General features: G+C 39.9%; 2 protein-coding genes and 1 long non-coding RNA gene across 3 annotated transcripts; 2 read left to right on the top strand and 1 right to left on the bottom strand.

Moving 5' to 3' along the window:
• Positions 1-12,309: 12,309 nt before the first annotated feature.
• LOC127437482 (uncharacterized) lies at positions 12,310-27,221 on the top strand. The gene is made up of 3 exons (XR_007896568.1): positions 12,310-12,447; positions 15,775-15,881; positions 27,108-27,221. It is a non-coding gene; the product is annotated as an uncharacterized LOC127437482 (long non-coding RNA).
• Positions 27,222-28,669: 1,448 nt separating this feature from the next.
• On the top strand, positions 28,670-40,117 carry mphosph6 (M-phase phosphoprotein 6). The gene is made up of 5 exons (XM_051692419.1): positions 28,670-28,850; positions 29,090-29,202; positions 30,814-30,904; positions 36,625-36,728; positions 36,816-40,117. Exons 1-5 carry the CDS (start codon positions 28,800-28,802, stop codon positions 36,955-36,957), a joined length of 501 nt encoding a protein of 166 aa, XP_051548379.1. The 5' UTR covers positions 28,670-28,799; the 3' UTR covers positions 36,958-40,117.
• Positions 40,118-41,275: 1,158 nt separating this feature from the next.
• On the bottom strand, positions 41,276-71,162 carry hsd17b2 (hydroxysteroid (17-beta) dehydrogenase 2). The gene is made up of 5 exons (XM_051692408.1): positions 70,449-71,162; positions 47,803-48,015; positions 46,661-46,846; positions 46,365-46,502; positions 41,276-43,191 (listed from the first exon to the last, which is right to left on the bottom strand). Exons 1-5 carry the CDS (start codon positions 70,711-70,713, stop codon positions 42,860-42,862), a joined length of 1,134 nt encoding a protein of 377 aa, XP_051548368.1. The 5' UTR covers positions 70,714-71,162; the 3' UTR covers positions 41,276-42,859.
• Positions 71,163-72,089: the final 927 nt, after the last annotated feature.

The following is a 72,089-nucleotide window of genomic DNA, read 5'->3' as shown; positions in this document are numbered from 1 at the left end:
ACAGGTTTGGAACAAAATGAAGCTGAGTAAATGATGACAGAATTTTCATTTTAGGGTGAACTCTCTCTTTAAGAGTTGCTCTATGCATTCATATGTGAGCGGTGTGGACAGCTGAAATGGACATTAATCTGTCATTCCTCCTCAATTCTGTCTGATGTCTGTATCCACACAGATCAGCATCATAATCACCTCAGGTCAGTTCCTCTCGGACAGAGCCACATTAGCATCGCAAAACAGCGCACATGCATACCACAGGAGGTCACATGGATGCAGGAAGGGGGCAAATCTGTCAAAGAAATGATTGTTGAGTGCTTGCTGACAGGCATAAGATGAAGGACAGGACTGAAGGAGAGGCAAAAAGATGTTAACATGTTAACTACACACTCGTAGTTCTCATCTAATTACCCTTTTTAATAGCATTATGACAGCTGACTGCATGATCGGAGACTACTGCTGCCTTGAAGTGGAGTTGGAAGTTACTAGCACATGAATGACCAAGCGAAAGCAACTCTGCAGTCAAATAATTGCATTTATTTCCAAGATTGAAATCGCTGGATTAAACTTGCAACATAGTGTGGTTTAGTGATGGGTAGTAGCTTCGCTAGAAATAGCCTACTTTACCTTATCACTTCCGTAGCCCTGCCCAGTAGTGTTGAGCAGTGAAATGGCAAGTAGAGAGAGTAGGTCAGTCAACAGCAGAGAGCCAATCATAACAGTGGATGTTTACTGTCAAGTCTTAAAGGAGAAGCAGCACCAAAACAGAGCGTTTCTGACAGAGTGTCAAAATGAGGGTGAAAAGTTATCATGTTTACAAATATATGATGCTTTTTGTGCAAAAAACTTTACTAATGTTATCAGTGAACCTCAAGGAACATATTAAAATAATAAAAAAGGGCATGACATGACCCCTAAAATTATCTCGCCATTGGCAACTTATTTTGGAAACTAATGTGGACAGAAATTCATAATTCAATTAATTTTTTCTGAATGGCTTATTCCATTTTTTCTATTTACTTTACAGCCTCCATGGATTGTAAGATCCTAATTAAGTTTTATACAAAGTTTTATATTTTAATTTAATAATTTTAAAACTTTCAAAGTATCGTAGCTCATGAGGGTTTATGTTTGAAATTATACATACAGACAGCATGTTACAGAGTCTAGTTATATATAATATGCTGTATAATTATGCTGTTACACTGTTTATTGTTGTTATAATTAGACCTGAGAATCTATTCTCAAAGTATTATACCTTAACAAGAGTGGACCCCACATTTAATTTGACATGAATGAAGGCAAGTCTGCGGGGGATAGACCTAACTTTGTTCAATTTGTTGTAAGGTCCAACGTCATGTCTAATTTCCATACCCTATTGGAAATTTTTTGGACTGATCATTTTTCAGTGAAGCGTTGGCAACAATAAAACATATAGAACAGACTGTACGTGTACCCTTCATGTAATTTGCGTCAAATTAAATGTGCCGTTAACTCTAAGGTCTATTGTTGTGTCTTTACCTTAAAATTGGGTCAAGGACAAAGACAATGCACGTCTATGCCTTCTCCCAGACATATCTCAGAATTATGACCACATATCTCATGACTGTAAAATTGGCAGACAATTTCTACAGTCCAACTCGGGAAAATGCATATTTGGGAAATATAAAGCTGTGTCTGTGTTGACTTGGTCAACAACAGCTATTATTGCAGGCTGTCAACTGCATTTAACAATGAATCAACAAATCTAACCTGAATGGGCTTCTAGAGTTTGAGAGACTGCGTTTAAACCATTGTCAATGTGATCATGTTTTTAAGAAATTCTTATTAACATGCCCAGGAGGGATGGACCAGTGTCTCTATGACAAAAGGTGCTTGTGGTTTTCAGGTTGTACCTGCCATTGACAGTAATATATGTGTGGATGATGTTTGCTGCAGGGACTGATGGAACTCCTGCCTGTCCGAATAAATATCAAGGCATGTCATCGCAGGCTCATATCATACGCAGCACACCTGATCTCCTCCACTTCACAGAGACCTCTCTGCCTACATACATGTTATTAATGCATTTTAAAGTGCCTGTGGCCACTTCTAACCTTGCATTTGCATTGCTAGCCAGTCTCTCACCAACTGGCGTTTTTGTGTATAGATACATTTTTACATTTGTATACAGGTTCACGCTAAACTGGTATGACTGGCTTTCATTTTGATTTTGACTGTAGGAATTAAATGCAATATTGAGCTTTCCAGAAAAGGTATTGTTTTAAAGTCAACATAAAATCAACTTGACCATATTTACTTTCTTAATGCATGTTCATGCTAACTAACAATAATATTAACAAACAGCCAATGAGCTATTTAGGCATTGTTAAAGCAACTTGCATTCAAGACTCCATTCTGGAATGGAATGCCCACATTTTACGATCCAGTCAGTTCCCAAAGGATAAAATCAAGTCTCGCTCAACAATATTTCCCTGACTGATAAAAAAGGTAAATCTTACACAATAGCAATCTATTCTGCAGAGGTATAGTAGTTGGAAGCAGCAAAGCCTATTTTAAAGGTGCAGTATGTAACAATTTTCATGTAATATTCGCCTTTTTTTGCCAAGTCCTTCCCGGACTTCCTGGGTTGCCTATTAAAGCCTGTAGACTGATTTTCATGCGAAGGGAGCGGGTAAATTTTTCCGGGAAAATCCAAAGGATGTGATGTTTATGCGTGCATAGAGAACCTTGCCTCAGTGCTTCTCTTCCGCTATTCAACAGCGACAACAAACAGTCTGGCTAAGCGGGAACGTGATTGTGGTCGAGCGCAAACTAGAGTGAACATCGGCAGGGCATTTGATTCCTGGATGGACCTAACCACCCCTTAATTGGTGTTCTTCTTATTGGACAGGTAAGCTTACATAACTGTAAAGCATGTGAAATATAGTGCCATAAGGATTGATCTGTGTAATTTTAGCTAACTTGATGTTGCCTGCTAACGCTGACGAATTGCAAGCTACCTTGCTTCATAACATCATAACAAATAATTTCAGGATAAATTTAAGCAAATACGCTGGTTTCTTGATCGTAGAACAACATATGACATACAAATCATACAATAGTGCAACATAACAGTGCAGTGCAACAGTGAACTGTCTGGTATAGTTCGGTAGTATGTAGCTGTGTGTGTGTTAGTATGCTATGTTAGCTGATAAGTAGTTTTAGTTTAGTCTCAAAGTTTGTAGTAAAACAATCATAACTGTGTAATTTTAATTATGCAACCTCATCTGTCAGCATGATGCTGACGTTCAGTCTCTTTGTACGTTACATCATTGTTTTGGCCAATGCTCGCTCGCTCGTGTCCCTATGGAGTATGTGCACGAGCGTGAGCACGAGCAACAGGTAGCTGGCTGCAGTTCACTTAATGGCCACAGGTGTCATTAATAACAAGGGTTTCTGAATATGACATACTGCACCTTTAATATTTGCTTTTAGTCTGTAGCATCCCCCTTGGCTTTGATAAAGAAGACACAGGCTGTGTCTCGTTTCGAAGGCTGCGTGCTAGGTAGGACACGTCTTTTGAAGGCTGCAGTATACCGAGCGTCCTCCTTTCAACAAGTCTCATTTAAACAAGACGGCCTTTGTAGGACAAATGGAAACGGAACGTAACATGGTTGCTGTGACAGCACGCCACTCTTTAACAAGCGTGAGTGCTTTGAGTGAGAAGGGAACAAAGTCCCTTCTGGAAGGGAATGTATGAGGTCAATTTTAGGAGAGTTATAATGATGTAAAGAGAAAAGAAAATTTTACAGGTGTACTTTTAGTCTAATACTTTATTTTTATTATATATTAATATAATTATGCATATTATATACTCTGCACCCATCTACTGAGGGACTTCAACTTGGGAATTAACATTACTTGCATTTGAACATCATATTTACGGGCAAATTGGCGTTATTTTTTTTTAGACATTTCCATTGAAGCAAAGAATTGTGGGTTGTGAGTTCCCACGAAGGATACACCTCATGCGTCCTCCGAATTCCCATGAAAGAAGGTCGCATTCGAAGGCTGCATTCGAAGTGTCCTACTCGCTTTTCTGAAATGAGACAGCCTCGATAACGTATGCGGCCGACAAATGCGACCTCCGGAGGATGCAGCCTTCCAAACGAGACACAGCAACAGATAGTCTCGACAGATGCTTTTCTTTTTATTTACTCCACAATCTTGATGCAATAAACTTTGTCTTTGGTGAATGTTTTGGTGTGCATGTGTGAGTATCATTGGGTATCATGTTTGTAAGTACCTTTTGCACCATTTTGCATCTCATTGCACCGTTTTGCATTGTATGCATCTCTTTGCAATGTAAAACTATGCAAAAAAAAAAAAAAAAAAAACACAAAATATGACAATAAATTACCTCAAACATTCTCTTGCTCCTTGTGAACCATGTGCCTCAGCAAAGTTGTACACCAAAGGGTGCTATTTTAAAAAGTATTTTGGAGTTTCTGAGGCATTTAAAATCCACCAGAGAAGCACATTAAAGTTGCACTCAGTAAATTTGTGTCATCTTTGACCTGCAATGACCCCTAGTGGCGTGGATGCAGCATCTTTCAAAAAACACAGTATTGTTTAGTTGATGAAATTCACTATTTATAGTCAGCCATTAATAATTTGATCCATGTGTGAAAGTGTCCAATAACGGGGAGGTTACTGAGATTACGCAAGTAGTATTCATTTCATATGAGTGATCACGATTTTATTCATATGTTTCAAAATTACAGTTCATTTCTGAAGGAGTACAACTTTTTTATTGAGGTAAAAAAAATACTGAGTGCACGTTTAATTTCTTCACAATATCACAATTACCCACGGGAAACTCGTGTTAGTTAAAGAGTCTTGATAGAAACCATTTGGTTGTAATCATAAGTCGTAATTGCGAATTTCACAGTAGTAAGTTTCAACGCATTTTGCTCACGGCAGATGAAGTATATTAAATGAGGTATTACAAATAATATAAAATACTACACATTTAGCTGGTTTATGAAGTGACAAGCTTGTGTGGCAAAACTACATTGATGCTTTCCAGATGAAAAGATCTAAAACAGACATCTCAGAGATGTATGTGTGCTCTCTGTGATTTGCTTCTTGCTTCAGCTAGCTAGAGGCACATAGAGGGGAAGGGCATGCTCATTTTAGAGTGTATTTGATTGGACTGAAATTTGTATACAGGTGCTTTACAGTGCATGGGGCCTGTAAGATCCAAGTTGCGCCACTGTGCACACACACACACATTTGTAAAGACCACACACAAGCACTCAGACTTAACCTGCCAAAGCTCTTTTATCGGAAATATACAACACAGATTAAGTTCTGATCCCACTTCTTCTCCATGGTAACCCAGCTGTTGGTCTTCCTCTGTGGGACGAGAGTCCTTGAACATGAGTGTAGGGTCCCGATATCTGACAATACACTTTACCCCACACCCTGAGGTATAAGAAAAACTAAACAACTCATCGTGCTGTGGAAGGAAATGTGAGGACACAGCGCACTGGAGCAGGACGCTCCTCACAGTGAACTAGTGTACTAAACAGATTACATGTGTACACTAATTAGTTCCTGTCTTTTGAGGTGCAGTAAAGAATGTGAATGGGTTGTGGATGCTGGGCAAATAGGCAAACTGCATACAGTTGTTTCTGTTTTTGTTTTCTGGAGAAAAAAAAATAGTTAGAGCTCTGTTGAAAATGCTCACATTGAGCGATATTATACAATTTCTGAATCTCTGCAGGCTAATCAGTTAGCATGCTAACCCTAATCAAAATAAAATACAAAGATAGTTGTTTAAATAGATCATTTGTATTTCTGGTTATATAATGTGATATACAGTATATGAAAGTAATTTAAAATATTGTAATTGTTGTAGGTTGATGACTATATTACATCTAAAAGCAAAATTATATGTTTTTTGATTAAATTCAACCAGTTGGATTGGCTTGGATTACAAGGGGGATTGGATTTGTCCTCTGAGGTTATCCAATCATAACAGAGGTCATTTACATATAGAAATCTTAAAGGTATAGAAGCAATAATATCTGGTTTAATTGTCAGGGTCAGAGAGTCATTGGAAAATGGTCAGGAAAAATAAATTCAGAATATTTTTGGGTGCATGGGACCGTAATTAACATTATAAGGGGAGTTTGGGGGGAAAAATTCAATGTTTCAAAACCATCTAAATGAGCAATATTGAAACACTGCATTAAATACGATCCTTCTGTAGAGCCTCACAATGACAAAAACACATACGCCTCTTATTAGTGTCTGCATATAATATAGATATCTTTAGGATATAATTATATAACTTAATCTTTAAAATCTCGTCTCAGGGCTATTCATCTCTTATACCATTGATTTTAATGGCCAGATATACATCATCCTCTTGTCATTTTTGAAGCCAAGTATTAATCCGTTTTTGTGGCATGAACCGTGTGCCCCAAAACGGTCCAGCTATGATATTTCCTGTGATCCGGGCAAGCAGGACTGATGTACACATCTAGCCATTTATTAGCAAGGACATATATGTGCCTATTCAGATGCAGAATACAAATGTTAATGCAACAAAGCATCAAAATTCATTAAAGCTGTGAAGAAAGTCTTATCAGTGTGATATATGACATATGTTTATCAGCTCAGCTGATCAGAAATAAACTAGTCTCATAGTAATTAACCTTGAAAAGATTGCTTTTTATGTGCTTATCAACTTTGGGCACTGGCCTTTTTTTTTTCCTTTATTGACTCCAAATATTGTAATATATTTGTAATCAACGGTACATTTTCTTGCTATTGTTCTGCACTACAACACATGTATGCACATACAGTATACACAAATATAGAACACACCAATACGAGCTTAATATTCTCTGTCCTTTGATGTCATCATGAAAACCTGACACAGGAGAATTATTGTGACTATGCCATTGAACACTACATTAAGGAACTGCATGATTCACTATTATTAATAACTGATGTCTCAGGCAGCTGTTTTCCATGATACTTCCAAGGATAACTGATGACTTGTTGGATATTATTAACGTGTTGTTTGTTTTTGTGTGAAGCTCATAAAGAGTGTTAAGTAACTTTATTGTATTGCCTGCATGTTGTGTTCTGAGTTTGTGAGCATGCAAAGGCCTTCTCTATGTGAGATATTATGTCATACAAATTATAAAAGAATGATTACAACATTAATAATAACAATAATGTTTCCTGTACACAAAGCAATCATGTCTGTAAACAAGAATCTTTTTGAAGTATTTTGAAATGGAAAAAAGAGAATCATTATATCGGTATGACTGTTAAACACTGCTGTATCAAAGAATTGAATATTTTGTTAAAGTAGATTTTTTATGGCAGAACATTAGTATATTACAAATATCTTTCACTAATGTTCACATTACTTTAGCTTTTTACACATGCATTTATTAGAATGATTGACCTTTTTTTTTTTTTTTTTTTTTTTTTTTTTGTTAGAAATAAAAAAGTGCATTCATTTAATTGCCTTTGTAAAACTTGGATAGCTTTTTAAACTCCTTACAAGCAAAGTTTTCATCCCAGAAAATGAAATAGTTTATTGACAGCCCCTGGTCACTGTCTACTGCTGTATAACTGTTCCAGGGAAAGAAATAAAACAAAACATGGTTTCGGGGAAAACATTTGTAAATGATGGCAGAATTTCTGGTAACACTTAATAAGGTGAAATAAGGTTGTATTTGTTCACATTAGTTGATGTTCTGATTTGGTATCAAGAACTATCAATTAATTTTAACAGCATTTATTAATCTTGGTTAATGTTAATTTATAAATTCATGTTAGTTCATAATGCATTAAGTAATGTTAACATATCCTTTAAATGCAGAAAATATATTAGTGGAGAAAATTAACGCTTATTAAGATGAATAAATTGGCGATTCTCACAAAACCTGTCAAGAAAATGTCCTAGTCATATTTAAGCCCAAATCAATATATATATATATATATATATATATATATATATATATATAATATCACAATTGTTATTAATTATTTCTTAGTTATTAATTATTCATATATTGCATTGAGATTATTTTCAGGACACTTTATTTTAAAAGTTTCTGCAACACTTTCGTAATACTTTTTACTTTATTTTTTATTTTATTTTTCCAATATACTTGTTGTTATCTAACAAAAAACTATGTCACGATGTAATATAGGATGTTTATCAGTGTAGGATGTGCAGGTCAGTAACTAAAGAGTCATTTAAGGTTCCCAATCCCTTTTATAAGACACTGTATGAATACTGTACATTTAATAATAACACATATTCTGAACATCTCCACTGGACATCTGAGATCCACAATGTCCCAGTCTAAAAACTCCCAGCTGGACACAACGTACCGCACCGCCCTTACTCCGGACCACCCCGGATGAACAAAACATGACTTATGCTGCGAACAATAGAATATGTATGTATGAAAACTAATAAATAGATACCAAGGCTCGGGCTGGCACAACAGACACAATGGGCTGAATGAAGATAACTGGCTTGATGTCATTGTTCTCCGGCAGTGTGAGGTTTATGTGTTTATAGCTGTATGAAGGAGATGGGCTGCAGATCACAAAGCTGTCCTTGTCCAATACAGTGATGAGATTTCACACACACATTCAGACTCACAAACACAGTCTTGCATTGCACACACACATACACACACTCATCTGGACACAACACTGATCTGATGGCAGACAACTGTCAAAAGCGACATCCATAAAGCAAACTAAGTACAGCAGCCCCAAAAAGTATTTGGACACTTAAGTCACACTCAAACATTTCTGATTTCATTAGATAACAAACTATCAAAGCATGTGTCATCATCAAAGAAATGCTGAGCTTTATTCAGAACTAACCTCACTTTTCGAGTCATTTTTGCCCAAAGACTTTTAAGTAACTGTCATCTTGGTGATATTTGAAACAAAGTTCTCACAGGTGTCCTAGCAGAGTAAATACATGTGAGTTCAGCACATTCACTATCAACATGTTCCACAACATTTGACAAACACGTAGTGTCATAGTACTGTTTGTCTTCATTTTGAACACTTTATTTGAACACTTTACTTATTATTATGAAATGATTTGCTTGAAAAGTGTTCTTGTACAGTTTTGTGTATACTGTGCTTGTGTTCCAGTCATTTTCACCCGGACGTCTTTTTCTTCTTAAGTTTTTTTTCTTTTTTAGTCTGCTGTAACGATACGTCATTGTCTATGTTATATATATGTTTCAGGAAGTAATAAGGAGAAAACATGACAAAAAGACACTCCTGTTTATTATATTTATGTGTGTCAGTGGGAATTTCATTCACTAATGCTCACTGCAGTTTGACCTCTGAGTGAAACTCCTTGCATTCTCCTAATTGAGACCTTTCCAACGATATATAACACATGGCTATCTCTTTTTTTTATTTATTTTTTTTATGATTTTACCAACTCTGAATATAATTGTTGTGAAAACAAATAGCAAATTATGAGAATGAAACAGTTCTTATTTGTCAGAAAATTAAAAAGCATTATTTAAGAATTGGTAGGATCAGCTATATGCATTGTAAAGTCCAGATTCTAATCTTTAAAATGATTTATTTATTTATTTATTTTTTCAGATCAAGCAAGTGGTTATTAATGTATTATGTAATTATTATACATATTTTGTTTTCCACATATCTTATGATAATATATGCAATATGAAAAATGTATAAACAATCTTAGTGGGCTGGTCATTTTTGACCGGGAACATAAAATGTGTTAGCACAAAACGAACACAGCACAAGGGTTCAAATCAATACCATATAAATATAATGATATTTTGTTAACTAATTCAGTGATATTCATATATATTTAAGTTTGGTGTTGTTAATCTGATTAAAACATAATTAGTAATCAAAGTACTTTTTGTCAAAAGTAGTGTAATGCATTACATTTAAAATTCTTGTAACCCAATTACAATAAACAATCTTCAGTTAAGTTAATTAGTTTTAAGTATATAACTTGGGTTTCACATATTTCTAAAATAATATTATTATACTTTTAATACATTATTTTGAATCTGCTGCGAGAGAATGTAACTTAAAAAAGAAAAGTAATTTGATTACATTTCCCATTGTTATGTTCCTATGTCCATGCTGTGTATGCCATTCTTGGGCAATCTCCTGCTCTCTGTAGTTTTACTTTTACAGACACTTCCCATTAGTTGATCTTTTATTTTACTCTTTTGTTTTCTAATCAGTTTAAAAGTTAAAATGTTATAGCTAGAGTGTGTTTCATTTTGTTATTTTGTTGATTTGACACAGCACATGTCCCTTTTTCCCCTTCTTTGTGTTTCTGTACTGTACTATAACATATATTAATGCACTTTTTTCAAGTTTCACTTATTAAATATAAAAACACTTGATTATTTCACTGTATTTTCCCTTGTTTATTGTCACTTGTTCCAGCGCACAAACACAAATAATTAATGGCTGTTTTGCCAAACATTATTGCATTCCTCTTTAGCGACCTGGCAGTTATATCTATTACAAATGAATCTACAAAATGCCCAGATAGTGTACAATTTTCAAAATATTTTTAAGACAAGTAGAATATAATAGGATAGAATATATTCTGTTATAGTTAGGTGTTTTATTTTTCATATATCAAAGAAAGATGCAACTAAATCTAGAACAGGATTCATTACTTTCATACTAAACTTTTATGAGACGCAACTGATTGTGATACATATTGAGCTACAGATAACACATAAGATACACATGTGTATTTTCTCACAATTTACATAATTTCAGTAATTCACCCAAATGACAATAGACAAATCATACTGTTCATGTGTTGTACTTGCTATAGTTTACTTCCATGTTGCTTCTTCATTAAATATTATATGTCAAACTTATATCAAGTCAATCACTGAAACATCAGTGCCACCTTAAGTTACAAATATCATGCATAATAAGTATGTGTAGACACATATGGAAAACTGATAATTCGCCACCATTGTGCAGAAAATCAACATGATGCAGTAGTCATTTGTATGGATATAGTTCTCATTTTGTCTTATAATAAATAAAGAAATACATATCTTGTGATAGTAAACTTAAATAGATATAAAATAATCATAAAAATATGATTTATACAAGTGGAAATATATATTGCTACACTATTACATATCTCAGGTTACTAAAGACCTATATACTTTTGGTAATCAAACAATTTTGATTTTTTTTTTTTTTTTTACACTATAAGATAAATGTTGAGGAGCATAACTCCAAAAACTGGATGAGGTACAGGAGGTGGAATGAGGTCCCGGGTCAGTAAAGACCCGAGGTATGTGTTTAAGGGTTATTGTCTATTTTTTATGTTATACCCCTAGACCATCTTGGGGTCATAACATGCATGAAGTCATCAGTAATTAATTTTAGAGAAGTAATGAGTAAAATGTAGAGGATTTTGAGTAACACCCAACACTTTAAGTGTGTTCAAATACTTTTGAGGCCATTGTGCATAATCAAAGCAACAGTACTGAATTCTGAAATTATGATTTCTAGATTTTGTTTTGCATACAAAATTATTTACAGGATAAAATATTAATGTATTTAATTATTATTATTATTATTATTATTATTATTATTATTATTATTATTATTATTATTTTATGAATGAGTTAAAGTGGACAGTGAAGAAAAAGCAGTCATCAAGTGTCCAGCATACATGGGAACAATTTGATTAATAGAATTAAACCAACAAAATGAACTTTTACACAGTTGAGCAGCTCCAAAAATGGCCATTGACCCCAAGCATAAGTGTGGTGTGTAACCTATTCATGACAATATAAATTAATGTTTCAAATAAATTCTGTGTCTGAGCCTGAAATGATTTATTATTTATGCCTACTCTACCATAAACGGCAGAAATCGGGAGTTTATTTGCACTTTATTTTCATTCTGTTTACAAAATAAGTACAAGCCATAACTGTTAGTGGATCCTGTTGTTTTGGTGTAATTTAACCGGACAGCACCATCTGCTGGACAGAACTACATAGTTCAAATAAATGGGACTCAAGAAGTTTGTTTTTTTCAACAAACAGTAGATTATTTAAAATTATTTATTTTACCTAATTTCCACAAATATTAGCCAAAGACTGTATAAACCAATGCATGGATGAAAAGCTAGACTGACTGCATAAAAAACAATGATAATGCGTAAAAAAAATTGAAGAAAGAAATATGACACTCCCTCTTTCTGGTTTCAGTTCCTCACAAAGTTCAACTTCAGCCAACATGAAAAACAGAAATAACAATGATGAATGTCATTAATACATCCACTTCTAGTGATCCAACAGAATTACAGCTGTCACAACATCATCTTCAGCTTTATAGGTGATCATTGGGTCTCTCTTTGCACAGGTGGGTCATAATTTGTCTTTGTTTCCCTATCGATTCAGTTCACTCGACATTGCCATAAGCACTGTGGGGAAGTCCTTCTAGAAGACCTTGTTGAAACCCTTATACAATCACACCAATCCTCTGATTGGCAATGGTGTCTGAGCCCTGCCCCTTCAGGTGCACATTTGGCCTATATAAGCAGGCGCTCAGTCCCCATTTGTTCAGAATTTTCTTCCTTCAAGACTGCGAACTTCGTCTTCATCTTGGAAACCTTTCTGCTTCGCTGTTGATATACACTTACAGCAGACAGAGCTTTTTAGTGAGACGCAGACAGGAAGACTCGTCGCCTATGCTCAGTGCCTGCACCGAGAGGCTTTCCGCTCTTCTGTGTGTTCCGGTGAAGAGTTCTCCATGTCGCCGTCGAAGACACTCTCGGTGAACAGATTCTTTGCTTCAGACGCTCTTCGATGATCATCACGGCGCTTCAGAGAAGACTCCTACCTGCTTACTACAGCGCTCCAGCTGGAGTTACTGTATCCTTTCTATATACACAATATTAACTAAAAGAGCCGCTTGCATGATACACGTCTGTAAGGGGTTCAGTGGAAAGGAGGAGGCGAGAACCGGCTTGACAACTTAAATAATAATTTAATGAACAATTTAAACAAAACACATAACTGAAAACACACAATACAGCTGCCTGCAATTCTCTCTCTCTCGAACCGTCGTCCCCGGCCGCCTTTATCCCTCGCGCGCCCCATCAGGCTGATTGGGGACCGGGTGTGTCTCATTCCAGCCCGGCCCGGCCCCGCCCTCCTCAGCTCTACACTCCTCCCGGCGTTGCCTCAGGAGCCCCCGGCATGACGTACATCCCCCCCACCCTTCCTCTCCGGGAGGGGGCGTGCCTTATGCCCCGACTGCTGGCGGGTCCTCCCCGCCTTCCTTGACCTGGGAGGAGACAGGAGGGGAAAAAACAACACAAAATGGCAAGGGAAAGGCCAACACGGAGCGACAGAGAGAGAGAGAGGAGAGAGAGAAAAAGAAACTCACCGGTTCTCTGATGCGCCGTCGCGTGGTCCTCGATCACTACTCCACCCTCTCAGGCGGACTGCAGCCACTCCTCCCCGGGCAGACCGGAGTCAGACCTCTGATGCCCAGCGGACAGAATGCCCCTCCGTGTTCCTGGCGTCCCGTGGGGACTCTCCTCCGCCCCTGGCAGCGGCCCTACCACTCCAGGCGGTCGGGGAGTCGCTTCCCTCCTCCCCCCGCGGACGGTGGTCTTCTCTCGACCCCTCCGTGTTCCCGGGGGACAGCAGGGCACTCCTCCGCCCACAGCAGCGGCTCCCTCGCTACAGGCGGTCGGGGAGTCCCGTCCCCACTCGCCTCGCGGACGGCGGCCGTTCCCCGCGTCCGGGTGGTCGGGCTACTCCGTCCCCCGTCGGACGGCAGCGGCGGTCCTCTGGGTGGATGGCAGTGTCGAGGACCCTGCGACGGGAATCCCTCCTCCTTCCCGGGTTTCGGCACCAGTGTAAGGGGTTCAGTGGAAAGGAGGAGGCGAGAACTGGCTTGACAACTTAAATAATAATTTAATGAACAATTTAAACAAAACACACAACTGAAAACACACAGTACAGCTGCCTGCAATTCTCTCTCTCTCGAACCGTCGTCCCCGGCCGCCTTTATCCCTCGCGCGCCCCATCAGGCTGATTGGGGACTGGGTGTGTCTCATTCCAGCCCGGCCCCGCCCTCCTCGGCTCTACAATGTCTTTTTAAAGATGTTGTTCCACAGGTGTTTCCTATACGAACGGCACGAGCTGTGTTCTCTACCTGTGCCACACCCACGCACAAGCAGCTCTCATGGAGACAGACTGCTCTCACTGTGAGGGTATGAATCTCCGAATATTGCGTTCTAGGATCGACCTCGTTCTGAGGGAAGATCCAGCCTTTCCCACCTGCCTCTTCTGTGTTAAGTCCTGAGGGACCACATGAGGAGGCACAGCGGGGCAGTGAGGATGAGCTGGAAGAATTAGGGGAGGATCACGTGCCAGCGCAAGCCCTGCGAGACCCCAAACTTCCAATCTAATGTCCTTGCCTGTGCAATATGTGGGTGGTGAGCTCCGGCCCTCTATTGGAGCGCACGGCCTCATTATGTTTGCCGGCTCTGACAATGGAGATGATGCTGCGTTGCTCGCAGCTTCAGGTTCATGTAGGATGTTGCTGCCTCTTCACACAGCGAGGGTGAAGAACTTGCACACGCCACAGACAAGGGGCATCTTCATGTCCTTGCGAGGGCGGTTGAAAAGCTCGGTTTTGAGTGGTCCCCTCCAGAAGAGCCAGAAAAGTCTCACCTTAAAGAATGTTTTTTGCAAACCGGCCATCGTCGACCGCAGTCCGGAGGAGTGCACTATTTTTCCCTGAGGTCCGTGCGGAGCTCACAAAGACCTGGTGTGCGCCTTACTCTTCGTGCATTCAGGTCAGAGGTGCTGCTGTCCTCACTAAAATTGACCACGCCGATGAAAAAGGCTACTCAAAGCTTCATCTGGTGGAACATGCAGTCGCAGAACACCTCTGCCATAATACTGCCATGGGATGGAAATCCCACCCTGCCCACCCCTCCAAGCCGTGTCGACTGACTTCCGCACTGGCTGGAAAAGCTTATACAGTAGCGGGCTAAGCTGGTTCAGCATTGCACAGCATGTCGGTGCTCCTTAAACAAATGAATGAGCAAGGCTCCGATGCAGAGCCGTTCAAAGAGCACCGCACCACTACAGATTTGGTGCTGTGAGCCACGAAAGCTACCACTCAGGCCATCGGCAAAGCGATGAGCAACCTGTTGGTTCTGGCGACACCAGAACCAACAGGAACTGACTGTCGGGCAACACCTCGACATTCGGTGTCGCCCGACAGTCACTTTGGCAATGCCGTAGAAGGCTTTTCCGATATTCACTATGGATTAGCAAACTATTGCCTTAACCACCCCACCTTGTCGTGTTTTGGTTAGCTTCTTGCTATTTTGTGTAGTTAGCTTTTTTAAATAGATTGAAGGTAAAGCATAACTTTTGATGTAATTAGCTTTGATTTAAATATTGACATCATCTTTTTAACATGTTGCTTTTAAACAGCAAAGAAACACATTGACAAGAAGGATGGGATTCAAACTCACACATGCTGAGCTCAACGGATTAGCTGTCTATCACCTTAACCACTCAGTCACCTTTAGATAAGTTTCTTGCTATTTTGTGGTGTAGTTAGATAGCTTTTCTGAATAGATTGAATGTAAGGCATAATTTCTGACGTAATTAATTTGATTTCAGTATTGAATTTATCTTTTCAACATGTTGCTTTCAGACACCAAAGGAGTGTGTTAATGAGAATGGGTTTTGAACGCACACATGCAGAGCATAATGGATTAGCAAACCATCACCTTAATCACTCATCCGTCTCTTCATGTTCTGGTAAGTTTCTTGTTATTTGTGGTGTAGTTAGATAGCTTTTCTGAATAGATTGAAGGTAAATCATAAATTCTGATTTAATATGCTTTGATTTAAATATTGACATTATCTTTTCAACATGTTGCTTTCAAACAGCAAAGAAGCACATAGACAAGAATGGATTTGAACTCAAGCATGCAGAGCACAATAGATTAATAGTCCACTGCCTTAACCACTCAGCCAACTCGTCACATTTAGATATGTATCTTGCTATATTGTGGTGTAATTAGATAGCTTTTCTGAATAGATTGAAGGTAAGGCATAAATTCTGATGGAATTAGATTTGATTGAAATATTGATATTATCTTTTCAACACGCTGCTTTCAAACAGCAAAAGAGCATATTGATCCATGCAGAGCACAATGGATTAGCAATCCATCGCCTTAACCACAAAGCCACCTCATCATGTTTAGAGAAGATTCTTGCTATTTTGTGGTGAAGTTAGATAGCTTTTCTGAACAGATTTGAAGGTAAGGCGTGAATTCTGATGGAATTAGCTTTGATTTAAATATTGATATTATCTTTTCAACAAGTTGCTTTTAGACAGCAAAGAAGCACAGCAACGAGGATTGGACGCAAACCCATGTGTGCAGAGCACAATAGGTTAGCAGTCCATTGCCTTGACTACTCGGCCACCTCGTCGTTTTTAAATAAGTTTCTTGCTATTTTTTGGTGTAGTTAGATAGCTTTTCTGAATAGATTGAAGGTAAGGCATAAATTCAGATGGAATTAGCTTTGATTTAAATATTGACATTATCTTTTCAAAATGTTGCATTTAAACAGCAAAAAAGCATGTCGACAAGGATGGAATTCAAACCCACACATACAGAGCACAATGGATCAGCAAACTACTGCCTTAACCACCCATCCAACTCATCATGTTTTGATTAGGTTCTTGCTGTTTTGTGGTGTAGTTAGATTTTTAGTAGTTAGTTTTTCTGACTAGATTGAAAGTATAACATAAATTCTGATGTAATAAGCTTTGATATAAATATTGACATTATCTCATCAACATGTTGCTTTCAAACAGCAAAAGAGCGCATCAATCCGTGCAGAGCACAATGGATTAGCAGTCCATCTCCATTCTGAGACACTTAAATCGCACGCTCGCGAAGTGCCCATTCAAAATGTTAAGTCAGAAACAGATCTTATCGCACATCCGTCCTCAGGACTGGTTTGCGTCAATAGGTCTGAAAGAAGGTGTACCAATTGCACTGCGTCACATGCGGTTTTTGAGATTTTTTGAGGGAACTGTGTATCAATTCAAATTCCTTCCTTTCGGTCTGTCTCTGGCTCCCCACACATTCACAAAATGTATCGATGCGGCGCTCGCACCATTGAAAATGAACGTGTGCGTGTTTTGAATTACCTTGACGATTAGTTATTACTAGCCCAATCAGAGGCACTTACTGAGAGATCACAGAGACCTGCTGCTTTGCCATCTGAAAAATCTGGGTCTGAATGTCAACTGGGCGAAAAGCACACTTTTTCCCAGCCAGCAAATCTCCTTTTTAGGAGTTTGTCTTGACTCTGTGAGCATGTGCGTGCACCTCACGAACGAGCGCATACATACCATTCTTCTGTGTCTGTCTCAGTTCAAACTGGGGAAAACATTGCCACTGAAGTCATTTCAGAGAATGCTGGGTTTTATGGTGGCAGCATCCGCCGTCATACCGTTAGGTCTGTTTCACATAAGACCTCTCCAGCACTGGTTCCACATCACGCCTGGAGCCTCGAGCACATCGCGGTGACTCGCCACTGTCGGGCTGCTCCAGCTCCATGGACAGCACCGTGCTTCTGCCAATAGGGTGGATCAAATTTTCAGAAGAAAAGTGGTGACCACAGATGCATCCAACACAGGTTGGGGCATGGTGTGTGCTGGATGCCCGACTTTCGGCACCTGAAAGGGCATGGCACATCAACCGCCTAGAGCTGCTGGCTGTCTTTCTAGCTTTGAGAGTTTTTCATTCCGACATCATGAATCACCACATTCTGATTCATTCTGACAACATAACAGTAGTGGTGTGCATAAATCGCCAGGGTGGACTCCGATCACCACAATTAATGAACATGACGCAACACCTCCTCCAATAGAGTGGGTGTCATCTCCTCTCATTTCAGAGCATATCTGTCGTCATGACAGGGAGCATTACCAGGGGAATGGAGACTTCATCCTCAGACAATGATGAGGATTTGGGAAATATTTGGCAAAGAAGAAGTCGACCTATTCGCCTCCGCAGAGAATGCCCTCTGTCCCCTTTGGTACTCCATGTCCCAAGCCCCGCTGGGTGTGGATGCGCTGACTCACAAATAGCGAGCAAAACACAAGTATGCATTTCCCCCTGTGCACCTCCTTCATTCTGTCATCAGCAAAGTCCTATCAGACATGGAAACAGTTCTGTTATTTGCGCCGAAATGGCCCAATCAGTCCTGGTTTCCAGAGATGATAGAAATACTGGATGGCCCTCCATGGGAAATACTGCAGAGGAGAGACCTTCTCTCTCAAGCACAAGGCACGATTTGGCATCCCCAGCCAGAGCTGTGGAGCCTACACATTTGGCCTCTGAATGGAGCACAGCGGACGAGCCAGAATTGACTCAGTCGGTGATGAACACCATTTTACAAACTAGAGGACTGTCCACGAGACACCTCTATGCACTTAAATGGCATGTGTTTGCAAGTTGGTGCTCTTCACGTGGTAAAGATCCAGTGAATTGACCCATAGCTGAGATTTTGACATTCCTTCAAGAGCGGCTGGATGCTGGTCTTACCCTGTCAATGCTCATGGTTTATGTAGTGACTGTCTCAGCATAACACACCCTGGAGGCTAGCTCGTCGATAGGCAAACATAATATAGTCATAAAGTTCCTTAGGGGAGCGAGGTGTTTGAACGCCCCTCGCCCTGCTATGGTGCCGAATTTGGTGCTGAAGGCACTCACAAACTCCCCAATCGAGCCATTCAAATCTGTTGATCTGCGGGTGCTTTCCTTAAAGACCACATTCCTATTGGCTTTGGCCTCATTTAAATGGGTGGGTGACTTGCAGGCACTGGTGACTGACAGTTCATGCCTGGAGTTTGAACCAGTTCTGTCAAAAGCCACTATTAAAAATAGAAAAGGCTACGTGCCTAAGGTTTTATCAATGCCCTTCACTGCTCAGGTGGTTTGTATGCAAGCCTTCTTCCCCCATCATTTAATTCAGATGAAGAGCAATCTATGCATATGTTATGCCCGTTTAGGGCATTGCATACATTGTTGAGTGCACACGTCAGTTTAGGCTGTCGGATCAGCTCTTTATTTATTATGGAGGATGAAAAAAAGGAATGTCCGTCTCCAAACCAAGGCTCTCCCACTGGATTGTTGATGCGATCACCCTTGCTTAAGAATCACAGGGCGCGAAAAGTCATTGGTGTCAAAGTGCATTCAACCAGAGGAATGGCATCTTCAAGGGCATGGACAAATGGTGTGTCCTTACAGGACATATGTTTGGCAGCATGATGGTCTTTACAAAACACGTTCGCGGCATTTTATAACATGGACGTGGTGTCCATCTCCTCACAAGTCCTCTCTGTATAGAGTGCTTCTTACATTCAAGCAGGTAAGCCAAAGCCCTTATTATGGGTGGGCTACCGACTATAATCAACACAGCCACCTAATTATATGCTGTTGAACTGCCCCTTTAAAAGTCATAAATACTCCTATAAGAGATAAAACCTACTTTTCCAACCATGTTGTGAGAGGGTTAATAAACCATACTGTGGATATCTACTGTATATGGTTCATATAGGTCCAAGACTACATTAATTTCCATCTGGCATCCGCCGTGTGGGACTATTCATTGAAACTTTAATATTACTTGTAAGTCATCTGCCTGTGGCCTGTGACTCCTTATGAATATTTCTGTTTAGTGTTATAACTTGGAGTGTAATGTCACGTTGTGTGGTGTGATGGGATACTGTTCCCCATAGTGCTTATGGCAAAGTCGAGTGAACTGAATCGATAGGGAACGTCTCCGGTTACACATGTAACCTCAGTTCCCTGAGATGAAAGGAACGAGACATTGCCAAAGCTGGCCACACTACTACTTCAGAGTTTCATAATATGAGTGACTCACTCTTATCCCTCAGTCCAGAATACTTATATAGGCCAATTGCATGCCTGAAGGAGTGGGGCTCAGACACTATTGCCAATCAGAGGATTGGCGTGATTGTATAAGGGTTTCAACAAGGTCATCTAGAAGGACTTCCCCATAGTGTTTATGGCAATTTTCACTCAAAACTCACTTTTCAGCAGACTTTAATATATGCTCTCTGGGTGTGTGTGTGTGTGTGTGTGTGCAGCTCTCTATTCCTCTTCCTTGCTCTTAAATCCCTCTCTACCTCTCTCTGCAGTGAAAAGCAGCTGTTAGAGATAATCAATGACAGGTGATGTTCCTTACCATTCTCATCTCCCGATCTCGCTCTCAATTCACAAGCTGGCACTCAACCACGCCCCCACCTCCACACACCCCCATCACCCAACTCAGGCCAGGGAGCCACCCAGCCTGCCCAGTCCGCGACAGCCATCTGCGACCCTGGACTGTCGACCACCTCAATCTTAAATGGCTGAAGAGCCAGGTACCGATGGGTGATCCACGCATTGGTATTCTTCATGCGATGGAACCACTGGAGTGGGGTGTGGTCCGAACAGAGGCTGAAAGCCCACCCGAGGAGGTAGTAGCAAAGGTGAGGACCGCCCACTTGATGGCCAGATACTCCTTCTCAATGGAGCTGTACTTCGCCTCTCTTGCTGAGAGCTTCTGACTGATGTACAGCACTGGGTGCTCCTCCCCCTTGACCAGCTGAAACAGACACAGAAGAAATAAGGAGAATGTAACAATGGCCCACCACAAAGCACATGGCTCCGTCCACTGGACCGGGTCTGGGGCTCCCTTTCTATTGAGATCAGTAAGTGGGCTGGTGATGTCCGAATAATTAGGCACAAACCTTCTATAGTAGCCAGCCAGCCCCAGGAACTGTCTCACCTCTTTTTTGGTCTTAGGTCTCAGGCAGGCTGAAATCACTGTGGTCTTATCGATTTGGGGACTCATCTGCCCATGGCCCAAGTGAAACCCCAGATACCATACTTCCACCCGTCCAATTGTGCACTTCTTATGGTTTGCCATTAGTCCCGCCCATCGCAGCGACCTCAGAACAGCCCACAGATTCTGCATATGCCACTGCCAATCATTACTGTATATAATGATGTCATCCAGATAGTTGGACACTGTGAACTCTGTCTATAAGGCGCTGAAACATAGCAGGGGCCCCGAACAAACCGAATGGAAGGGTCACAAATTGCTGTAAAGCCATTTTTTCATGGGACATTGGCATTAAGGGGATCTGCAAATAACCCTTCATTAAATCCAGTGTCAGGTAAAAAAAAAAAGCAGTTCATCAGTACGAGGCACTGGATACATGTCAAATTTAGACACTGCGCTGACTTTCCATAATCCACACAGAACCAGACCGAACCATCCCTCTTCGGAACCAGCACCACTGGGCTGGCCCAGTCACTGTGGGATTATTCTATTACCCCCACATCAAGCCTGGATTTTAATTCTTCCCGAACCACTTTTTTTGTGCTCAGGTAAGCGATAGGGATGACTGCGTACCACTACCCCTGGGGTTGTTTCGATATGGTGTTCTATGAGGTTCATACGACCGGGAAGATGTGAGAACATGTCAGAGAATTCTCTTTGCAACTGGGCCACATCTGTGACTCCATGATGGTGAGAGGTGGTTTGATGAGGGTGAGGGTGCCTCGATCGGCTTTTAAGTTCGCCTCCTGGCCGAGCTCTTCCCTCTCTGGAACTACTGTCACCAAAGACACGGGGACCAAATCCCTCCATGGTTTTAAGAGGTTGAGGTGGTAAATTTGCCATGCTCCGCCCCATTCATTCGTATAAACTCATAATAGACTTCCCCGACTCATCGTGTGACCTCGAAGGGCCCTTGCCAATTTATGAGTAATTTAGTGCTTGATGTAGGTAGTAATACAAGGACTTTATCTCCCCGTGTAAATTCCCGTAGCCGAGCTCCCCTGTTATACAGCCAGGACTGACGTTCTTGAGCCTGTAGCAAATTCTCCTGTGATAGCTGGCCCAATGTGTGGAGCTTTACTCTCAGGTCAAGAATTTATTGAATTTCGTTTTTGCTGTTTGAAGGTTCCTCCTCCCAATTTTCCCTCACGACGTCTAAGACACTGCGAGGTTTACGCCCATACAATAATTAAAATGGGAGAACCACGTGGTGGCTTGCGGGACCTCTCGAACTGCGAATAACAGGGGTTCAAGCCACTTCTCCCAATTTTAAGCATCTTCGTGCACGAACTTACGAATCATGTTTTTCAGGGTTTGATTAAACCGTTCGACCAAGCCGTCCATTTGTGGGTGGTACACACTTGTCTGAATTGATTTAATACCCAATAATTCGTACAGCTCGCATAGTGTACGTGACATAAACATTAGGATTTCTTTTGGAATCCCCACTCTGGAGATGATTCTGAAGAGTGCCTCCGCAACACTGCGTACTGAGATGTTGCGCAGAGGCACTGCTTTCGGATATCACGTTGCATAATCCACCAGCACCAACACAAAGTGATGCCCGTGTTCCGTCCTTACTAATGGCCAGACAAGGTCCATACCAGTTCTTTCGAAGGGAACCTCGATCAACAGAAGGGGACGCAATTGTGCTTTTGGGGTGGCCGCTGGATTCACCAGCTGACATTCACGGCATGCTGCACACCACCTGCGAACATCCCCATGAATGCCCGACCAATAGAAATGGGCCATCAGATAATTTAGTGTTTTTTCCTGCCCCAAGTGACCCACCATCGGATTATAATGAGCCGTCTGGAATAACATTTCCCGACAGCTCTTCAATACTAACAGTTGTGTTGTAAAGTGTCCTACGTCACTCGATACAACCAGTCCTTTATAATTTAAAAATACGGATATGCGAGTGCAATGTCTGGCTGGAGGCATTGACCATCAATCATCTTCACTTGATTAAAGGCGTGCCTAAGGGTCTCGTCTCGCATCTGCTCCAAAGAGAAATCCCCAGCAGGGAATCCTCTAAGGGCCCCTCCCTTATGTCATTTTGACGTTGAGCTGACATAGACGGCCCTGGCTCAGCCTCCCCAGCCAGCGAGTCACACACCTATATGTTTTGTTGCAGGACCCATCCACACACATTCCCCTTAATAAGGTAGAAAATGCTGTCCAATTCATTCCCAAGATTAGTGGATGGGTGAGGTGGGAATTAACTGCAGCGTCGACACTATATTTTTGTCCCCGAAATTGAATATTAACCATCACTACAAGGTCATTTTGAATATCCCAGTGCACACACCTTACCTTCAGCCACCAGCTTGTATCCAAAGCCACGGATTGAAACAAGTTTTGGCGAATGGAGGTTTGATTACAACCTGAATCTACAAAGGCTTGATATGTACCCCCTTAATACTCCAGAACGCTCCTGCTTGATCGGGGGCATGTCTCCACCTTCATCAGGGGGCATCAGTCCTGGAAATGCCCAGGACCCCCGCAGCTCTGCTCCTCTGCCAGCTGGATGTCCGTTTGGAGCAACGCCAGGTGATGGCACTGGACCCACTCTGCCATCCCTCTTGGGAGCAGAGTGATAAACTGCTCCAGTACCACCAGATCGATCACAGTCCCGACGCTGCATTGCTCAGCCAGCAACCAACACCGTCCCAGAGCTGCTAGGCAAAGGCAAACAGGCGGCCGTGCTCACCAAGGGTCGGTGCTCTGGAGTCCAGCCGACCCACTGCAGGATGGCTTTCTTTAGATCTGCATACACCAGGAGGTTATCTGCTGGTAACTGCTGCACCGCGACTGTGAGCGAGTAGCTAACTCCGACTTCATCCACCTCCACCAGGAGCTCCTACTGGACTTCAGCGAGGAAATGGAGGACATTGTGATGCCCAGGAAGAGAATGATGGGAAACTTCTCCGAGGAGAACATCTCAGAGCGGCATGTTGCCCTCCAAGATTAACTCTACTCCCTCCGTTATATCCATCGATCACCAACTTTCCAAGATTTTTTCATTCATCAGGAACTAAAAACTGTATATGTCCTGCTGCGTGGAGGCTGCTTTTCCCGGGCCCTTGAAGGTAGGGTTGCCACTTTTGAAGGGGATCACGGCCCCTATCCACATCCTCCACAGTTTTAGCAATAAATGCGTTAAGAGTTAATATGTGTTATTAACCCTTTCTTATATGCTGAAATTAGAACTTTCCTGACCCCTGACTTATAAAAAAAAATACACCTTTTATATGTTAAAAATATATTTATTTGAATCTTTTCGATTATTTGTCTCCTTTATCTTATTTATATATACATTTTGGTTGGTTTATACAGGTTTTTTTTCTTCCTTCTCCTGTACTTGTCTTTATGACTCAGTGATTGTATTCATACATTGTTTGATCTTTTTGAACATTTATATAGAAAAAAAATCCAGAGTTTTAGCACCATTTGTGGACATTTCGGACGGTCCTTTACCCACCATAGGCACATTTTCCAACTTATATCAATGTTAAATTAGCGATCTGGAATGATTTCACCATGATGCCATCTGACCAGCTTAAATACGAGAAATCGCGTCACGGACTTACATTTAATGAGGGACCCAAGACATATCTACAGACCAGAATATACCAAATCTAGAGGGCCAATTAGACACCACCATAGCAACCACTCTGAACACCCTTACAACTATCTAGAACTCCCTTTTATAGGTTTGGTTAGATATAAAAAATTGTAGTTTGCTCCAATAATTAAAAAATAAAGAAATGTTTAGAAAAATAAAAATAAACGTGCCATTTTGGAAACACTATTAAATTGCAAGGAGCCCCTTAAAGAAGGGGGTCTGGGGTTCATTTAGTTTTGCAATCTCTTACCATACATTTTGCGTACCCTCACAATAGTTTGCCTTTCCTTGTAATAATTTTTGCGTTCCCATGCAATAGTTTGTTCCTTCGCATTAGGTTTTACATTCCCTCGCAATAGTTTGTTTGCCCTTACAATATATTTGGCGTTCTCATGCAATAGTTTGTACTCCCTTGCAATATGTTTTGCATTCCTTCACAATAGTTTGCATTTCCTTGCAATAAGTTTTGCGTTCCCTCACAATAGTTTGCATTCCCTAGCAATGAGTTTTACATTCCCATGCCTTTTCTCCCCAATTTGGAATGCCCAATTCCCACTATTTAGTAGGTCCTCGTGGTGGTGTGGTTACTCACCTCAATCTGGGTGGCGGAGGACAAGTCTCAGTTGCCTCCGCTTCTGAGACAGTCAGTCTGCGCATCTTATCACATGGCTTATTGTGCACGACACTGCGGAGACTCCCAGCATGTGGAGGCTCATGCTACTCTCCGCGATTCATGCACAAATCACCACGCGCCCCATTGAAAGCGAGAACCACTAATCATGACCACGAGGAGGTTACCCCATGTGACTTTACCCTCCCTAGCAACCAGGCCAATTTGTTGCTTAGGAGACCTGGCTGGAGTCAATCAGCACACCATGGATTCGAACTTGCGACTCCAGGGGTGGTAGTCAGCGTCTGACTACCACCCCACCCACCACTTCACAATAAGTTTTACATTCCCTTGCAATACTTTTGTGTTCTCTTACAATATGTTTTGCGTTCCCATGTAATAGTTTACACTCCTTTGCAACCTGTTTTGCATTCCCTCACAATAGTTCGCATTTCCTCACAATAAGTTATGTGTTCCGTCACAATAGTTTACTTCCCCTTGCAATAAGTTTTGCATTCCCTTAGCAATTATTTTGTATTCCCTCATAACAGCTTTATCCATCCCTTATGAAAACTAACCATGGTTTTACTACAGTAACCATAGCTGAACTATGATATTTGTAGTAAAACCATATTAACCACAAAACTTACCATGGTTTGACTACAGTAACCACATTTTAACCATGATATTCCCATAGTATTAACAGGACAACAAAACTGGTAATACAAATCATTATCATTCCACCATGGTTACAGTTTTACTTTGGTAACACCATAGTTCATTTGTGGTACACAAAGTGGTTACTACAGTCATATTTACTGCAGTTTTACTATTGTGAAACCATGGTTAATTTTCAAAAGGTAATGTTTTTATGGTGGAAACCATGGTTTTAAAAACCATACTTGTACCACAATTGAATCATGGTATTACTATGGCAAAATTGTTGTAATCATATTTTTTGGCAGAATTATTATTATTGTAATTTTTTTTTTTTTACCATAGTGTTGGTTTTCCTGTACTATTACAATGGTTTCACTACAAATATCATGGTTAAAACATTGTTACTGTAATAAAACAATGGTACATTTTTGGCTATGGTTTCACTATAAACATCATAGATGAACTATAGTCACTGTAAAACTGTGGTATATTTTGTTGATACTTCAAATACCAAAGCCCAGCTATGGTTGCTGTGGTTAAACCCTGGTTAATTTTCATAAGGGATGGACAAAGGTAGCCTACTGCGAGGGAGCATAAAACTTACTGTGAGGGAACACAAAACTATTTTAGAAATGAATGCACTCCCTATCCTCTATGGGGCTCTGTAATCTGGAAACTTTTACCACAATGGAAAATCTTTTTTTTTTAGAAGTATCCATTTCTCTTAAATTCTTGTTCCTTTTATGTATTTATATGCACTCAGGGAACATGCATCCAACAAAATAGAATGAATCATTATCATTTATCCTTCAATATTGTTTGTAAAATCATTACAGTGCAGTTTGTGAACAAACATAAAAATAAATACCAACATGTGCATTATTTGTATTGAAATTCAACATACTTTTTGTTCTAATTTTAATTCAGAAACATTCCACTATAACTCAATAACAATAACTCATCTCCAAAGCACAGTATTTAATGAACACAATACTGTGCATGATCATAATTACTGTCTGCTATGTAACCATACAATTAATAACTGTCACAGAACTGTAAAGGAGAAATCAAACTTCAAACAAAATCAAAAGTTTGCACATACTGTGACAATGTTTGAATTACAATTTAATCAAATATAAATGGAAACTTAATATCTAAACAAAAGCACATGTTGCATGTGTGTCAGTAACAGTCTTATGTGATCTTATGAAAGTCCAGGAAGCAGTTCCGTTCTGATGTGATGCACAGGTGCAGATGACACTTGCTACACTTGATCCGGACGATGCCCTTACAGCCAGGATATTTGCACCTGCCTTTCTTCTCCATCACAGGCCAGTGGTCTGTTCTATCCAGGCGCACCTCATCAGACACACCTGAGACCAGCGGTCCCGTCTTTTTCGTCTCCTCCAGGGCTGCTGTCACTCTGTATGATGGAGGTCTTTCACTCAGTGCTGCTGTTCAATTCTGCCCTGAAAAAAAACATAAAAATGCAGAAACTACACATTTGGTCAAAAGTGAGTTATGAGTCAATTCGGGTCATTTAAGACTACGGCCTTTCCTGTGACAGACAAGTTTGGTTCAACTGTACTCAAGATTCAGAGAAAATAAAGTGACATTTAAAGTGAAAATAACATTTGGTTGAACAATCAAACAACTTTTTGAAACCATTTCTCTCAGTTTTTGGCAAAGTAACTGTGTTTTGGGATCACAGGGCAGTATTTCTCTTTGCAAAGTCAATGAGCAATTTTTGCCTTGTATTTGATCAATGTGAAAAATTTAACCTATTACCCCTTTTCCCATTTACATGCCTTCACTCTTATCTGAGGTCAGAGTATTTTTAAGTAATAAAACAGATAAATGCAAAGTAAAACAAGCAAGAAAAGAAAATATATAATAGTTTCCAAAAATCTGTGACTATATAAAATGAAAATAAAATGAAATATGAATAACGTTATAACGTAAAATTTATAACATACAAATATTAACGATTCTGAACTATTTATGGGTCACTAATCGAAACTGACTCACTCATTGTTATGCTGATAATTTAATTTGTGACAAAAAATAATGTAAACAATAAAAAGGCAAAATAGCAGCATTTTCACAAGGACTTCAGACAACCACTTTAAATATAAGTAATAAAAAAATATCAGTCAATAAAACAAGATAGTAATTACTATTTTAATTAACATTAAGATATTATGACAACAATTGTAGCATTTTTACATAAGTAAAATTATGATATAATAAACATCTCCAAAAATAATACATAAATTAAATAATATAACTCTTGCAACGAGCTATAAAAATTCTTAATAAGATAATGCACTTCTGCTATTCCATTGTTGAACACAGCTGCCATACGTCAACACGTAAATGTAAAACGATAATAGATCAAATCAATTTGTGAACAACGTCAACAGCTTTTAACTTACCAGTGATGCAGCAAAATCCTCAAGGTGGTGAAATGTACAGAAATATGTTTATTCATTCAATCTGAGGAGGAAATTGATATGTTTCCATATGGCATCACCGGGAGACACAGGGTTAATACAGCTCTTCAGACATGAGCAATCGATGAGTTCTCTGTTATAGAATAATAAAAGTAAATATGATTTTTTGAATTGTATTACATTTAATTCTGATATATATAAGTAAATTATATTCACAATTAAGTCAAATATAAATTATGTATTATATAATTGTAATTATTTTCAATAAATGTGCATTGTGCGACTGATAAGGCCTTCCATCCCCAATAGCGCATGCGCAAACCCCACATGTCTGCGTATTTATTTTAGCCTGTACTGTGTGCAGTCGTGTCGCCCACGAGGAAAACACAACCGAAAGAAACACGCTTTATTTCCATAAACACGTTAAAACGTCTAGTTAATTCTAATCTGAAATGGCAAACGATGGCTCAACACAACTATCGAAAAATCTCCTGCGGATGAAGGTATGAAGTGTTGAAAGCTGTGAATCTGTCATTCAGACATGAGAATCAGCTCAAACATTTGCAGTTCAGACATAAAGATGAAATACATTTTTGAAGACATGTTGTTTGTTTGTGTGTTTGTGTGTGTGTGTGTGTGTGTGTGTGTGTGTGTGTGTGTGTGTGTGTGTGTGTGTGTGTGTGTGTGTGTGTGTGTGTGTGTGTGTGTGTGTGCGCGCGCGCGTGTGTGTGTGTGCGCGCAGTTCATGCAGAGAGGTTTGGACGCAGAGACGAGGAAGCAGCTGGATGAAGAGGAGAAGAGAATCATCAGTGACGAGCACTGGTTCCTGGATCTGCCTGAACTCAAGGCCAAAGAGTGAGAGAACACCAATGCTTAAACTTGCTTTAAACATCTGTGAATGCTGCTGCATTAGATAAAACATGTATGCATTTATTTTAACCCTTGTGTGTCAAAAAAAAAAAAAGTTACTTCGAGGACAAAAATTTCCACGTCAAAAAACGGCCATAATAATATTATATATTATTATTTTCCACTTTCAATAAGTTAATTTAACCAACATCAGTCATGATCATAACTACCAAATATTCATTAATTTTCAGGATTTTAAACCTTTAAATGCCAGTTTGTTTATATAATGCCACTGTTGTTTTTTTTTATAAAAATAAAATAATAATTATTATTATTTTCCATATACTAAATTCTAAGGGGAAAATATTTTTTTGGATTTACAGTCTGGGATATGTCAATATCTGGGATATGATTAGCAGCAACATTGATTTTGATGCATTATTATTTTTTGTCAGGGTCGTAGCTAATGGGGTGAAAGGTGGTAATGATTCTAGAGGCCCAAAGGTCCGGGGGGGCCCACAACAAATTTGAAACTGTATTATTTTAATAGGTAAGGGGCCCAGAGCAATATATATTCATGGGGCCCAGAATTCCTTGCTATGGCCCTGTTTTTTGAGCAGTGTCAGATTTAAAAAAACAAACTCACACTCAGGACCTTAGATGACAAAAATGTCTGCATCAAAAAACTGCCATAAAATTAATATATATTAATATTATTTTCCACTTTCACTGACTTTTTTTTTTTTTTTTTACCAACATCAGTCCTGATCATAACTACCAAATATTCATTCATTTTCAGGAATTTAACCCTTTAAATGCCAGTTTGTTTACATAATGCCACTGTTGTTTTTCACACACACACATACACACATTTCTCAATACACACATACAAAACACACTCTTACATCCATACCAACACACCCACACAATTTTATCTGCATTTATTCAGTTGTCCTGCAGTGCTCTATAATACAGCAAACAGAAAATAGGAAAAAAGCATGTATTTGCTCCATAGGCTAAACATGAGAAAAATGGCGCCATCTGGTGGAGAATATTAAAGTTACATTTTGAAGCCAGGGCTCTGGAATGAAAGCATAATATCACAGAATTCATGATTTTATGCTTTAATGGCACTGGGATCAAATATTGCAGTTTTAATGGGTTTCAATGGGGACATTTTTGTCCTGAAGGTCCTGAGTGTAACTATTTTGTGTACACAGTGTATTATAGATGTATTTTAGGAACTGAGGTTGAAATATGAAAATTCCACCAAAAATACACACATTTAGCACAGCCAAAATGATCGAAAAAACAAAAATGAAAAAGGCAAAAATGTCCCGAAGGTTGCACAAGGGTTAAAGTACGATATTATTAGTAGCCCACATTTTTTAAGCAAAACATTTTTTTAAAAACATTGCATTTAAAATGATAAAACAGAAGGTCTGCTATTTAAAATTAAGCATTGGCTCAGAAACATTAGTTGAAAGTGAAGTTAGGCAATGACATTCAGAATTGTTGTTCATTTAAGTGTGGCTTCAGTTTATAAATACTTCTTGGTGCCACTGTATAAATGTCACAATAATTGCAAATGAGAGAAATACTTTTTATTTTTACTAGAAACTACATCATTGAGGAGAGAAGTTATGTCCCTTGTGAGGATTTGGTTTATGGCAGAATGTCATTCAGAGGCTTCAATCCTGAAGTTGAGGTACAACTTTCTTGGCCTATATACATAGGGCTGCACAATGACTTTTATTTTGTCCGCAAACATGATTTCTGCCTCTGCCTCAGTGTTGCCAAACTCCTCCCTTTGAAAATCTCCAGAACCACCCTCAAAAGTCTCAATGTTTCACAAAAATTTGCTAAATAAGAAAACACACTATATCTTGGCCTACGTATGTGTGTATATCATAAAAAGCATATAAAATGGGCATAAAACAAGTTAACTGGTAAAGTGTGTACTTTTATGGCAGTAGCTTTAAAACAGGCTTTACATAAATCTTCTTAAAAAGTTAAATTGATTGATTGATCCATGTTCAGGAATATAAAGGGCTAATACATTCAGTTTCACAACTGACAAATTCCTAGGCGATGCAAATGAGTCCATAAGCACCTGCTTTTGATCCGAAAAGGGTTTTGCACTCGCGATGTGCTTGGTAGTCAATGCATGTTTTGTTAGATCTGACTTCTTATCACATAGTATGACTTTGCATGTGTGTTTAATAATTAATCGCCCAAAATCTGCAAGTAAAATTAGCTATTAAAAATAGCCAAAATAGCTCCTTGTTGCAAAACATCATTAAATGTCTCAGCAACTATGAGAAAGTCGCTTAATTTGGTGACAAATCCCCCGTATTGACAACCATGATAACCATCTGTGGTATTAGTGAGCTACCAAGTAAAAAGCAGCCAGGTAGGGGCCTGGGTAGCTCAGCAAGTATTGACACTGACAACCACCCTTGGAGTCGCAAGTTCGAATCCAGGGTGTGCCTAAGCAACCAAATTGGCCCGGTTGCTAGGGAGGGTAGAGTCACATGGGGTAACCTCCTCGTGGTCACTATAATGTGGTTCTCGCTCTCAGTGGGGCGTGTGGTGATTTGTGCGTGGATGCCACGGAGAATAGCGTGAAGCCTCCACACGCGCTACGTCTCCGCGGTAACACACTCAACAAGCCTCGTGATAAGATGCATGGATTGACGGTCTCGGACGCGGAGGCAACTGAGATTCGACTTCCACCACCTGGATTGAAGCGAGTCACTATGCCACCACGAGGACCTAGAGCACATTGGGAATTGGGCATTCCAAATTGGGGAGAAAGAAATAAATGAATAAAGCAGCCAGGTAAAGTTGCAAATTGTTGTTCATTTTCATTATGGGCTGTGCCTACAGATGACAGACTAAATCACAAGCTCGTTAGAAGTTCATTTTCACCTCAACTGACCTACTGTATTACGCGCTTTTCAGAAGGTCGCTAGTGATCAATCTGTTACACTTTCATGCACGCTTTAAAATATGCAGCCGCATTTTGTGTAGCTCATATGTGCACCGCTCTTCAATCAGTAACATATTACACAAACCCAGAACACACGTGAGGCTCATGATACAGCGTTTTCAGCGGTCGCTGAGTGAGTGGTTTCTTTGAACAGATGTGCTCAGAGTTCGCTTTGTGCAGTTTTCTAACTTGCGCTAACCACGTTATATGTATAGCGGCCCAGGGCTTTAAAGAAATATTTCAACAAATGAAAATTCTCTCATTATTTACTCGCCCTCATGTCATCCCAGATGTGTATGACTTTCTTTTTTCTGCTGAACACAAATTATGATTTTTAGAAGAATATTTCAGCTCTGTAAAGTCATACACATCTGGGATGAAATGAGGGTGAGTAAATGAGAGAATTTTCATTTTTGGGTGAACTATCCCTTTAACTGCACAAAATTCCAAATATGTCTGGCAGCCACACATTACTAAAACAATTTTAAAGTAACATTATGACACTGGTTTTGTAGACTGAGGAAAAGATTTCACCGTGTTTAGATTAAGGAGCACAAAGCAGTTGTAAACTCAGCTACACACAGAAACTTTAAGGTTTTCAGTTTTCTCACAAAATAAAAGCTCGAGACTGCAGAGCAATGTGGTCAAGTCAAATTTTTGGTCAAATTTTTATTGTATTGCCCTTTTCACAACACCCATCGTTTCAAAGCAGCTTTACAGAAAATCATGCTTTAACAGAAAATGAAACTGTATTATCTATGAAGTCTTAGAGTGATCATTGTGTAGTTTGATTAAATGTGATTGTAAATTGTGTATTGAAATTAATTAATTATATAATTAAATAATAATTGTATTTAGAACCCCAGTGAGCAAGCTGAAGGCGACTGTGGCAAGGAACACAAAACTCCATAAGATGTTGGTTAATGGAGAAAAATAACCTTGGGAGAATCCAGGCTCACTGTGGGGGCCAGTTCCCCTCTGACTAACATCATGATTGTAATGCCAATATTAGTTATTTGTGTGCAGTGCAAGTCATGGTGTAAAATTAGTAAACTAAGTAAGTGTTAATGGCCAGTGTTTAAACAAAGATTTTGTATGAACCAAGGGTCTTCAACAGGGGGTCCACAAATTATTGTTTGATCCACCATTGGTGGCATTTGTAATCATTCACTCGCATAAGAGAGACAGGAGTATGAATTATCGACATGTTGAAGTCCTTTGCAGCTGCATGCCAAATCTTAAAGTGTGACTAAACGGCGCTAGTCAGCAGAAGCGCGCAGCCCGGCAAATCCTTCACACGACCACTGCTCATCACGAGCTGCTCAAAGAGCGACAGACATCAGGTTCAGCAGCGCTGCAGTGGAGGGTCGTGTGAGTAAACACGTCTGCTTTGCATTGGTTGCACTGTGTGGTTGAGCAGATGACAGCCTGCTTTCAGAACAATAGCTTACTTGCCTGGTGTAAATAATTAGTTACTGCTGAGATTATAAAGCTGGCATACACGGTCCTTAACGTTCCACACACACAATACGGTGACTCTCAAATCAACATAATTAAAGGTGCACTCAGTCATTGTTTTCCTCATTACAAATTTTTACTCAATGAAATCAACAGTAATTTTAAAATATATGTATAAAATCGATCACTCACATGAGATGAAGACTCCATTTTAGTAACCTTATAAAAGTTGTTTTATTCTGCATGGACAGGTTCTGCCTGTTTATTTTTGGAGGTTTGGCATAGGGATTTACAGAGGAATTCAAAAATGTCACTTCATGTCAAAAATGTTGCAGACCCCTGCTGTACATCCTTGCTGAAAAGGCCAGCTAAAACCAGCTTAAGTTGGTTTTAGCTGGTCACCCAGGCTGGCCAGAGAGCTGGTTTGAACACATTTAGCTGGTCAGGCTGGGAGACCAGCCAAGACCACCCTGACCTGCTAAAAAAATGGTTCAAAACTCCTTTAAAACCAGCCTGACCAGCTATGACCAGGCTGGGTGACCAGCTAAAACCAGCCAACCAGCTTATGCTGGTTTTAGCTGGTCTTTTCAGCAGGGCAGCATTTAATGATTATTTCAATGGCTTTGCAAAGTAAACATGAAGTATACAAACAATAATTTGGTAGCCTACCATCCACGTATTTATAGGCATAAAACCTTGGGATATAGCATGATAGAAGGTCACTTAAGTACTGTGGCGCTAGACCATTCAAAGCTTTATATGTAGTTAACAGAATTTTAAAATTAATATGAAGTTTAACAGGTAGCCAAAGTGACGATGATAAAATGGGGCTAATATGATCATATTTCTTGATTCTAGTCAGGACTCTGGCAGCTGTATTTTGAACCAATTGAAGTTTATTTATTGAACTTGCTGGACATCCTCCCAGTGCATTACAATAATCTAGTCTTGAGGTCATGAACGCATGAATTAGTTCTTCGGCATCAGCAACAGAGGGCATGTGTCGTAACTTACTATTAACAATATTTCTGAGGTGGAAGAATGCTGTTCTACAAACGTTGGAAATATGATTTACAGATTGGTATCAAATATGACATCTAATTTCTTTGCTGTAGAAGACAACGTAACAGTACATCCATAAAGAGTCAAATATTTATTTTATTTTAGTGGTTTATTTTTAGAGGTTTTTGGTCCAATAATTAGTACCTCTGTTTTGTCAGAATTGAGTAGAAAGAAATTTCTGGCCATCCAATCTTTGATTTCATTGATACACTCTGCTAATTTGGAGAATTGTGAAATTTCGTTGGGTTTAGAAGAAATATAAAGTTGGGTATCTTCGGTATAACAGTGGAAACTTATTCCATTATTCCTGATAATATCTCCCAGTGGAAGCACATATAAGGAGAAAAGCAGAGGCCCTAAAACTGATCCCTGTGGCACTCCATACTTTTGTTTGATTTGACAATTCCTCATTTACACATACAAAGTGGCAGCAGTCTGTTAAATGGGACCTAAACCAAGCTAATGCAACTCCACAAATGCCAACATAATTCTCTAGCCTATTCAAGAGAATGTCGTGATCTATCATGTCGAAGGCAGCACTAAGATCTAAAAGCACTAGAAGAGAAATGCAGTCATGATCAGATGATAAGAACAAGTCATTTGTAACTATTAAGTGCAGTCTCTGTACGGTGATTAGGCCTAAATCCTGACTGAAATTGTTCATATATACTATTTCTCTGTAGAAATGAACATAGTTGGGAGGACACTACCTTTTCTAGTATTTTTGACATAAATGGGAGGTTTGAAATCGATCTATAATAAGCTAGTTCTCCAGGATCAAGCTGTGGCTTCTTAATTAGAGGTTTGATAACTGCCATTTTGAAGTTTCTTGGGACATGTCCTAAGGATAGCGAGGAGTTAATAATATTAAGAAGAGGTTCTAAGATTACAGGGAATACCTCTTTTAAGAGCTTAGTTGGTATTGGATCTAACATACTTGTGACATGGTTTTTTGATAAGTTTTGTTAGCTCTTCATGACCTGTGACAGTGAAGGATTGAAGTTACTTGAGACGAAAATTATGAGACACTGTTTTCTGAGGTGCTGTGACTGTTCATTCCATAGTTCCAGTTCAGTCGAGGCTTTATTCCTAACCACACACATTAAAAAACTGCAAGTTAATAAATTCTTACAGAAATATATACAGTATATTGTAAATAATAACAACAAAATTCATTTTTATTTACAGTATTACAGTATCATTACAGTGATACCATGTTATTTTGATTTGGGCCAACATGAAAGTGCAAAAAATCTGTTGAAATGTAATAAAAAAATGTTCTAAAATGACAGAATCATGATTATAATTTTGAGCAAACTTATCAGAAGTATAAGGCAGGGCTAGTTGTCACATTTGTTTACTCTAGTTAATAAGTGGAATAGGTAACATACAAAAATATCAATCCATTGTTTTGGCCAACAGAAATTATAAGCAATGTGTTTAAAATTATAACCTTTAAAATACCACAACCTGATATTTATGAGAAGAAAAAAAAATTATTGTACTGAGAACAAGTGTACCTTACCTTAAAGTATGCCAGTGTGGTTTTAATGTTCACTTCTTTACCTTACAGTTCTTACAAAAATATGAAATTGTAGTTTATATTTTGGAGTAGATAATTGACAACAATTTATTCCAATTTAAGACTGTTTTAAACTAGGTGTTGGAAATAAACATGCAAATCTAGAGAAACTGTGTTTGTGTAATTGGACTTTTGACTCAACACAATTATTGAGAGACAGCCCACGTGACAGCTAGCCCTGGGCTTCCCTATATTTTGTAGTTTTGTTTTTCCAATCTAGACAGTGTCACAAACTTTCCGTATCATTGTCCATTTTAAGTTTGTGTTAAGTAGTTATCGGCAGTAATTAAGCCTGTTTTTTTTCTAATTCACCACAAAACCAAATCTCTTGTAGAAATTAATGGTTCTGATGAATGCACCTAAAGACGATGAAGATGAAGATGATAATGGTATGAGCAGAATGGAGACAGATATTACAGATGAAGAGATGGCTCGAAGGTGAGAGGAAGTGATGTTACTGTGATGTCATAGTACAGGAGATTTTTGTCAGAGAAAGACAAAACAAATTTTTATTTCTTTATTCAGATATGAAAGTTTGGTTGGAAGCATGAAGAAAAAGTTTGCAAAGAAGCGAGATCGTTCTGCAATCACAGATAAACAAGAGGACATGAACTGCAACATTGTTGATCTTCAACCAAAAAAGGCGTTCCTAAAGCCTCAAGACTGAGAGATATTAATTGCACAGCTGCGGGCAATGTAAATGATTTTTTTATAAGGAATGGACTTTTTCTTTTTACATTTGGTTTTATTTGTTTAGCTACCATGACAAAGGGATTGTTAAAAGACCTATTTTATTTTTTTTTTTAATGGAAAACATGCAGTACTTGTGGATTTGATTGTAAGTTGATATATTTTTCCACAATTAAACATACTGTCATGATCCCAGGAAAAAAAACAAAAATGACAACCAGTTTTTTCAAGATATGTGGGCTAACTCTTTAAACATTTGGCGCCTTTATTTGAGTTAAAGGTTTTTTTTATAAGAGTGAACATTCTTCCAAAACTCTCTTATATGAGGTCATACTGATTTGTATCAAAATGACAGTGTATAAATGATGACAGAATTTTCATTTTGTGTGCATTATACCTTTAAAAATGTTTGAGATATCATTGAGGTCTTTACAATGAGAAAGAACTAAGCTCTAAAATACACGCCTGGCCAAAAAAAAAAAAAAAATGCAGTTTGAATTTAAATAATCGTTATGATATGGGGTTGCTTCGATTGGTCAGGTCTAGATTCAGCAAACTTATGGGGCAATAAAATGAAGTCAGCTGAATGTACTGAATGTCCGGGTTATCCCATCAATGGATTTTTTCTTCCCTGATGTCATGGACATATTCCATTATGACAATGCCAAGATTCATCGGGCTCAAATTGTGAAGGAGTGGTTCAGGGAGCATGAGGAATCATTTGTACATGAACTGGCCACCACAGAGTCCTGACCTTAACGCCATTGGAAGTCTTTGGGATGTGCTGGAGAAGACTTTACGGAGTGGTTCGACTCTCCCGTCGTCAATGCAAGATCTCGGCCAAAAATTAATGCAACTGTGGATGGAAATAAATGTTGTGACATTTCATAAGGTATTGAAACAATGCCATGATAAATGTGCGCCGTAATCAAAGCTAAAGGCAGTATTGACGACGGGAGATTCGAACCACTTCGTAAAGTCTTCTCCAGCACATCCCAAAAACTTTCAATGGGGAATATGCTCGTGCCGTCAGGGAAGAAAAAAAATCCATTGATGGGATAACCTGGTCATTCAGTACATTCGGGTAGTCAGCTGACTTAATTTTATTGCCGCATAACGTTGCTGAGCCTAGATCTGACCAATTGAAGCAACCCCAGATCATGCAATTTTTTTTTAATTTTTTTTTTGGCTAGGCTGTTTATGTGGAAGCCCCATGTACATTTTGCCACATGGACAAAAAAAAAAGGCAAAAATCGAGGTTACAGTGAGGCACTTCTGTATAATAGAAGTGATTGGGGCCAATTTTTGAATGGTAAAATGCTCACTGTTTCAAAAGTATAACTGCAAGACAAACAATATGTGCTTTAGTATGATTTTAGTGTGATAAAATAATTTACTAACCTTTTTTGTTTAATGTTACTGCCAATTTTACAACTTCGTTGCAATGACCATGTAATGTCAAGAAACCCTAAATTAACTGTAAAAATGACTATTTAAACAACTTTACAGCTCAAATAATACGAGTTTTAACAGAATAATTAATGATTAAGCTTCACATTTCTGCTTTTAAACCCTCTAAAAATTGACCCCATTCACTTCCATTGTAAGTGCCTCACTGTAACCTCGATCTTTGCTTTTTTTTTTAAGAAAAAGACGGGCTAAATGTTTTTTGTTGTAATCAACATTATGCCACAAATGCTGTCAATTGAGCTTAACTTGTATTGAACCTGGAATATTCCTTTAAGTTATATTACATAAAAATTCATAATTATAAGAGAAAAAGTCATCATTATGAGAAGTCATAATTGTGAGTTTTAAAAAATCAAAATTATGAGAGATTATAATTATCAGTTGCAAAACTGTTCAACCAAGATTTCCGGTTGAATTGAAATCTCATAATTCTGACTATCTCATAACTGATACTTTTTATGTCGTACATCTGACATACAGGTGCTGTATTTTTTTTTTAATTATTATTAAATGAAATGCAGAAAACGCCTCTACCTGATTGCTGGGTAGTAATTGATTAAATGTAATCTAGATTATATAGTCTGATTACAAAAATGAGTACTTGTAATTGGACCACATTACATTTCATAATGTGTAAGCAGATGACTGTTACTTTATTATGGATTACATTCTTGATTACATTACCAATTAGTCAAAAGCAATAACTAGTGCGTAATTGATTGATTATGCTCCTAAATTTTAAAAGTGTGTTCTGAGCCAGATGTTAAATTACATACAGAGGTCTAGCCAGGTAGCACTACATACATTGAAGTGTGTCCTGATCCTCACATAACCACATACAGAAATAACTTTACTTTCAAGGAGACAAGAGAAAATAAGTAAGCAATGTGATCTTTGCTTTATAAAATGTATATCCATTGAAAAAGACCCCACATTCAGTCTTAAACGCTTAGAGGTTCTCTGTTTTTCTATATTTGTATATCTACACTACCGGTCAAATGTTTTGAAACACTTGCCTGAAATGTTTCTCATGATCTTTTGATCTGAAGGCGTATGCTTAAATGTTTGAAATTAGTTTTGTAGACAAAAATATAATTGTGCCACCATATTAATTTATTTCATTATAAAACCAATTAATAAAGAAAAGCAGTCAATAAGTGCCCAGCATAGATGGGAACTCCTTCAATACTGTTTAAAAAGCATCCCAGGGTGATACCTCAAGAAGTTGGTTGAGAAAATGTCAAGAGTACATGTCTGCAAATTCTAGGCAAAGGGTGACTACTTTGAAGATGCTAAAATATAACACAGTTTTGATTTATTTTGGATTTTGTTTAGTCACAACATAATTCCCATAGTTCCATTTATGTTATTCCATAGTTTTGATGACTTTACTATTACTCTAAAATGTGAAAAAAAAAAAAAATTATAATAAAGAACGAGTAAGTGTTTCAAAACTTTTGAACGGTAGTGTATATGGGGGATTGAGCACATTATCCATATTACCAAGAACAAAATCAATGAGTCCACAACTACAGCTTCCTTTACTGAATTCATATAAAGTGGCAGGAAATCATTGATTTATGGCAGACAAGCATTAGCAAATGTATTTACTTGTACATAATTGGATGGTTCACTAATATCTGAAAATAAATGGATGAATCAGCTAATTTAACAAGCATTTTGCCTCAACTCAGCTTATTTAACAACATTAAGTAATTCTTACATGTGTTCTTATCTAATTTGATTCTTAACTTTTTTCAGTGCTGTTGACTCCACCGTGACAAGAGAACTTTGATTTGACACCAGTCTTGCTCTTCCCCCCCAATAAAATATTCTCTGACCTTTGACATGTTTTCAGTGTTGGCTTTGAATCATGCAATTTGGTTTAAAACATGGAAAATACGTCTCTACTGCCCTGCTGGAAAATCCAGCTCAAGCTGGTAGCTGTGTTTTGGAACATGGTAGCTGGTCCTTAGCTGGTTGACCAGCTACCATGTTCCAAAAACCAGACTGACCACCTTGAGCTGGTATGACAAGCTGGTCTCCCAGCTTGGACCAGCTAAAGATCAGCTTGGACTTGCTCATGACCAGCTAGAAAAAAGCTACCATGTTCCAAAACACAGCTACCATGTTAAGATGGATTTTCCAGCAGGGCTGTAGAGACGTGTTTTCCATGTTTTAAACCAAACTGCATGATTCAAAGCCAACATTGAAGTATTTTAAGTAAATTTAACTTAAATAGTATATTGTTCATAAGTCTAGAGACATTCTCTTATTATTGTTATCAAATTTGGATGAAAATAATTCTCTGAAAATTTAAAATACTAGTATGTTCTCATTGTCTTCTAGCTCTGGTAACATAGTGTTAGTTTTCTATGACCTCTTCAGGTCCTTTGTTTTAATCAGCAACTGACAAATAGCTTTCTGAAAAGTTTCTGTTTGATTTTAACTTTACTAATTTTAAATTAAAGGACTGGAAGTTCCAGAACTGCTCAAATCACTTGGAGCACATTTAATGTCTCATAATTATGACTTTTTTATTTTTGTTTCTTAAGTACAGTATCTCGTAAATATGACTTTTTATCTCAATATTATGATTTTGATTCCAGTAATTATTATTTTTATATCATAAATATGACTTCATATCAGAATTGCGACTTACCATTGCACAATTATAATTTTTTTCCATGTGGCGATAAACGGGGTTCCATAACAATGACTTACAATATAATGCTGTGGTATTTGTTTGCTCATAATGTCTTTAAGCCAAAATTCCTTTCCTGCTGGACCATTAACCTGTGGTTAAGACTTAACCCTTGTGTGTCAAAAAAAAAAAAAAAAAAAAGAAAGTCCTTTGAGGACAAAAATGTCCATGTCAACAAACAGCCTAAATAATATTATATATTAATATTATTTTCCACTTTCAATTAGTTAATTTTTTTAACCAACATCAGTCCTGATCATAACTACCAAATATTCATTCATTTTCAGGATTTTAACCCTTTAAATGCCAGTTTGTTTACATAATGCCACTGTTGTTTTTTACACTCACACATACACATTTCTCAATACACACATACAAAACACACTCTGATATTCATACCAACACACCCACACAATTTTATCTGCATCATTTATTCAATTGTCCTGCAGTGATCTATAATACAGCAAACAGAAAATATGAAAAAAGCATGTATTTGCTCCATAGGCTAAACATGAGGAAAATGGCGCCATCTGGTGGAAAATATAAAAAATTTAAATGTTGAAGCCAGGTCTCCGGAATGAAAGCATAATATCATAGAATTCATGAGCTTACGCTTTAATGGCACTGGGATCAAATATTGCAGTTTTAGGCCATGTGTCCACCAAAGTTTTTTTTTTGTCAGCTGAAAATGCCAAGCGCTCTTCTGAAAACGTCCAGCTGGGAGCACTTGAGAGCACTTTGGAGGCGCAGCGTTTTTTCAGCTGAGACGCTTTGGTTGCTATGATATGGAATATCTGCGGAAGTAATGTATTGCAAGTACCTAATTTCGAAGATAGTTTGTGTTATCAACAAGTACTGAATGTAAAAATGTTGGCACAAGGAAGAGTACTTGCTCTGGCCCTTGCTATGGATGAAGGGAAGGCTGAAGCATTTTTTTTTTTCTTCATATTAATATTGTGGTAGTCCGGGAATGTCATCTAGTACAGACATGGATACTCAGAGACCAGCAAACTTCTCCTACAATGTTGTTTAGTCGTTGTACAAGTAAGATGTGATGGTTGGTCGGTGTGGTATTTTTCCTGCCTCTCCTCCACTGTGATTGGACGGCTGGGTAAAAAGTGACAGTGACGAGCGCTGCGTTTTACCCAAAGTTCAACATTTTTCAACTCTCAGCGACCAGAAAAAAATGCTCAGCGTGGTATAGACGCTCAGCTCCTCGTTATGCTGCTGGCTTTTTTAAATACGCGGCGCTCCCATTGCAAACAAATGAAAAATATGCTGGCCTCAGGAAAAAATGCTTTGGTGGACACATGGCCTTAATGGGTTTCAATGGGGACATTTTTGTCCTGAAGGTCCTGAGTGTAACTATTTTGTGTACACAGTGTATTATAGATTAATTTTAGGAACTGAGGTTGAAATATCAAAATTCCCCCCAAAATACGCACCGTTTGTAAAATTTTTGCTGTTGGCATTAACACAGAAAAAAGATCGAAAAGACAAAAATGTCCTGAAGGTCGCACAAGGGCTAAGAGAGGATCTCAGGAACACTGCAACTTTTTGATCACCCTAACCAGAATTCAGTCTTGCTTGTGTTACCAGTGCATCTCCATGCCAAACAACCTGCCAAATTAGGTCTTTTATCAGACTCAGAGGTAAACTTGTAAATTCTGGAAACAAGGCTGATGCAAAATATACAGTAGCAAATTCAGAGCTGTGCTGGTTGGACTTTGCCAGTCATAAAGATCCGTGAGAATACAGTGTCAGACAGTGAGGTGGGACAGTGTCTGTAGAGGAACGGAAGAGCCCATGCTGCGGCCCCTGGGTAATAGAACTTTTTTGGTTTTGTGGAGAGTAACGCATGCTTTAAAGCTTCCAGAAACGGCCCTGTGTCTGAGCTGGATTTTGAAGACATGTTGACTAGTCGCTGCTGCATTGAGCAGATGTATTCTTCTCCATACGCTTCCGTCACATCCTGAGATAGACCACTGATAACCTCCTCCTGTACATGACTCCACTGCTCTTTGCTGCCTAAAATATCTGCAAAATGACATTTAATAAACATTTAGATTAATGCTGCTCATACAATCTCACGAAAACCTGTCACAAACATGTTCAGGTCACATTTTGCCCCAAAATCAAAGGAAAAAATAAATAATATTTGTAATATCACAATTATGTTTTGCGTTGTGACATTTATTTCATGACAGTTAAAACCCCTTAACCTCTGATGGGCCTCTGCATGCTCACCTGGATGGCATTTACATTAACTGCATTTTTAAAAGGTGAATTGTTATGTAATCTTGAAAACCAATACATTATTTGGAAGCTCTAAATCTCATGCTTTGATGACTGAAAGCAGTTTCATGATCAAAATGTTATAACTAAAGTATTTCAGTAATTTGTGTAAAGAGTGAAAATCAAAAATGTTTATCATACATCCCATATTATGAAATCATTCTGCAAACACATCTCCAATCCTGTAAGATCTGGAATGCTTGTCATTTGATGGCTTCAATAAACAACCTTCATTAAAAATTTTAGTCCAAAAGTGTGCACATTTGGAGGAATTATGATGTATTTTTATAAGTTTACTTCATATTGATTTATCCAGAAACATAGTTCATGTCAGTTTTCTACCAAATTACACAATTTGAAGCACTACAGCACTCTAATACTTTTATATAGTGTGCGTTCTATTGAACCAGGAAGACAGAGGGAGCTGCGGGCAAGATATGAGCCATATATGGAGTGTAGAAGAAGAGAGATTATTACATCAGAGATCACGTGACCGGTGTTCCTCATCCCTTACCATAGTAAGATAAAAAAAAAATCAGTGTAAATCATAATAATAACATTTAGACTGACGAAATATGTTGCGAATATATAGACGATTATGAAAATATATGGTTTGTCTATATTTTCCAAGAGATCGCTGGAATTGTTGTAGGTTTGATGTCTGTGTACTTGAAGAATTCGACATCTGTCGCTGAACCTGCTGTTTGCTATAGGCTCTATATTCAATAAATATTTTGATTTCTGCTTCATTCTATGAATAGAATCCAGATGAGATCAGTAAAAGAAGCTGTTATAACCACTCAATGATAAGTTATATGCAGCAATGTTATGTTTAATTAGTATTGTTTACATGCTGCTGCCATGATGCTAAGCTAATGCTAGCATGCTAGCCTTTGCCATAGTATGCACAAATAACTTGAAATAAGGTTTAATAAAACTCATGAGTTTTAAAGTTATAATCAGATTTGGAATATAACATTATCAGACTTGTGGCTTGAGCTCCATTGTGTCTCTTAGAAAGTTGCTTTTAAGGCCAGTGTCATTTATATTTTCATAAAAATATTTTATGAGATCAATTCCTATAAATTTGAGCTTTTATACTTGTTTTTCTTTGACTTTAATTAATTCTGACATCTGGGCAACAAATGTACAAGTGTCTTCTGTCAAAACAGACCACAGTTATGACTGTTATAAAAAGAGGTGATGAACTACAGGCATTATTTTTGAGTATGTCCAATTCAGGCCTGAGCTCAAAAAATGGGGGAATGCTAACAGGCATCATTACCGTAATGCAAAACAAATTCTATTCTCATTACTATAATCTGAAAAATTACAGGAATGAGAATTGCATTATGGGAATGAGATTTTTGCTTTGCTTACGGGAATGGGAATGTGACTTTTTGTATTACAGTAATGAGAATGAGATTTTTATTTTTTCTCCAAATTACAGCAGTGGCATAGCCAGGAACAGGGCTCCGGTGTGCCATGGGAAAACAGGGTTTGCGAGAAACTGAAGCACAATAAAATAAACATTAATGTATTTTTAACTCTGAATAATTTTTCAGCTCTGTTTTATGTTATAGTGATTTAAAGGGTCGTGAAATCCCAAAACATTTTTTGAGATGTTAACAGATATGTACAGGTTGCACATATTGAAAACAATGATAACACAAGGGAAAGGACCACAGTCCATAACTGGACCACCTCAAGCGTATCTTGGCTGCAGTTCTGCTATTCGCGCTCCAAACATGCTGTTTATGAGTGGAGGCTGTTAGACAGAACGCTGATTCATCACTTCTTCTCCATGTGTCTAGTCATGGACAGAATAACATGGTAGCTTGTTCAAAAACAGAAGGCAATGATGAAAACTGAAAACTTAGTCATGTCAGCTCTCATTTTTGTATCCTTTACATCGTAAGAAAGTTTCTGGGATTTTCGCCTACATGGTTTACCTGCAATACATCGTCATGACAATGAAGTTGAAAGGTTAGAAAGCGATTTTATCACACTAGAGTCATGTTAACACGCATTGTGCTTAAGATGTGTGTATGTAATGTTTTATGTTACAGAAAATCATGCTGTAATATCTGTAACCTTTTAAAGTGTTATAGTAGTTACCTTTCCAAGAGTATTCTCCAAATATTCCATAATATGGATATATTGTAATTGAAGAGGAAAACAAAATCCACTAACTCTCTGTACGTTGCTTGAATGGACGATAAGTCTAATAGGTCCAATCAGCATTTTTTTGTGTTGCGCCTACAATACACCTACAATAGCGATGAAGATGCAGCATCACACAAGAGCAAAAGTTACCATTGCAGTTGTAGAAATGCACTACAAGCAGTTATGAATTATGACAAAGTACGGAATGAGAATAAGATTTTACAGGAATGAGAGTGAGATTTGTTTCACATTATGCTAATGAGAATGAGATTCTTTACACATTGTGGGAATGAGAATAAGATTTTTGCTTTGCATCATGGTAATGAGAATACAATTTTTCTCACATTAAACTGAGATTTTTTTTTCCTTCACATTATGGTAATGAGTTTTTCACTTTACGATAATGAGAATGAGATTATTTTTGAAATATGGTAATGAGAATACAATTGTTTTTCACATTATTGTAATGAGAATGAGAATTGTTTTGTTTTCCATTTTAGGAATGTGAATGTGATTTTTGCTTTGCATTATAGGAATGGAATGAGATTTTTTTACATCACAGTAATGAGAATGAGATTCTTTTCTTTACAGAAATTAGAATTTTGGGGAAAATGTGTCAAAATACAAATGACTCTTGTGGCTTTTAATAGCATTTTCTTTAAGCTAAATATATATAGATATTTGTTGAGATACACATGACCGTGAGATACACAAATATGTTTAATTGAAATTTGACATTGTATTCTTACTTGTTTTGAAAGCTCCAGGTAGAATGACGATGACTTTGACTCCCCAGCGTGAGAGTTCTTGTCTGATCGCTCCACTGTACATGAACAGAGCTGCTTTAGATGCTCCATATGCTGCAAATCCAGGGAGAGGAACTTCTCCTGAACAAATCAATGGTGCAACTGATTTCAATCAATGGAGTTAACTAGGAAAGCTGTGAGTTTATTTTTCAAAGACATTTTAAAAAATTCACATTTGTGGACAATTGTTGAGTTACTATTTCAGTATATTACATAATTTCACATTGAAAAAAGTTTACCTGCCATACTTGATATGCTGATAATTCTTCCTTTTGATTGTCGTATCAGAGGCAGAAAGACTTGCGTGACCTCCACGCTACCAATGAAATTCACATTCAAGTATTTTTTATATGTTTTAATGGGAAGAATTTCTCCATCACACACGTATCCCAGGACTCCTGCATTGTTCACCAGTGCCCAAAGACCTGCCCATAAAAGACAAGAGTATTATACATTTCTATACAAGTTTAGTATTTGTAACATGCTGTTGATTACTTTTATTTTTGTTAAAGTGCTTATATTAATATTGTACAAAAATAATGGGAGAGTTACCGGGTTTATTGTCTTTACGTGGTCATAACAGGAGTTGAAACAATGGATATAACGATTCTACCACACAAGTCTTATGTTAACATATATAATGTCTTGTGGCTTTAGTGAGTATTTTAACATTTATCCCAGTGCAATGCCTTGCTTTTCCCATATACTTCCATTGTAAGGGCCTATTTCACCTTAATGCACCTTTAAATGAGCACTATAGAGCGGAACAGTACCTGTCCACTTTTTCAGTCATCTTGGTTCCAGAAGTATTTTTCGTTATATAAGGATTTCACAAAATCCTTCATAAAAGAGTCATAAACCAACCAGCACTGTGTTATGAAAAGTATTTTAGTTTATTTACAATTTTTTTCATTTAGTTTTCATTGTAGTTTTCGTCAACGATAATAAAATTGGTTTGAGACTTTAAGAGAATCAACTCGATTGGCTTATTCGCAGTGTGTCACAGGAGTGGGTGGTCACTGCAGAGCTCTTTTGCTGAAGTTTGTTGGCCCTCTGATTGGTGCATATATTTTCTCTTCAGGATCATAGGGAGTGCAGTTTCATCACCAGGAATTTAGCTATTAAACATTATATTTTTTTAAGATAAAGTTGAAATAACACGGATTGATGGCTTCAACAGAAGCATATACCATCAGTTACCTTGGAGCTCATGGTAGGTATTTCTTTAAAGGTTTATGAGATATCATCAGAAATTGGTTCCCTTATGGGAAAACAAAAATGGCATTTTTACTTCTGGAACCTGACTGTTGCCCTCAATTGCAAGAATTAAGGACTGAGCTAATCAGTGCATGTGCATCTTTAACAGCAGCTCTGTTGTTACCTGTTTCAGCAGTTTGTTTCTGTATGTACTGATGTGCTTTTGCAATCTGACTTCTGTTTGTAACATCTAATTGTAGAACAGTGAGGTTTGAAGATGAAGAAATCTTGAGATCTAGAGCTCCAGGACTGAATTCATCCAGAACCCCAGCAAACACCCTCATCCCTGCACGGTCCAAAAACCTGGCCAGATCATTACCCAAACCCGAATCACAACCTGTACGACAAAAACAATAACACAATCAAACCGCCACAAACATTTGAAATTTATTAGAGATAAGAGTGGTGAGTTCTTTTTTTTTTTTTTATTGCTGTGGAACAATGGTAAATTGATGGGATCAGATGTTAATACCATCGATATATACCTTAGTATTGAAATTCAGATAACATTGTATTAACTCCAAGATACAGTACTTCCAAGAATACCATGGTAGTACCAGGTAGTCCCCCCAACCCCCAAACAAACAAACATGATTGCACTGTTGTAAGTGCTTTGTGTGCAGTTATTGAAAACACCCACATAATCATATCCAATTTATAATCATTTGTATGCTTATCATTTACATCTAGACAGAAACTCAACTGTGTAAAGTGACCTCCCAAGAATGTTGCAGTGTTTATGGGCTTAAGAAAACCAGGGTCTTGTTTCCCAAAAATGATCAATCTTAGCGGTTAAGAGCGTTTTCTATTAACGATTTTATGAAGGTTCGTTATTTTTTACGTGCGTTTCCCAAAACTGCACTTAACATGAACGCGCTACTTAAGAGAGTCGCTGTCCATGTGACAGTGCTGAAATCTGACTGTATAGTGCTGCTCGTCATTGTAACTTCATAATATTTGTGTGTAACTTTACAATCATTTGTAATTTACCTCGCTAATATTTGTTTTAAAATATTTTCTTAAATATTCGATGTAATTAACTACATATTTACATATTATTTTACAATAAGTTTGTGTAGAACGATGTATTCCTTTAACACAATCTGCTTCCACAATCAGGTGTGCATGTGTAATATTTAGTTTCTCACACATTTATCTCAATATGAAAGCTTCTAGGATTAGTGAAGACAGCAGATGCCCTGTGTATGATCCTGAGATTCACCATGTTATCATGCGGCGCAAAATAAGACGTTTAGTAGATTTAGGGACATTCACCAATAAAGCGGAGATCTGCTCTTTACTCCCAAAATTGATAATGGTGACAGCAATGCTGCATGTGCAGTGCTACGCAAATTGTAGTGCTGGCCAGAGCGCGTTTGGGTGTCAGAGAGGAAGATGAGACAAGGATGATGAGCCAATATATACTGACAATTTTCATGAAGTTATTGACTTTTTTCTTTTCTCTCTGATTTTAATTTATACAGTTGTCTGCATCAATCAGGCCACCACTTTGCTGTTACCAACTAGTCCACACAAATAACTTTATTTGTTTACTAATTAATCAATTCATCCATTTATATAGACTATCTATTTTATGCATTTCATTATTATTATTATTATTATTATTATTAGACTTGTCTGTTAAAATAAAAATACATAAAAATTAGGTATTCTGATATTAATGTTTTAGCGTAAAGTGTAGCTATATGTATATAAATTGTACCAGGTGAATTTTGTTTGTCCTGCAGGTGTCTGCATAAGTCTATGTGCTTATGATGCTCTTAGCGCTGTACAAGTCCTCCAGAGCACTTGTAAATCTATGAGCATTTTTAAGTTACGATGCTTTTGGAAAACAAGGCCCAGGGCAGTTAGTCACGAACTGAGTTTAGTTCAAATTGCAGAGTTCATTAGGATGGCAGTGAAATACTGTTCCCTTTCAAGTCAGTCACTCGACGTTATGTTGATGATCGACAGTAGGATCGACAGAGAGCCCCGAGTTTTCTGAGTGGTTTTCCATCATACCAGTTTCATTGGCAGATGTCTTTCGATGTCCCGCCTTCCATTCTTCGCCTTCAGAGGTCGAGGACGGATCTCTCTCTGTGGATCACGCCTTCATCGAGAGTTGCACAGAGTTCAGCGGACAGAGTCTTCTCTCCTGTTTAAGCAGAAATATCTTCTGTTCCCTTCGTGCCCGACAAGAAATGTGTGCCGAACTCTCTAAAACGTAGCGTGTGCCCTACTTGGCTCGCACGCATGTTTCAGGTTTACCCATATGTGTGGGATCTGTCCATGGTACTGAAAGCACCCTCAGGACAAACACCCTATGGGAAATGTCCATGGTGCTGAAAGCACTATGACTAATTCCAGCGGAATGCCGCTCTGCTACTGATTAATTGTGGCATGAATCTTTTTGTATACTACCCCACGAGGGATAGTTACACTAAGAAATCATTCGAAAAGTTTAACCCCTTCCCTACTGGCACAAAAGAGTGTTCCCTCTTGACAAACACCTTTTTGCCTTGCAGTTGATCCAACTTCAAGTTGGCTGTGGAATTTGAAGGGTAAGCCTTCTCAGACTGGTGTTCATCACAATATGACACCCAACATATTGCTTGGTAAAAGTGATGCTTCACTTTCTGCAAGAATGCTTCGATGCAGGTTTTTTCCCCCATTGACACTGAAAGTATATGTGGCAGCTATTGCGGTGTATCACTCCCCTGTCTGCGATAAGCAAGCACGATCTTGTTATGAAATGTTTACATGGTGCGAGACATCTCAGACCTACTCGCCACTTTACAGTCCTAGTGTGGGACCTGTCCTTAGTGCTGAAGTCACTATATGGCTCTCCATTTGAGTCACTGGAAACAGTAAAATTGCACTCTCTCTTGTTATAGACTGCACAACTACTGGCCCTCGCTTCGGTGAAGCATTTAAAGTCTAAAAATAAGCTACATTCCTAGATTTTTATCCATCCCGTTCAGAGCGCTCTTAAACCACATAGAAGGCTGTTTCTCCGCTGAGTGAACACCTCTCACTGGGTTGCTAAACACAACAGAAGTATTAATACTGCTTGGGTGGCATCAGTCTTTTTGTATAATACCCACATGTCTAGATACACTAAGTCACATTTGAAGGTTAACCCCTTCTTTGTCTGCACAAAAGAGTGTTCCTGTTTGGCTAATACCTCCTGTTATGCATGTGACCCAAACTTCGGTTTGGCCAGCAGAATTTTTTGACTCCCTCCACACAGTGTAAGAGGTCCATTCTATCTCAAGTCATGCAGCACTTTTGCAGTCTGTGGGACAGTTGGTCCCTAACATTTTTTTATCTGCCTCCCAGAAAGGTAAGGCAGTTATCACATTGGTTTTTTTTTTAATCCTTTATCACTTTAACTGCTTCCCCACACGGCAAAGCAAGTTACTGGGATTATTTGAGTTGTTGAGTTGAGTTTACTTTATTGTTCAGCCATCGCTGAAAATTAGTCTTTGGTCTCATCACACACCCAAAACATTGCACATACTTCACTACAGCAACAGTATGAATAATACAGTATTACATGTGCAGAATGAAATAATCAAACATAAGAATCAGAATCAGAATGAGCTTTTTCACACACAAGAAATTTTTCATGGCAACAGAAGCTTCCAGTGCAAAGAGAATGCAACCATATATACATACATACAAACATAGATTTAAACATATATACATATAGTGACATAAAAATAAAAAAATAATATATAACAGATAAAAAAAGAGAAATATACAATGGAGCAATAATGTTGTTGAATATTTTATATACAGATATACAGTTATGTGCAGGTGATGTAATGTATTGAAGAAGAGGTAGGATATGTTAAAGAATATAAATGAAATATGGATATAAGTAGGAATGGATGGATTGAATATTGCACATGGTTGTATTGACAAAAGGAAAGTATTTGGGAGCAGTTTTAACAGTTCACGAGGTGGATGGCTTGAGGGAAAAAAACTGTTCCTGTGCCTGGCTTTTCTGGTGCTCAGTGCTCTGTAGCGCCGGCCAGAGACAACAGTTTGAAAAGGAAGTGTGCTGGGTGAATGGGGTCAAGAGTGATTTTACCAGCCCTCTGGATGTGTACAGTTCTAGCAGGGTGGGTAGGGGAGCACCAATAATCCTCTCAGTAGTCCAAACTATACTTTGAAGTCTTCTGATGTCTGAACATTGAACCAAACCAGACAGCTATTGAAGTGCAGAGGACAGACTCAATGACTGCTGAGTATGATGCAATGGAGTCAATGTGGGTCTCCCACTTCAGGTCCTGTGAGATGGTAGTGCCCAGGAACCTGAATGACTCCACTGCTGCCACAGTGCTGTTCAGAATGGTGAGCAGGGTCAATGTTGGGGTGTTCCTCCTAAATTCCACTATCATCTCCACTGTTTTGAGCATATTCAGCTCCAGGTTGTTTTGACTGCACCAAACAGCCAACTGTTCAACCTCCCTTCTGAATGCAGACACCTCCCTTCTGAATGCAGACTCATCGTCATCTTGGATGAGGCCAATGACAGTAGTGTCGTCTGCAAATTTCAGGAGCTTGACAGAGGGGTCCTTGGCGGTGCAGTCATTTGTGTACAGGGAGAAGAGTAGTGGGGAGAGCACACATCCCTGGGTGGCACCAGTGCTGATTGTACATGTGCTGGAGGTGAATTTCCCCATTCTCACTAGATCCACTGACAGATAGAGGCAGGAACAGAGAGCTGGGTTAATTTAGTTCATAGGAGAGTGGGGTTGATGGTGTTTAAAGCCGAACTGAAGTCAACAAATAGTATCCTTGCATAAGTCCCTGGTCTGTCTAGATGTTGAAGTATGTAATGCAATCTGTAACAGATAAAGGACGGGCAAGGAGGTGGCGGGAACCGGCTGAACAGTAAACATAAAGTTTAATAAGAAACTCAACATAAAACAAACATAAACAGACACACATGCAACGCAGCCGTGTGTGTCTTTCTCTCTCTCGAACTGGCGCCTCCGGCTCCCCTTTATCTCGCTTTCCCACTGAACAGCTGATTCAGCGCTGGGCGTGCATCATCACGGCCCGGCCACGCCCTCTTCCTCATCGCACTCCTCCCCTGCCCGATTCAGGCCGGGGCGTCACCGGTCTGACCGACACCCCTCCCCCATCTCTGGAGGGGATACGCTGCCCTTCTGGCTGTTCTGTCAGCCGGTGGTCCAACCCGCCTCCTGCAAACCTGGGAAAGAGATGAGGGGAGGCGTGGGTAGAGGGAAAGGGCCAGCAGAGTCTCACAGAGAGAGAGAGGAGAGAGAGACAAGAACTTGCTTGCTGGCTCCCGGACGCGCTGTCGTCTGGTACTCAACCGCTCCTCCGCCCTCTGGCAGATGCCAGCTTGCTCCTCCCCCGGCAAATGGCAGAGAGTCCTCCGGCCCCTGGCGGACAGATCCACTCCTCTCCTTCTTCGACGGATGGCAGCGGTTCCTCCGGCTCTCGCCGGCCGGCAGCGACACCTCCATCCCCAGGCAGGCAGCCGCGGTTTCTCCCCTGGCAGATGACAGTGGTGAGGACTCCACGACAGCACATCCCTTCTCCCTCCCAGGTTTCGGCACCACTGTAACAGATAAAGGACAGGCAAGGAGGAGGTGGGAACCGGCTGAACAGTAAACATAAAGTTTTATAAGAAACTCAACATAAAACAAACATAATCAAACCCAGACACACATGCAATGCGGCTGCGTGCGTCTCTCTCTCTCTCAGACTGGCGCCTCTGGCTCCCCTTTATCTCGCTCTCCCACTGATCAGCTGATTCAGCGCTGGCTGTGCATCATTATGGCCCGGCCATGCCCTCCTCCTCGTCACACAGTCCCATATTGACTGCATCATCCACAGACCTGTTTGCTCAATAGGCAAACTGCAGGAGATCCACGAAGGGTTCAGTGATGTCCTTCAGGTGGGCCAACACCAGTCTCTCAAATGACTTCATGAACACAGATGTCAGAGCGACAGGTCTGTAGTCATTAAGTCCTGTGATTTTGGGTTTCTTTGGTATGGGGAAGACTGTGGAGCATTTGAAGCAGCAGGGAACTTCACAGTGCTCCAGTGATCTGTTGAAGATCTGTGTGAAGATGGGGGCCAGCTGGTCAGCACAGGATTTTAGACAAGTGGGTGAAACACTTTCTGAGCCCTGTGTTTTTTTGTCTTCTGTTTCCGGAAGACCCAGCACACATCCTCTTCACAGATCTGAAGTGCAGGTTGAGTAGCAGGAGAGGGGAGCAGGGTGGTTGCAGAAGATGTAAATGTGTGTGTGCTGTGAATGTTGGAGCGGATGTGGGGTGTGTGACTGGGCTTTTTAAATCTACAGTAAAACACATTCAGGTCGTCAGCCAGTTTTTGATTCCCTACAGTTTTGTCTTGTAGTTGGTAAAGTCTTTCAGGCCTCACCACACTTATACAGGGTCGTAAGCTGAAAACTGTTTTTTCAGCTTTTCAGATAGCTTCTTTTAGCCACTCTAATCTCCTTTGTCAGACTGTTTTTGTCCTGATTGTATAATATTTTATCCCCACATCTGTAAGCATCCTCTTTGGCCTGACGAAGCTGCCCGAGTTTTGCTGTAAACCATGGTTTGCCATTGTTGTATGTTAAATCAGTCCTAGTGGGAATGCACATATCCTCACAGAAATTTATACATGATGTCTGATATATGATGTCACAGTATCTGTGAGCTTGTCCAGGTCTGTGGCTGCAGCTCAAAAACACTCCAGTCAGTGCAGTCAGAACAGGCTTGCAGTTCCAGCTCTGCTTCATTGGTCCATCTCTTTACAGTGCTTACTACAGGTTTAGCTGATTTTAGTTTCTGCCTGTAGATCGGAAGAAGATGAACCAGACAGTGATCAAAGAGTCCTAAACTGCTCGAGGGACAGAGCAATATGCACCCTTTATTGTTGTGTAGCAATGATCCAGTGTATTTCTGTCTCTGGTGGGGCATGTAATGTGCTGTCTGTATGATCTGATCAGCCAGCTGTTGCAGCACTGCATTCACATTCGCTTGTGGAGGAACATAAACACTCACCAGAATAAACTAGGATAACTCCCCCGGCGAGTAGAAAGGCTTACAGTTGATAAAGAGCGCTTCCAAATTAGAACAGCACATCTTCTTCAGCGTTGTTACATCTGTACACTAACATTTGTTGATGTAAAAACATGTTCCACCACCTCTTGTTCCCTATCTGTCACTCACTCGACGTTGGTGTCGATGTAGTGACACTAGGGGTCACTCTTGGGAGCCCGAGACACCTCTGGTCTTTGATAAAAGGCCAATGAAACCACTTCACCTTGGTGAAAGACGAAAACGCTGCTACCTTGTGCAGAGATCGCTACCCTCCTACGGAAGGACGCGATAGAACCTGTCCCTCCAGCCGAGATGAAGAAAGGGTTTTACAGCCCCTACTTCATTGTACCGAAAAAAGGCGGTGGGTTGCGGCCAATCTTGGACCTGCGAGTACTGAACCGGGCTTTACACAGACTCCCGTTCAAGATGCTGACACAAAGATGCATTCTAGCGAGCGTCCAGCATCAAGATTGGTTTGCGGTGGTAGACCTGAAGGGTGCGTACTTTCATGTCTCGATCCTTCCTCGACACAGACCCTTCCTGCGGTTCGCGTTCGAGGGTCAGGCGTATCAGTACAAAGTCCTCCCTTTCGGCCTGTCCCTGTCTCCTCGCGTCTTTACAAAGATCACAGAGGCTGCCCTTGCCCCGTTAAGGGAGGTGGGCATTCGCATTGTCAGCTATCTCAACTACTGGCTAATCTTAGCTCACTCTCGAGACGTGTTGTGCACACACAGGGACCTGGTGCTCTCACACCTCAGCCGACTAGGGCTTCGGGTCAACTGGGAAAAGAGCAAGCTCCTCCCGGTTCAGAGCATCTCTTTTCTCGGTTTGGAGTTGGACTCAGTCTCCTTGACGGCACGCCTTACAAACGATCGCGCCCAGTCGGTGCTGGCCTGTTTGAAGGCGTTCAAACAGAAAACAGCGGTTCCACTGAAACTTTTTCAGAGGCTCCTAGGGCATATGGCATCCTCGGTGGTGGCCACCCCGCTCGGGTTGATGCATATGAGGCCGCTTCGGCACTGGCTCCAGACTCGAGTCCCGAGACGGGCATGGCACCACGGGACACCGCGTGGCCATTACGTTGGTCTTTTCAGCCCTTGGACCGACCTCTCGTTTCTACGAGCAGGTGTTCCTCTAGAACTGGTCCCCAGGTGCGTCGTGGTCACGACAGACGCCTCCAAAATGGGCTGGGGCACCGTTTGCAACGGGCACGCAGCCACCGGCCTCTGGACGGGTCCGCGGCTGCGTTGGCACATCAACTGCCTCGAGTTGTTGGCAATTCTGCTCGCCCTGCGGAGGTTTCGGCCGTTGATCCAGGGCAAGCACGTGTTAGTTCAGACAGACAACACGACAATGGTAGCATATGTCAACCGCCAAGGTGGTTTGCGCTCTCGTTGTATGTCACAACTCACCCACCGTCTCCTCCTCTGGAGTCAGCAGCACCTCAAGTCGCTGCAAGCCACTCACATCCCGGGCAACCTCAACACTATGGCGGACGCGCCGTCACAACAGGTTACCCTCAGGGGAAAGTGGAGACTCCACCTTCAGGTGGTCCAGCTGATTTGGAGTTGATTCAACAGGCACAGGTGTACCTGTTCACCTCCCAAGAATCCTCCCCACTGCCCGCTCTGGTACGCCCTGACCGAGGCCTCCCTCGGCACAAATGTGCTGGAACACAGCTGGCCCCCTGGCATTCGCAAATATGCGTTTTCCCCCAGTGGGCCTGCTTGCACAGACCCTGTGCAAGGTCAGGGAGGACGAGGAGAAGGTCATCCTGGTAAGCACCCTACTGGCCTGCCCAGACGTAGTGCTCGGACCTCACGCTCCTCGCGACAGCTCCCCCCTGGCAAAATTCCCCTGAGGAAGGACCTTCTTTCTCAGGGAAGGGGCACCATCCGGCACCCGCGCCCAGACCTCTGGAATCTCCATGTCTGGCCCCTGGACGGGGCGTGGAAGACCTAAGCTGTCTCCCACCTGTGATGGTAGACACGATCACTCAGGCTAGGGCTCCCTCTACGAGGTGCCTGTATGCCTTTTAGTGGCGTCTGTTCGCTAAGTGGTGTTCTTCCTGTCGGGAAGACCCCCAGAGATGCACAGTCAGATCAGTGCTTTCCTTCCTGCAAGAGAGGTTGGAAGGGAGGCTGTCCCCTTCCACCTTGAAGGTGTACATTGCTGCCATAGCAGCACACCACGACGCAGTCGACGGTAAGTTCTTAGGATAGCATGATCTGATCATCAGGTTCCTAAGAGGCGCCAGGAGGCTGAATCCCTCCAGGCCGCGCCTCGTTCCCTCAGCGGACCTCTGTAGTTCTTCAGGGTCTACAGAGAGCCCCCTTTGAGCCTTTGCAGTCAGCCGAGCTTAAGGCACTCTCCTTGAAGACTGCCCTCCTGACTGCACTCACTTCCATCAAGAGGGTAGGTGACCTGCAAGCGTTCTCTGTCAGCGAAACGTGCCTGGAGTTCGGTCTAGGTTACTCTCACGTGATCCTGAGACCCTGACCGGGCTATGTGCCCAAGGTTCCCACCACCCCTTTAGGGACTAGGTGGTGAACCTGCAAGTGCTGCCCCAGGAGGAGGCAGACCCAGCCCCGTCGTCGCTGTGTCCGGTGCGTGCTTTACGCATCTATTTGGATCGCACGCAGAGCTTTAGAATCTCTGAGCAGCTCTTTGTCTGCTTTTGGTGCACAGCGGAAAGGAAGCGCTGTCTCCAAGCAGAGGATCGCCCACTGGCTTGTTGACGCCATAACTATGGCATATCTTGCCCAAAACATGCCGCCCCCGGTAGGGCTACGAGCCCATTCTACCCGTGGTTTAGTGGTTTCTTGGGCCTTGGCCAGAGGTGCCTCTCTAACAGACATTTGCAGAGCAGCGGGCTGGGCAACACCCAACACCTTTGCAAGGTTCTACAACCTCCGGGTGGAACCGGTTTCGTCCCAGGTAGTGGCACGCAACTTAAGCGGATAAGCCCGGGATAGCCGGCCGGGTGTATCGCTTGCATATAGCACCTTCCACCTCCTTTTGAGCTGAAGACGTGCGCTGTTAATTCCCAGTAGTGTTCACAAAATTGTTCCCTGGTTGACTTCCTCCGAGCCCTGTGGCAGTCAAGTTTTCGGAGAGACTCACTGCCGGCCCAGTACACGCGCTTACTAAGAGCCCGGTTCTGGTGTAGGTGCTCCGCATGTGGCGGTTCCCTGTAAGGCTAACCCCATGCGATCTATATCTTCCGCTAATTCGTTTCCCTGCTGGCAAACTGCGTCTTCCTTGGGCAGAGCCCCTCTGCCCCAGTCTCCATGTTGTAGTAACTCCTCCCCCATTGGGCAGGATCTACCTTGAAGGCTCTCCACATGGTTGGAAAGACCATGTGACATATTCTTCCACTTAAATATCCCCCCCTCTCTTGGGGCGAGGTGTGGTCTCCGCGATGTCCTCCCCTTGGGAGGGACACCCCCCGACTAGACCTGGCGGCCCAGTCGGATAATCCCCCTTCTTTTTTAGGGAGTGGAAAAAGAGAAGGGGAAAAGAGGCCACGACTGGGTTAAGCCTGTCTCTATCTTTGGGTAGTCGACTTGTCCCCAAAAAGGGCCGTTCGACACTCATAAATGTGTTGGGGGAGGTTACGTGTCGACCTGGTGTGCTGGCTATGAGACACACAGCAAGTCTGCCCACCACACACCGCCAGTTCACGTAACACAGTTCAGCCTTGTGGCGTTTTGTATAGGGACCCCTAGTGTCACTACATCGACACCAACGTCGAGTGAGTGACAGATAGGGAACGTCATGATTACTGGTGTAACCTCCGTTTCCTGATGGAGGGAACGAGACGTTGGTCCCTCCTGCCACAACGTTGAACTACCCGCTGAAATGGCCGGACCTTATATCGGCTCCTCAGCATAAAACCTGAATGAGTGGTTGCATACCAGCTCCTTTTATACCCGTATGATCGGGGGAGTGGCATGCAAATACCACTCGCCAATTTTCATTGGCCTTTTATCAAAGACCAGAGGTGTCTCTGGCTCACAAGAGTGACCCCTAGTGTCACTACATCGACACCAACGTCTCGTTCCCTCCATCAGGGAACGGAGGTTACACCAGTAACCATGACGTTTTCCCTGTTAACTCCACGGTGCGATCTGCTCTGAACAGCTGGATGCCCGGTAGATGTAATGCACTGTCCGGAATGGCTTCACTCAGCCAGGTTTCCGTGAAGCACAATGCAGCAGAATCTGCAAAGTCCTTATTTTTGTGGGTGGAAGTAATTTGTCCGTTTTGTTAGGAAGAGAGCGAAGATTCACTAGATAGATGCTTGGCAGTGTCTCCGCGCTCTCGGAGCTTGACCAGCGCGCCAGTTCGCTTACTACATTTGCGTCTTTTAATTCGCTTGTACAGTACCGCTGCTCCTCCGACTAAAATGTCCAACAGAACATTTGAATAATCAAAAACTGGTAAAAGATTGTCTGGCGTGTGCTGCTGAATATTCAGCAGTTCGTCTCTGGTAAAACTGATCAGAAATAAATTACTAAACACAGGACAAACAAACAAAAACAGCAAAACAACTGGAGAGCTCCATACTGAGGCAGCCATCTGCGGCGCCAACTTAGGAATCATCATATTAAAAAATAAGAGCATATAAAAAATAACAAAAACACATACAGTATAGCATAAATATATTCAAACATGATGCATAAAAGTACATTAAAGCCAGTATGATTTAACCTGTTTATTATTATTAATATAAAATAATAATAATAATAGTGATCTGTTTGTTAAGAAGACCAATTGCACATACAACAAATGATTTTTCATAGCTTGCTTTTTGGCCTTTTGTGTCCTATAACGTCAACCTGATGGAAGGAGCTGGAATTTACCATTGAGAGGGTGTGTTGTGTCATTTGTAATTAATGCCTTCCTGTATACCACCCTTTTATAAATATCATCTAGTGATCTTTGTTTGACACCCACAATTTCCCTGCTGTTTTTACAATTCTGTCCAGTTTAATTTTATTAGTTAACTGTCCGTACCAAACTGTTATATTGAAAACCAGAATACTTTCAATTAATTGGTATAAACCCTTTGCAGAACACTTTGGCTGACAGCAAACTCTCTCATCTTCCGCAGCAAAAATAACCTCTGATTTGCTTTTTTTTTACAAATGAATTCCACATTTCCAGAAAAAGTTTGCTTGCTGTCAATAAAGATCACCAGGTACTTGAAACAGTCAACAGTATCCACCACTTGACCACATAGCATAATTGCTGAAAGGGGTTCTTGATGACCTAAAATTAATTCCTTTTTTTTTTTCAGCATTTATTTGCAGTAAACTCGACTCACTCTATTGTTCCAACTTAGAGTATTTCCATACTCATAGTACTTATTATTAAGAGAGTTCCTATTTAAATGTGCAACTAGTGCCATATCATCTGCACATTTAAATCATTTAAAATCCCTGCTATTCAAATTCATTTAATTTGTGTAGATAAAAAATAACAGTTTTTTTTTTTTTTTTTTTTAATTGGTCGTATTACAGACATCTTCCACAAAAAATGCACAGTGAGAGTATTTATTAAGAACTGAAAAAGTTTTGTAACAACTCCCGACAGTTCACGAGAACACACCTTTAATACCCGGCCTCATAGACCATCTGGCCAGGGGCCTTATAAGGCTTAACTTGTGCCAGACAAGTCCTGATCTCCTGCTGTGTAAAATTAATAATAGGGCCCATCCGGATATCAGCACACAAGTCATTAATATCTTCTCTATTATTACCCACATCAAATCTCCCATAAAACTTATTCAAATAATTTACAAATTTAGATATGTCAGTGTCAGTAATACTGATATTGATATTATGGTCCCTTGGAACCCTGCCCATCATTATGTTAAGACCTTGCCATGCAGCTTTATGATTTTGATTACATAGTATACTTTCAACCTTATTTTTAAAATAAATGTTTGCTTTTGTATCATAACTCTCAATTCCTTCCTTTTAACATTAAAACATTCCTGATCCTTTTTAAGAAAGGCTGCCTTTTTTTCAATGAGACAGACCTTTAAGTCTTTTGAGAGCCACGGTTTGTTATTAGAAAACACTTTAACAGTTTTAGTATCTATAACAGACTCTTCACAAAACTGTATATAAGAAGTAATACAGTCAGTTAACTCATGAGGGTCTCTACAAGTATGGAAGAACACAACCCAGTTTGTTGTACAAAAACGGTCCTTTAGCATATCGTCCTTGTTCTTGTTCCAAACCTGGATTTTCTTTTCCGCTGGTTTCTCCCTTCTCACCCGCTGTCTATATTTAGGTAATAAATTAATAACATTATGATTGGATCTTCCAATAGGAGCTTTGCATACTGCCTTGTACGCATCCTCTATGTTTCCATAGCACAAATCCAGGGTGCTTGACAAGCAGGTTCGTCAGTCAATGTACTGTTGCAAATTTGTGAGATGTCTGCCAATGAAAAACTGTTAAAGTTTCCCAATATAAAAACTGGTTGGTCAGCTGATCGTAATAAAATATTATTAAAACACTCTGTAATGTGCTCCACTGCTTCATTATAATTAGGCCCAGGTACATACATGAGAAGTATGGTTAATTGACCAAATTCCTGGGGCAGATAAAAATGCCTTAAAGAAAAAGCTAAAACCTCATAGTGTGGAGTACACGTCTGCTCAATTATGTTAAACTGTGTTGCCCATTTCTTGTTAACATGCACACAGAGTCCCTCGCCCACAGATTTGTGTGATTTTACATTATATCTGTTCGCTCTGATGGTCAAAAATCCTTCAATATCCACATCGTGATTCTCACTTAGCCACGTTTCAGTAAAACAATGAGATTACTGCGTCTGAATTCCTCTTCCCGCTTGACGGGAAATACCACTTCATCCAGTTTATTGTTGAGGGATCTAATATTAGACAGTGCGATCACTGGGAGAGGGTGATGCTTCCCGTTTCCATAGCCGGTTATGAATTCCCCTTCTGGATCCACGCTTTTTGGTCTTAAATCTCCCTTTCCTGGAGGGGCCTGCAATAGGACAAACGGCAGGACCTCTGCTGTTGGCATTGTAGCGCAGGGAAAGCAAGAAATCCCTCGAATAGACGATAGTCCGTGTTGGCAGAACCGGAACAGACTTGGCATCTGCAACCATGCTTGCCAATATCAATCCAGCCAGGACTATCACAATAAAACATGTCGCAAGGGCGTTCATACTGGCTAAAATAAATAAACTTAAACTACGACTGTACTTAAAATAGCATGCAAAAGAAAATAACAAAATCATCAAACGACACTGACAGATAATGACAAACAGTGAGACACTGGGTCAGCGACAGGCCTTGGCCCTTTAACATTTAATCTAGCGAATTTTTCCAAGATTCCTTATAGGAAGATTTAATTCTTCCTTCAGTCAGTTTAAGGTGCCCCCGCTGGTGGCCCTTTTATAACCATGATCAAAGGACTGTGAATTCAGTCCTCCCTCCAAACAGTTTATCACCTCACCTGACGTGAGTTCTGTGGAGAGAACTGGCTACCCTCGGACTATGGCAAGTGTCATTGTGGTGTCACTCACTGTCCCAGACTCTTTCCCACTCATGTGTGGAAGGGGGTTTTCTGCAAACTTTCTACCACAATTTTTGATAGCAAGCACAGCCAAATCAGTATTTTGGCGCTGTGCTATAGCGACCCCTACTGTCGACCATCGATGTAATGTCGAGTGACCGACATGAAAGGGAACGTCTAGATTACTATTGTATCCTCGGTTTTCTGAAAGGAGGGAATGAGATATTACATAGCCTTTCCTCTCGCCTCTTCAGTGGAATGTCCTGAGGAGGCTGTCTTTCGGTCCACCTTTCATATGCTTGCTGCGCATTGAAGACGGGACTTTGAAAGACATCTGCCAATGAAATTGGCTGGATGGAAAACCACTCAGAGAGCTTGGGGCTCTCGGGAGCGACTCCTACTGTCGATCATCAACGTAACATCTCATTCCCTCCTTTCAAGGAACCAGGGTTACAATAGTTACTTGGGTGTTTTGTACAGGGTGAATCTCACAAAACATAAAGATATTAAGATTTTTGCACTGTGAAATTAGTTCAAGCACATTTCCTCCCAAATTCTCATTACCATAATGCTTTATGAATTAGGAGTCATGAAATACCAAGAAACAATAATATTTACAGCATTCATTCATAATAGTTAATGTTTATTTATAAATGTACTGTTGTTCATTGTTAGTTCTTAATGCATTAATGGCAACATATACACTTTAATAAATAAATTGTTAAAATGTATATATGTAGAAATTAACAGTAACGAAGACTGAAAAATTATATACAAATATTGTTTATTGGTTGCCTTAACTATTGTGTTAATTATAATGTATTGTAATCAGTGTTGGGTAAGTTACTCATTACTCACTGGGTAAGTTACAAACATTTCAACCATGGCAACTCTCGGAAAGGTTTGGCATGTTGATGCAGGTAAGGCATGTAGATAAGATATTGGTCTTGGCGGGCTAGATCTGCTGCGCTGCTGCTGCTGCAGAGCAAGTACGGAGACTTGTTACTGTTAGTAAATAAACATACTGAGTTAGCATGTAGACATGCTGCTGTTGCTTCACAGAATGCGAGACATGCTGCATCGAGCATGAAAGACATACTGCTGCACAATTAGAGATACATACAATCCCATGTAGCAGATCTAGACAGGTGGGAGCTGGGGATGAAGGTGGGTTTCAGAGCGAAGCTCTTCCAGCGCGCTGCAGTGAACTGCTATCTCAAGACTGATCTATATAAATGTTATGCGAAGAGGGAGAAGCGAGCTGATTGGCTATATGAATACACATTAAGGAACCAGCCAGCTTCAGCCATGCAAACCGATTGCTTAGCATGTCACGTGTGAGCAAGCCAATTGGTATAAACGGAATAACAATGGGAGAACCTATCACCTTCGCCCAAAAGAGTTTTATGGCTGAACTTGGGTCTACTTTTCTTTTTTCGATTAACAATTTTTATTGATTCGCGTATATGTACCTCATAAGACAAAACATATATACATAGAATCAAACTTAACCCCAACTATTACCCCTCCCCCTCCCAATCCCACCCTAACCCCAACAACATAACAGTGGTCCCAAATGACATAGACACACACATGCACAAAAAACAAAACAAATAAATAACCAAATAAAAAAAAAAACACAACAACAACAATCACACATCCACGTATGACAAATACCCGCCCTGTTTCTCCATGAACACTTTATACCTCCCTGTTCCTCTGAATGTTACTTCCTCAAAGGCCGCCACCCTTCCCATCTCCGAGCACCACTATTGAAAAGAGGGCACTCCAGCCCCTCAAAATGATCTGCCTGGCGATCATGACACTGGTTAAGACCCAACTCTTTATGTGTCTACTTTCAATGTCAATGACCGCCCCATCACCCAAGATACAGAGTCTGGGGCAGAATGATACCTGAATGCCTAACACATCGCACACCAGACTCTGCACCTTTAACCAAAACTTTTGTATTTCAACACACCCCCAAAAGACATGGGTTATATCTCCGTCCTCTGATTGGCATCGCCAGCAGGTGGGTGTGTCTTTAAGACCAAGCATATACAATTTAGAGGGGGTCCTATAGAACCGATGTAAAATCTTGAATTGTATAAGGTGCACCCTTGCATCTCTAGATGCAGTTTTTATGTTTTTTTTCAATCCTAGCCCATTCTCCCTCCTCCAATTCCAAGTTTAAATCTTTCTCCCATAATCTCTTGAGAGTGGTTGAGACTCCGTCCCCCAGACTCTGAATTAATAAGGAGTAATACACTGATGCCTCATGGCCTTTTCCAAAAGCAGAAATCACCTCTCCTAGAGTATCTGCTGCTTTAGGGGTTGTATTCTATTCCCAAAAATAGTACAGAGCAAGTGGCATAGCTGAAGATACCTAAAAAACTGAGATCTGGGGATCCCAAAATATTGAACCAAATTTTCAAAGGATCTCATCACACCACTCTCATAAAGATCACTGAGTGTATTAACCCCCCTCGCAATCCACTCTGACCAACAAAAAGGGGACTTATTAATGCATAGTTTGGGGTTTAGCCATAGGCTCGAGGCAACATTTAGATAAATATCTGAATTAAACACTCTGGACACTTTTGTCCATACTGAGTGCAAATGTGAAATAACGGGGTGTGATTTAACTTCTCTGGTTAGATTGACAGAAAGGCTTTGCAGTGGCAAAATAGGGGCAAGAACTTCTAGTTCAATGCAGAACCAGGGAAGAGCTCTCTCAGGTGGAAGCGACCAATGAGCCAAATGTCTGAGACTGAACGCATAATAATAAAACAAAATCTTGGGTAGGCCTAGCCCACCTTTGTCAATTGGCCTATGCAATTTACTAAAATGGGGAGCTTACCACTCTAAATAACAGACTTCCCTATGCTCTCAAATTGCTTGAAATAAGAGAGGGGGACATCTACCGAGAGAGACTGTAGCAGGTAGTTAAATTTTGGAATACAGTTCATTTTAATAACATTAACCTTCCCAGTCATCAATAAATGTAATGAAGCCCACCTGTCTACATCGCTCGAAAACCTTTTTATTAAAGGGTCAAATTAACTCTAACTAAATCAGACAAATTTGCTGGGAATAAAATACCCAAATACTTAATGCCCTGTTTGGGCCACTGTAAGGTGCCTAGCTGGAAGGCTGTTACTAAACAGTACGCTGTCAGAGCCAAAGCTTTGGATTTAGAGCAGTTGTCTTTGTAGCCTGAGAATTTGGAAAAGGAATTAATAATTCTGTGGAGGCAAGGCATAGATTTAGTAGTGTCAGAGATGAATAATAAAATATCATCTGCATAAAGCAGAAGCTTATGCGCCACGCCTCCCGCCACCACCCCTGGAAAATGATCCTCCTTTCTTATCGCGACTGCTAATGGTTCCAGGGCAAAACAGAACAATAATGGGGAAAGAGGGCAACCTTGCTGGGTGCCCCTATTCAGTGTAAAATAATCTGAAATGTATCCATTTGTTTGTACCACTGCTACAGGTTGTCTATAAAGTAACTTGATCCAACCAATAAACATACTCTCGAACCCATACATTTCCAAAATCTTAAAGAGATATTCCCATTCTACCATATCAAATGCCTTTTCGCCATCAAGTGAGATGACATAGACCAGAGTCTGATCATTCACCACTGACCACATGATATTGATGAAACACCTAATATTATCAGAAGAGCTATGACCCCGAATAAACCCTGCCTGATCTATATTTTATAAGAGATGTCATAACTTAAGGTTAGCCAAAATTTTAGCCAAAATTTTTACATCTAGCTGGATCGGGGAAATTGGATGGAAACACTTAGATTCGCTTGGATCTTTGTCTTTTTTAAGAATCAGAATGATCCGGGCTTGTGTCATGGCGTAAGATCTAAAAAATTCAGCGGCAAAACTATCTGGCCCCAGAGCCTTGCCTGGAGGTAAGGCCTTAATTACCTCGTCAAGTTCCTCCAAGGTTATCTCAGAATCAATAAAGTTTTTTTGCTCAGTCGTAATTTAGGGAGTTCTAATGGTTCCACAAAATTTCTAATATCTTCATCAGTAGACGAAGACGTGGAACTATAAAGATTAAGATAGAATTCTTTAAAGGCATTATTAATATCAATGGCCGAGGTAAAAATTTCACCACCAGCAGATTTCACTGAAGGAATGGTAGAAATAGACTCTCTCTGTTTTATATATCTAGCCAAAATCTTCCCTGCTTTGTCCCCTGACTCAAAATATGACTGTCTTGACCTGAATAACCAAAACGCCACTTTTCGTGACAAAATAGTATTATATCTGTATTTCAAATGGGTAAATTCTCTGAGGCCATTAGACGACATTCGGCACTTCAGCTCTGCCTCGGCACTTTTAATATTCCCTTCCAAGTCCACTAGTTCTCGTGCTTTGGATTCTTTGGTGAATGAGGCATACTGTATGATCCTGCCCCTAAGAACTGCCTTAAGAGCCTCCCAAGCCATATTCACAGAGGATACTGAGATACTCCATATAGACATTGATTTTAGTCTTTAGCATTTGTTGGAAATCAGGATTTTGCAAAAGGGATACATTAAAGCACCAGCTGTATGATTTATTTTTCTCCATATGTGGCAACACCTCCAAGTTCACCAGGGCGTGATCTGAGACTAAAATGTTTCCAATTGAGCAATCGATAACAGATGAAATGAGGGACTTAGATATATATAAAAAAAATCTATTCTAGAATAAATCTTATGGACTGATGAAAAAAAATTATAGTCTCTACCAGATGGGTTCAAAAGTCGCCTAACGTCTGCAAGACCAAGATTTTAACACATCCTGTGAAGCGTCAATGTTGCTCTAGGGGGCTTACACACTTTTGCTTAACTATGATCAAGGACTGAGTCCATCAAAAGATTGAAGTCACCTCCCAATATTATATCATGAGGGGTGCCAGCGGCTTGCAACATCCCTTCGAGATCTATAAAAAAGCCCTGATCATCAGTATTAGGTGCATAAATATTAGCCAAAATCAACCTTTGCCCCTGAATTTCTACTAGAACAACAATGACTCTTCCCAATTTATCTTTAATCTGTTTGAGACATTTGAATTGTAGATGTTTATTTATCAATATAATGACCCCCCTGCTCTTACTTGAGCCAGCACAAAAAAAAAACATGTCCACCCTATATCTTCCCAAATTTTTCAGCTTCCTGTGGGGAAAGATATGTTTCTTGAAGAAACACAATTTCATATTTCTTACACTTAAGAAAATAAATAACCTTCCCTCTTTTTATGGGGTGCCCTAACCCATTCACATTCCACGTGGAGAAAGATATCCCACTCATATTAACATCTGACATTTGATATGGTAGAAAAAATAAATTGTGTGTCAAAAACAAGATTACAAAGACCACATTTCAACATTAGTGCAACAATCAATCCCCGAACTTTCCCCAGAACAAAAACAAACAGAAAAAAGAAAAATGTGCGCATTAACCCCGCACACGACAGCGCCAACCGGCATCAATGCCTCTAAATTCAAATAGTCCATGTATGCCTACAAGAGCCCCTGCGACAACTTTGCCATCAGATTGCTCAAGTCCGGTGCTTCTATACAGATTTTTTGAGGCAAAATTACATAACAGAAAATACTTTGTAAAACAGACCCCAGCCAACAGGCAGAAGAAACAGAAAGAACATGTAGATTCATTCACAGAACTGTCTTGAAGGTGTGTTCCTTCACAAAACAAATTCCAGCTGACATAAAGCCATTCAGTTTCCTTGGACAGACAAACAAGTGTTACAAGTGTTCAGTGAACCAGCTGTTATGAGTGCAGCAGATGACATAATCATTCCAATGTCCCGTGAAAATACTCCACAAAAACAAACTCCAGCCAACAGGTGGCATAAGCACAAAGAACAAACAGATTCATCCACAACTGTCCCGAAGCAGTGTTATTCCACAAAACAAGCTCCAACCGCTAGGCGGAACCAGTACAAAAAGAAACAAAACAGGCATCCCGGTTCCTCGGATGATCAAGAGTCAAAATCACTCGGAGGCCGCATAAACAAAATACATCATGACTTACTCAGTCCGTCAGCTTTATAAAAGACATCCTTTGTGTGGGCATGTGGATATTTTGCAGTCATCTATAGTGTCCATTCTCAATCTGGCTGGGAACTTCAGTGTAAAAGCGATCTTCCGTAAATGCAAAAGTTTCTTGAAGGAAGTGTCATTCCACAAATAAAACTCCAGCTGCTAGGCACACAAAAATGGCCCAGAAAATCGAGTCGCTGAACAGCGAGTCAGTCCACTCACATAAGTAACATGCAATGGTTTACTCACCCATAGTTTCTATAAAGGACAGTGCTTTGGGGGGGCATAAAAATACTTTACGGCCGTCTTTGGTGTCTATCCTCAGTTTGGCCGGAAACATCAGTGCAAAAGCGATCTTCCGGTGATGTAAGAGTTTCTTACATTCCTTGAACCGATCGCATTTCTCTCTTGTCGAATTCGCAAAGTCCGGGAACAAGAAAATATTGTGATTCTTCCAAGAAAGCTTTCCTTTGCTCCTCGCCTGGCGCAACATGAGATCTTTATCGGATGATCTCAGAATTCTGGCCAGAATTGATCGGGGCCTGTCTCCCTCAGCAGATCCGTGAGCCGGGACTCTGTGAGCTCGCTCGATTTCCAGCTTATGGCCTGTTATGTCGAGCAGACTCGGGAAGAGCTCGTCCAGGAATTTCACCATATCTCTGCCCTCTTCATGCTCAGGAATTCCAATAATCTGTATATTGTTCTTTCGATTCCTATTTTCGAGATCATCCAATTTTTCCAAAATGTGTTCCTAGTCTGTTTTGGACACGGGCGGATTGGCGGATAATTCCCTTTTTCCGATGACTCCAGATAATTGATCTATTTCTCAACATATGCCACTCGTGACCAACTCAGAGAATTTTGTTTCCATCGCCATAATAGATAGATGTATTACAGCGAGATCCTCCAAGTCAGCAACAACCTTCATCAGCATCACCAAGATGTTGGACAGTTGACACTGAATTTCTTCTCCCATCATGCTTTCCAAATCGAGTCCCTGGCTCGCAGGGCTGCCAGAAGTTTCAGCTAGAGCACGTAAGAGTCTTTTTAATGTCTCCAGAGTCTGAGGATTTTGACTTCTTTGCCATGTTTACCTCAAAGAGCAAATATGTAACTGGGTGTATCGAATCTCACCGGATTATAACATGAAAATAATTAAAAACTAGCAAAGTGCGCAGAGCTAGTCGCTCACACGTCTGCTTCTCGCATGGCGTCACGTGACCCACGGGGTCTACTTTTCTAACATTGTCATTAAATTACTGACTTTACTGACTTCATCAAAAAAGTTACCTATTACATTTAAATTACATTCAAAAACAGTTTCACAGACTAATTCAAATGAATGTCTACATATCATCCTTGTTGATTGTTGCACACAAGTCAGACACTTAGAAACGCACAGACGTACATATCAACATAATTCATGTTTTAAATATATTCTGCAAATTATTTTAGAAATATCTGTCACCCAAGGATTGTACTTAAGATTAATTAACTTTATTGAAAGTCAGAAAATGCAATCTATTTATAAAAAATACAATGTATTGTGTTGCACTACTTTTGTATTTAAAAGTATTACAGTAACTAATTACTTTGATATCACATTACACCCCACACTGATTGTAAAAGTGTAACTGATTTTTATTTTATTTTATATTTTACCATTCAAATATGATTGTTTTTTCATTACAGTAATGAGAATGAGATTTGTTTGCATTACAGTCAAGAGAATTTGGGGGCATATTTCCTTAATTCTCTTGAAAATAATGTCACAATGCAAATCATCTGAATCGTCCTAAAATAGACTTCATTTTCTTTATGCAAAATATTATTTCTTATTTCTTTCTTATGAATAGAGGGTAAAATTTGACCTGCACATGTTCTTGAGAGGTGTCATGAGACTGCTAGATTATACAGTGCATTGCATAAAAATGCCAAAATCAGTGAAAGACAATACATTTAAACTTTATATTAATGTACAGAATACAGAATTTAGATGACTATGCACATAGCAGGATTTGAGCAGGATGTTGTCTTACCAGTGATGAGCACCGCTCTGTTCAGGGCAAGAAGTGTGGCCTCCTCTCTCCCTACATAGAGGATCAAACCACACAGCACACTCACTAGTCCCACTTTAAAAACATTCGAATGAATAAACCAACTCAACGTCACTCCAGAAACCATGAATAAGACTAACCACCTCAAGGACCGGCCCTCTACCACATGCACTAGCAGTAACCCAACACTTATAACCATGAGTGTAACGTAAAGAAAATAAAGACAGCATTCTACGATCATCTCCATTTTAACAGCTTCTGCAGTAATGAAGTCGCCAATACTATCAGGAAATCTAGAAAGACGTCTGTAAGGTCATAAGCCCTCTACTGTCTTCAGCTGGTTTGATTAGTCTGTGAATCTTGTAAATCTTTTAAGTTGAATTCTGCACACTCACACAAAAATGAACCACACCCCTCACAAGTGTCTATTGTATGGTGTATATTTAGGCATGTTTAAACATGTCTAAGGGTTGCTGAGTTGATCCTTGAGATAATTACTCCTAGTAATCTGTTTTATTATAAAAAAATAAATAAAAAAAAAACTAAAAACTTTGGTTTTAGTTTTTGGCACAAAAGCATACTCTAAATATGTACATAAATCATTTTAAGAAATGTCTAAATGGAAACAAATGAAAACTTTGTAAAACAAAGCAATATGCATTATAGAATTTAATATGTGATTTGAACAACATAATTGGATGCCAAAATGCATGATTGTATTTGTTTGCTTAAATATCTTCTGGCTGGACAGCATTTTAAAAAAAAAAAACAAAAAAAAACAAAAAACATTTGTATCTTATTTCACAACTGTAGAGCTCTAGTGTAACTTTAATGTAATTCTATCTGCAAATCAACAAGGCTTTGTTTTCCTTTTGTTAACAACTGACTTTCAAACTTTCTGAGCATGTATGAGTGTTAAACTTGCACAACAGGGAGAAGAACTCCCTGGTCATTTTGAAAAAGCCTTCCTCCAAACAGGTACTACTAATGGCTCAGCCTAGGCAAGCCAGGCCCTGTGGCGCAACGGTAGCACGTCTGACTACAGATTAGATCAGAAAGTTATCAGATCAGATAACATTCAGGCTTTATGTCTAAAAAAAAAAGGAAGATTCTTTCCCTGACATCAAGTATATGCAAGCACACAAATTCCAAGACATGGAAGTGCATTTGCAAAAACAAATAGTACATACAGACAAGCATCCCCTCGCACAACCACAAACAATATGTGCAAAAACCAAGCAAAGAGCATTCCAATAAAGATGGCCTTTCACACAATAGTCTTTTTCTCCATATGCTCAGGTTCTATTCACAACTAAATTAGCAATAGTGTCAATTCATAGTTCTCACCCAGATGTCCATTCCATGGTAACTTTATACACAGAGAGCAAATGTAATCACTAAGAGATATAAAGAAATAATGTGAAATCACTTTGTGGTCACCCTTGCAATGGATTCCATTCTGTTTCTTTCATACTTCATTGAAAACTGTTCAAATGCAGAGTGAATCGCTTATGAAACATTAAGACCAGTTTGTGAATCATTCAAATGATTAATTGTCAAGAACAGACTAAATAGAACAATTCACTCACAAAACAGAAATCAATATGGCTTGAAGGCAAGTTT

Source organism: Myxocyprinus asiaticus, chromosome 48 (assembly GCF_019703515.2).
Source record: "Myxocyprinus asiaticus isolate MX2 ecotype Aquarium Trade chromosome 48, UBuf_Myxa_2, whole genome shotgun sequence".
In the NCBI taxonomy this organism is placed as follows: Eukaryota; Metazoa; Chordata; class Actinopteri; order Cypriniformes; family Catostomidae; genus Myxocyprinus; species Myxocyprinus asiaticus.
This window is presented reverse-complemented; position numbering and strand designations above follow the sequence as displayed.

Excerpts from the sequence above, each read along its gene's own strand:
- mphosph6 (XM_051692419.1), top strand. The coding sequence starts at position 28,800 with ATGGCAAACGATGGCTCAACACAACTATCGAAAAATCTCCTGCGGATG. Across the intron at positions 30,905-36,624 it reads GCTTCAATCCTGAAGTTGAG|AAATTAATGGTTCTGATGAA; the intron begins GTACAACTTTCT and ends AATCTCTTGTAG. Across the intron at positions 36,729-36,815 it reads GATGAAGAGATGGCTCGAAG|ATATGAAAGTTTGGTTGGAA; the intron begins GTGAGAGGAAGT and ends TTCTTTATTCAG.
- hsd17b2 (XM_051692408.1), bottom strand. The coding sequence starts at position 70,713 with ATGGAGATGATCGTAGAATGCTGTCTTTATTTTCTTTACGTTACACTC. Across the intron at positions 48,016-70,448 it reads CAGAGCGGTGCTCATCACTG|GTTGTGATTCGGGTTTGGGT; the intron begins GTAAGACAACAT and ends TTTGTCGTACAG. Across the intron at positions 46,503-46,660 it reads CAGCATATCAAGTATGGCAG|GAGAAGTTCCTCTCCCTGGA; the intron begins GTAAACTTTTTT and ends TGATTTGTTCAG.